Source organism: Capsicum annuum, chromosome 10, assembly GCF_002878395.1.
Source record: "Capsicum annuum cultivar UCD-10X-F1 chromosome 10, UCD10Xv1.1, whole genome shotgun sequence".
In the NCBI taxonomy this organism is placed as follows: Eukaryota; Viridiplantae; Streptophyta; class Magnoliopsida; order Solanales; family Solanaceae; genus Capsicum; species Capsicum annuum.
In genome coordinates, this window is record NC_061120.1 from 210,780,644 (window position 1) to 210,852,732 (window position 72,089).

General features: G+C 37.6%; 2 protein-coding genes, 1 long non-coding RNA gene and 1 pseudogene across 5 annotated transcripts; all 4 read left to right on the plus strand.

Moving 5' to 3' along the window:
* Window positions 1-3,177: 3,177 nt before the first annotated feature.
* On the plus strand, window positions 3,178-4,545 carry LOC107845120. The gene is made up of 2 exons (XR_001666721.2): window positions 3,178-3,435; window positions 3,774-4,545. It is a non-coding gene; the product is annotated as an uncharacterized LOC107845120 (long non-coding RNA).
* Window positions 4,546-10,186: 5,641 nt separating this feature from the next.
* On the plus strand, window positions 10,187-18,505 carry LOC107843705 (ubiquitin-conjugating enzyme E2 variant 1C). The gene is made up of 4 exons (XM_016688076.2): window positions 10,187-10,740; window positions 15,972-16,111; window positions 16,871-16,996; window positions 18,169-18,505. Exons 1-4 carry the CDS (start codon window positions 10,704-10,706, stop codon window positions 18,307-18,309), a joined length of 444 nt encoding a protein of 147 aa, XP_016543562.1. The 5' UTR covers window positions 10,187-10,703; the 3' UTR covers window positions 18,310-18,505.
* A 449-nt stretch (window positions 18,506-18,954) lies between these two features.
* LOC107843706 (4-hydroxy-tetrahydrodipicolinate synthase, chloroplastic) lies at window positions 18,955-27,765 on the plus strand. Of its 3 annotated transcripts, none has more exons than XM_016688077.2 (6): window positions 18,955-19,246; window positions 20,115-20,187; window positions 21,098-21,168; window positions 25,261-25,365; window positions 25,545-25,628; window positions 26,629-27,765. In XM_016688077.2, exons 1-6 carry the CDS (start codon window positions 19,155-19,157, stop codon window positions 27,554-27,556), a joined length of 1,353 nt encoding a protein of 450 aa, XP_016543563.1. In that variant the 5' UTR covers window positions 18,955-19,154; the 3' UTR covers window positions 27,557-27,765. The 3 variants fall into 3 exon arrangements, with proteins under 3 accessions (XP_016543563.1, XP_016543564.1, XP_047253269.1); XM_016688078.2 differs by having other exon boundaries at window positions 18,968-19,246; window positions 25,548-25,628; XM_047397313.1 differs by having other exon boundaries at window positions 19,237-19,254.
* Window positions 27,766-36,441: 8,676 nt separating this feature from the next.
* On the plus strand, window positions 36,442-37,811 carry LOC124887891 (annotated as a pseudogene).
* The last annotated feature ends 34,278 nt before the right edge of the window (window positions 37,812-72,089 follow it).

Here is a 72,089-nt window from a genome sequence, read left to right on the forward strand (position 1 = left end):
ATTTAATAGCTCATGAGTTATTTCAAGCTTATACTGTTGCTCCAATATTTTAGAGTAATATATTTCTAAAAATAGTTCAAATTTTACATTCTTTGTTATACATAAGGATTGATTACACACATTTTTATTAATTAAAAGCTAAATGTGCTAAGTCATACATTACAAGGAGCATACTCGAATTTTATGAATAAATAGGTACAATTACAAAAAGTACTATATATTACTAGTCTTTTTTTTTTCTTTTGAGAAAATAAATACAAAACTTTTTATTCATTAAAAAAGAGAGTAAAACATCTAGTATCCTTTGAACTATGGCCAAATTTATTACGACATACTCCAATTTCACAAGGATCCTATTATCCTTGAACTCAATTTTAGTGTATTTTTGTCACTCTTTTTAGCTGATGTAACATCTTTTTAGTTGACGTGACATCTTTGACATGAGTCCCATTTTTATGTAATAAAAGTATCATATCAGCACAAAAAGGTGATAAAAATACGTTTAAATTAAGTTCGGAATAATAGGACTCATGTAAAATTAAAATATATTATAGCAACTTTAATCATAATTCAAGAAGGTACGGCATGCTTACCTAAAAAAAAAAATTAACTTCGTTATACCAAGAAACTAGCACAGATGGCAGGGCCGGGGGCTTTTGTATTGTACTTTCGTTGATTTCCACCAACCTTAGCAGCCATATTTTATCACATGATTTAATCAACTATGAAAACTCAACCATTAGAATTCCAATTTCCAACTATGACTAATAAATACGAATTTGTCCAGAAGTTTCACATTTGAATGCAAAGCATACTCTAACTAAAGCGATTCCATGGCTAGCGGAGCGCCAATCAGAGTCCTCTGGATTCATAAGTGGATTCAAGATTATTAGAATATGGATGCACCGACATTTAATTAAGTATAGGATTCAACTTTCTTGTAGCGCGTATATGGTCATCAACAGTTAATATTATATCAATTTAAAAAAACTATGTACATAAAATATTTAGTTTTATAGAGAGATCATGAATTCACGTGTACCGTAATTAACCTAAGATAAAAGAGTACTTACTGACCAAAGTCTCTGATGGTTCAACAAATATATTAACCTGCAATAAATAGTAGTGAATACTAAACTTGTAAAATACAGTGGACCAGTATAAATAGATACAAATATTTAATTTGCTCACATCAAAACTTTGGTGGGGATACAAATGTTTATAAATGGATTTTCAATAAAACAGTAACTCATAATAAATCACCATAAATTATTTCAATTTAATTATCACGCCACGCCACCCTCGTAAAACTAGTGACTACTAGTGATAAATATGTAAATTATTTATCAATCACCTAAATAAATATATTTCCTCCTGTCCCTTTTAAATGACTTTATAGCGGTTCAGCATTTATTAATTTTTTAGTTAATTACATGAATTGCATAAATCATTTAACTATATCACCCTTTATAATTCCTTGAAAAAAATACTCCCACTTTAATTCTGTACTCTTAAAAAATGTATAAAATAGTTAAAAGAACTATATTACCTTTTTAAAAAAATTAGAAATGACAATTATTTTACTTTTAATAGGCTAGAAAGTCATTCAAAAGTGACCTGGAGGGAATAGTCGAATATTAAAAAAAATAAAAATGAAAAAGCGAAAAAATAGTATTTTAAGTTTAAGAATATAAACGGCTAATGAGAATTTATATAATTGATCCCAAATTAATTTGAGGAAAATTATTAATACTGTTGTAAAGAAAAATTTAAAAGCATAGAGAAGATGTGTTGACCTACTATTCACTTCATTACTCTTTCGGTTTAAAAATAATTGTCACATTTCACTTGTAGAGAGTAAACTGACTAATTTTTAAAGCAAATTAGATTAGATTCATTCAATACTTTAAAATTAAAACTTGAATATTCATAAACTGTATGAAAAATATTATAAGTTGTAATTTGTCTCACATTAAAATGATAAAAAAAATACACCTTAAAATATTACTCAAAATTTATAATGTTTGATTATTAAAAAGAAAATTACGACAAGTAAAAGAAACGGATGGAGCACATAATAAGTGAGAATTTATATAATCGATCCCAATTTAATTAGAGGAAAATTATTGTTGTAAAGAAAAAATAAATAAAAAGAAAAGAGAAGATGTGTTTAACATGACCTACTATTCATTTCATTAATAACTAGCAAGCCCATCATGATACGTAAGTCTAGAATTTATAATAGATAGCTATTGAAAATTAATATGAGTGAGGTTTGGATTTGTTAGAAAAAATTAGTTGGATGCTTTAAATACTATGTTATAAATTTTCTTGTGTTTTGTATGTATAGATTCATCAAGAAACACACATAAACACACAGTAAAAATGACTATATACACCTTTTTTCATAATTGACCAACTCTCTTTATAAGCATGCAATGAATGAATTCCCTCTTCTCTCAACCCCCCCTTTAATTTAATTTTCCCAGCACTGCATGCACTTGATAGTTTTAATGACAAATATTTACTCCAATTTTCCCTTTTCAGTAAACTATATTTTCCATTTTCCAACCATTAATAAATTTTACAGCCCCTTAAATTAAATCAGCAAAATATTTCGGTTGTGTGGTAAGTACATGGGTGGAGCCAGCTCTTTTAGTTATGGATTTGGTAGAATTTATGAGTTTTTGATCAAATTCAATTTTCGTTAAATGGGTGTCCGGTCTATTAAAACTTTCGCTATATGGGATTCATCGAAGGATCGAATCACAAAGGTTCAATGTACACAATCTTAAGTATTTCTGCAAGAGGTTGTTTCTCACATGACGATAGTTTTACCAGTTAAATACAACTTTATAAGGTCGAATGACAACAACTTTATTCGTGACCTCCAGGTTAAATAAAATTTTAATGATTATGAATCAAACTCATAAATTAAAAATTCTGGCTCCACTCCTGGGTAAGTACCCTTCAATTCTTGATCAAAGGTTTTAGATTCGAGTTATGAATATGAAATTTAGTAGGGATAAGTATCCTTCAATTCTTGATCAAAGATTTCACGCTCAGCTATAAAATAGAATTTTTTAATATGAATTTGAATTAATCTAACTCCAAAATGAATATTGAACAAAACAAGAAAATATTTATTCCTCTTTCAATTAGTTCTCATTCAATTGATTATTATCAACTTTTCTCTCTCTCTTTACAAGTCTTACTTCTTCCAACCCCTCTCTATCTATAATTTAATTAAGCTTTAAAAGCAATCTCATCCCAACATCAATAGTTCCCACTATATAATATGGCCTTTTACATGTCCAAAATCATCAACTTGGACCACAAACAAGTATAATTTACTTGTTCATCTTACTGGTGGTTCCGATCACCTCCTCCGTCGCAGCGTTCCGATCACAAAAATTCCTCGCTTCCTATCTGAAGGTATTACAAAATCTTGTTATTCTTTTCATGTTTTTTACGGTCGTAAAATGTTACCTAGTACTAGTTATCTTTTAAATGATATGATATTATATATATAAAAAAAAAAAAATACACTGTTATATTGGTTAAACTCTTTCTTTTATAAAAATATTTTTGACCGTGTGTTTGATTGTTATTCTTTTGAGTTTTCGATTTAAGAAATTTACACCATTAATGTAATACTTGTTATAATTGATGACTTATTAGTTTTAAAAAATGTTTTTGACAGTGTATTTGATTAATTTCTTTATATGTTATTCAATTCATTTTATTTTTTCTTTTTGGTTCTTTGATTCTAGACAGGATGAGTAGGAGAAATGGAAATGGTTCAAGGCTTGACTTGAAGCTGAATTTGTCACCACCACCAAGAGTGAACCACGCGGCGCCAGTGGATTCGCCGACTAGGTCGTTGACCATGTCGCCAACGAACTCATGCGTGTCATCGGATGATTCGTTGGCGGGTCAACATTGTTCCAACAGCTCTGAAGAAACAGGTTCCATGTTGTTGGTTGGTTGTCCAAGGTGTCTCATGTATGTTATGTTAGCAGAAGAGAATGATAAAAGGTGCCCAAAATGCAAGAGTACTCGTTTGCTTGATGTTATCTATGAGAAAAATAAGAAGAGGTACTAGAAGGAACGTCAGATAAAGTTAGCATCAAATCTATCTATCAAATTTAAGTTCATCAATCTCGTCTCGCCTTAAAAAGCGAAAAAACTTACGTATGGTGTTTTCGACTTGCTATGTATAGCACTATTTGAGCTCCATTTTGACTTTTTTATAAAATAAAAATGAAAAAAAAAGTGGTTGAAGGGAAATTTGGAGCTTCTATAGTGCTATATATTATTTTATTTTTATTTTTATGGGTTGAAGTAAGAAGTTCAAGGTTAGGTTTGTTTCTAGTCTAGGAAAGGGGTAATGTTGGAAAAGTAGAAGGTTGTGTTTGGTATTGTGTTGGTTTGTTTAAGTTATGTTGTTGTTCTATCTTTATAAGAAAACTATGTAAAATGGCCAAGTAAAAAAAAGGCCTATGTTTTCTTATATATAAAAATAACTATTGGAAGTTATATCAAGAATGCTTTCCTATGATATCGTTTACCAATTTTTCTGTTAATATTCTGAAATTTGTAATTTCATAATTTTGGCTAATTTTAGATTACTAAAGCTAAAAAGATATTTTTTGTCATGAATTTTGACTCGTTGCAAAAAGGAAAGGGCCCACCCTTAGTTTGCATTTCAAAATCTTGTGTCACTTTCAAATTTTCAATCTTCATGGATGCCCACAAAAACTGGTAAAACATCAATTGATTAGTCTAATCAATATTAAAACCTCTTTATATAAATAAATCTCTTTGTTTGGTCAAATTCAAAAAACCAATTGCAAATATACCACAAGAAAATCTAATGTTAGTAGAACTTACAAAAGATAAGTATTGCAAATTAAAGAAATCAATATATTTATAAGAGAATTAAAAATGTAGGGTTGAGTATTGTGAGGGCCAAGGTGAGAAGTTCGATGTATATATAACATCAATAGGGTAGTAACATGTTGTACATTAAAGAGTATTAAAGGATTGATAATGTATAGTATGTCATTATTATTTATAATTATAATTATATAAATATAAATAATTAATGTGATGATAACACGACGTACGTGCAGAAATAGTAGGGGGCTGGATTTTTTTTTTTTCCTTCAATTTTACGATATTAATGCATATAGATCGTAGTTCAAATATCTAAATACTGAGCGTTGAAATTAACGATTTTTATCAAAAAAAAAATCAAATAAATAGAAATAGTAATTGAGACGGTTGAGATAATGGGAAGATAATGAGGTCATTGCTTTAAATTATATGTGCAGAAGGCCGATTGGTCATAGATATTTTTTACTTTTTGCCGAAATTTTTTTTCACTTTATGGAATCAAGGTGTTTGGCCATAGATATTCCAAAAACATTTCAAAATTTTTTTGAAAAAAAAGTGAAAACAACTTTTTGTGGTTTTCACTTTTTTTCAACTCCAATTTCAAGTTTTTTTTTTACATATAATCCTAATTTTTTTAATATTACATAAAAGGCCCTTAAATGGTTTAGATGAGTTTTGGAGCAAATCCGGAAAGAAAGACATTTTTTATGAACACCAAATCAAGTCCGGACATATTTTTGAAAGACATTTCTTCTTTGTAAAAGACATTTTTGAACAATAAATGAAAAATTTTAAGCTAAAAGACCGGTATATTTTCATTATTTGTAGGTATATTTTTATTTTTAAGCTCAGAACCCCTTCCATCATTAATGTGAAATTCTTTTCAATCATGCATATAATCAGTAGATAAATTAGTTGGACAATTTTGATAGTTTTAAAAAGTTTGGGGTATAAAATTAAATTCAAAAAAGGTTATTCAAAAGTCAAAACACATCTTTTAAAAATAAATGGTCAAACACAACTCCAACTCCAACTTCAAAATTTTTTAATTTTTATGGCCAAACGCATGTTTGTGTTAAATTCATCTTGTTCTATAATTTTTTAATTTATTTTTTGGTTATATTTTATTAGTCTATTAAGTTTTTTTCTCCTTAAATTGGGCATTCAATTCTTCCCTCCATTAATTTTTTTTCAACTTCCTTCCTCGTGACTAAAGGTTAACAACTTGTGACCATAAATTAATATCCTTTCGTTTTTAATTAGAGTTTTTAATTTTTGAGTTTTGAAAATAAAATTACTTTAATAAAGGAGATTTTATTACTTTCAAAATAAGATATTCAAGGAAGAATTTGGATCAAAATAAGATGCAATTTTTCTAGAATTGCAACTCATTTTCACATGACACAATCAAACTATCTTAATTTTAGGAAGAAGCCATCAAGATACTAATGTGCAACAGGCCTGCAACCACAAAGATTTTTTATTTTTTTTAAAAAAAGTCATAGCTTTCTAGGGAACCAAAAAAGTCATAATTTGAGATTTGTTATACATTATATATACCATCAAATATCTCTATGACGATCATGTATAGAAATTGTACTTCAATTACGTTAATAATCATGTATTAGCCCACAAGAGTGTCGTTGAGCAGTTGAGAGGTGGGTCTCTCGTGTGGAAGACTTGGGATCAAATCCAGTCTTCGTTTACCGTTCAGTCATGAATTCGTCACATGAAGCTTGTCCAATGCGGTTTATATCTCCTGTGTAGTTTACGAGCTATTGTATAGTGAAAATATTGTGGCAGATATTGTAAATTTCCTTGAAATTTTTTTTTATGTATTCTATAAAATCAATATTTCATGCTATGTTGTATTATACACTGTATATAACATCATTTCACTCCAACAATGAGAAATATGAGAACAAATGACGATATTAAGAGAGATTTGATTGTATACCTTAGAGGGAAGCTCATAAATATACACATTAATATTATGAGGCTAATATAGTCAAGATTGGGCCACTCATTGATTGAATAGGGGGAACATAAATGCTACTCCTTTCGTTTCGGAATAAGTGAATTGTTCTCTCCGTTTTAGAATAAGTGAATTATTGAGGTATTTATTGGTGTTTCAAAATAAGTGAATCATTAAACTTTTTAAAAAATTTACCTTAATGATTTGATAACCAATTAACTTTTGAAAAGATATTCAAGGTTAATTATTTTCTTTTTTGGGGGTAAAAATGAAAAATTATGTTAAATTTATGTCTTTAATATTTTTTTTCTTAATCTGTATGTCAAAATTTAATAATTCATTATTATGAAACGGTGGGAGTATACTATTTTGCAAGTTGACGAAATGAAGTACTATAACTAGAATAAATTCTGGGACAGAGAGGATCAGATGAGATGAAAGTAGTCACTAGTCAGGTTGTATTTCTGTTACACTTGTCCTATCATATGAATGAAATGACTATTTGAATTTTGATCAATCGTGTCAGCCTTCATAATTCTATGCTACCTAGTAACAAACATGTTACCTCTCTTGTGCTTGTCACAAACTATTTAGACCTCATTTGTTAGGAGGAACATGTGATTACTAATTTCGTAATTAACTTTAAAATGAGTTTATTTCATATTTGGTTGGCCTAAAAGGAGGAGTTTGGTATTGTTAGGAGGAATACGTGATAACTAATTTCGTAATTAACTTTAAAATGAGTTTATTTCATATTTAGTTGACCTAAAAGGAGGAGTTTGATATGTGGAATAAGGTGGGATATTTTCATTTTCAAGATTAAGTCTGAGATGAAATTTATATTGCGTTTGATTGATTATATAAATTTCTCTTGAAGTAAATAACATAAATCCCACCAGTTTGCTCTTTAATTATCCTCTCTCTCGATTTTTTAATTTAATTTTTCTCTTTCCCGAATTTTAGTTATTCGTATACATAACTGGACGGCGATATATATTACTACCTATGTATCGGAACTGTAACTAATTCAACTATAATTAAGAAAATAAAATATTGCATTAAACACATAATACAATTAACTCTATATTTATGGAATTATGATTAATGGATCCCCTAAATTTCGTAACAGCTTTTCAACTTTAAAATTTAGCAACAATAAATCAATTTCAAGGTTCTGAATTAGAGAGATTGAGGAATCTCGGGTTGATTTCGGCAATTGCATCCGAATTGCTACATTGCAAATCAATATTAGTTTAATATATAACAAAACTTAAACAAAAAATTTTAAAACTTAAAAACATAAAACAATGCTTGATATTCATGCGTAATATTCTTTCATACACATAACGATGTTATGTATATAGGCTGAAATAAACAGACATCAGCTTGTCTAACGGAGTCATATGCATAATTGTGTTACGTATAACACTGTTAATGCATAACATATACACAACTTTGTAATGTATATTTCTGAAATAAACACCCCATCAGTATTTGTTTCACCACATATACACAACAAATTTAAGTATATAGACTTATACACATAATAATATTTTGTATATGGAATGAAATAACTACAAATTTCATACATATACAATGTCACATAAAAACTCTCGGCAATGTCAAATTCCATATATATACATACCGTTTTTTCTTCCTCTTTTTTCTTTTCTTCCAACAAGAATGATATTATCAGCAACGATCCAAACTTTCTTGTGCATCTTACCACGTATAAGACAAAGACGTTTAGTACCATCAATTCACATCTTCCATTACCAAGCATACATAGGACTTGATCAAAATTGATGATTGATACAGGGTAGAAGTCAAAATTGATGATTGATACAACGAAGAAGGGCGAGACAGAGGCGAAATTGATGAAAGTATAGGGTGTAAAGAATGAAGAAAATAGAGATTGAAAGAGTTTTTGAGTGAATCTGAGGGTTGAAGGAATGCCAATTTTGGGGGAGGATAGACAAAAGTCGTTGGAGTTTCGTTCCAAGATGGAATTTTTCAGTTTTGTATTCAAACTTGGTAACCTCTTGAATGTGGCTCTTTGATTGTAGACACTTTATTAGGCGAAAAAAAATATATAAATGGGAAGATAGAGTTATGTGTATAAATTATATAGAGGAAAATTGTAAAAATAAAATATTTGTAATTTGTTTTGAGATTTGAGATATTGTGTGATAATATAAAGTAAAATTATCGTTTTAAGTAATTTATACCACTAATTTGACAGAATATAGATTTTATACCAAGCTTAATTATTTTCTCTTTTTTGAGAGTTAAATTATATAAATTTTGATCAATAATATATGTTCAGCATAGCTAGTCAGTTAAGATACAACAACTTACCAAAAATCACACTAACTTATAGAAATACGGAGTACCAAAGATAAAATTGACATAAGAAATGTTATAATTTATAATACTCATTTGTTGACCAATAAACACGGTCTTGGTTCCTACTAAACGTTTACATAAAACTGATAGAGAAGGTAGAAATTACAAACTCTTGGCGGCACTATATTAAATAAACATACTACAATAACTTCTCTCGCAAATTATAAAATACCGAGCAAAGAATGGTTTTTATTGTTTGATTTATAGATTCAAAATATCAACACAGTTGATTTGATTTGATACAACTACAACATATCCCGTACATTCTATAGAGTGAAATCTGGCGAGTATAAGTGTACGCAGTCTGTATCACTACCATAAAGGCGAAGTAGATAGACTGTTTCCGATAGACCCCGACAATTTGATTTTATAAGTTGAAAAAATAGGAACTAAATTGACCTATGTACCCCTATAGCAAAATTCAACATACAACAAAAGTTGACCTTTCATATTGGGCGTCTTGAGCTTGTTCTCATGATAAACAATTGGCTTAAACTTTTATCCATAATTGCACTTGCGTTCTTCAAATGGGTTGATGGCTAATTTTTGTCTTTTAACAATCGAACTTATACCTAATGAAATATGTGTCTTTTAGAAACTGAGGTCATATCAAACATAATTTATGAGAGATATTATGATATGAAAATATAAATTTATATTATGAAAAAACATTATTTGTCATGAGAATATAAATTAAAGATTTACATAAAATAAGAGCAAAAGACCCACTTTTAGTTTGGTCTCTAATTAACATGTATAATCATGTCATTAATGATAAATAAACAATTATGCACTACTTTTTTTGGTAACAATTAAGAATATTTTTCCAGGAGATAATATGTACACTCTATACATACAGGAGCAGTGGTATAAAAGTATACTTGCAAAGTTAGAATATTAATAAATGACATTTCGAGACAAATTTAGAATTTCACTTATGCATTTTTTTTCTACATTCTCAAATTATTTGCATTATCATCAATAGTGGAGTCGATGCAACCATTCCTCCATTCATCAAAGGTCTTAGATTCAGTCTTGAGTATGAACAACGAGCTTTACCCTCTAATTGGCCGCACTCAATGCAAATTTGTTTTAACCCGACTCTTAATGCACATAGCGAACACGGGATGAAAAATCAAAAAATGAAAGTTACTGTACATCTCTACCCTAATTTTCTTTTCCCCTTTTATTTATTTTCATACAAATACCCTTTCTTTTAAAATAATTTTACATATTGAATTTTCCAACCAATCATAATTTTCACCTCTTTATTCCTTTTCCCCTTTTCTTTGTTAGCCCTTTTTGTTGCGTTTTTCTCCATTAAGATTCTTCCTCTTGACCTCCCCTCTTCCATTTCTCCTCCTTCTAAATCGATCTCTGCACAAATCCCAAGAAACCCTTTTTTGGAAATAGTCAGTCAGCTATGACTCTCGGTTCAGGAGGAGGATCCAGCGTTGTGGGTCAGTCAATCCCCCACCCCCACCCCCACCCACCCCCATTTTTTTTTTAGGTTCAATTTTTGTCTGAAATCTGATGATGGGTTGTTTTTATTTTTACTATTTAATGCATGTTTTTATGTTAATATGTGGTAATATGTGAAATCTTGTTTTTTAATCATGTGGGGTTTCTTGTTTATGGATTGATGTCTAGTGAATATAGTAATTGTAGTGACTTGATTGGGAAACCCAGTATTGCAAAGAGGTAGATTAGGATTTTAAGCAAGGATAACTGTGAATGAGGGCTTTGTAAAGTTGTTGTGTATGTGACCCGGAGGTTACGGGTTCGAGTTGTGGACACAACCTCTAGCAGAAATGTGGGATAAGAATGCATTATGTTATCTCTGTTTTTGCGCCCCTTGACTAAATCCACGAGATGTGAGATACCTGTCACCTGTCACCTCGCACCAGCAATTCAATTTAATTTTGTCTAAAATCTGATCATGTTTTGTTTTTATTTTTCCATTTTAATGCATGTTTTTATGTTAATATGAGTGTTATGATGTGAAATCTTGTTTTTTAATTATGTGGGGTCTCTTTTTTTGGGTCTTTATTGCTTGATGTGTATTGAATTTAGTAGTTGTAGATTTACGACTTTAAGTATGGAGAATTTCGAGGGGAGCTTTGGCGTAACAAGTAGAAATGTTGTCATGTGATCACGAGGTCATTGGTTCGAGCTGGGGTCACAACCTCTTGCAGAAATGCGAGATAAGGCTGCATTATGTTATCTCTGTTTTTGCGCACCTTGACTAACAACAACAACATAATACTGCATGAATTCCCACCAAGTGGGGTCTGGGGAGAATAAAATGTACGCAGTCTATACCACTACCTCCGAAGAAGTCGAGAGGTTGTTTCCCATAGACCCCCGACGCAAGACCCAGAGACAGTAAATAAAGTCCTAATAAAATAGTAAATAAAGTCGTAATAAAACATGAACCATGAAATATGAAAAAAGAAACATGAAACAAGAAACATGAAACAAGATGAAATATTAGAAATAAGGCACCCACAAAGTAGTATGATACATTAACCAACCACAAGCACCCACCTCCCCCATCCCACCTAACTATAGACTCCATCCCATGAGCAAAGTTCTACAATCACTATCAAGCTACCCCAAAGCACACCTAACTACTGGCTACGACTCACCTCCACGCCCTAACCTTCTACTCTAATCCGATCTCTCCAAACTTTCCTATCTAGGCTCATGTCCTCAGTAAGCTGTAACTGCACCTCGACTAAATCAACGAAATACCTGTCACCTCCTACCGGCAACTTGATTATATTTTTGTCTCAAATCTGATCATGGGTTGTTTTTTATTTTTCCATTTTAGTGCATGTTTTTATGTTAATATGAGTGTTATTATGTGAAATCTTGTTTTTTAATTATGTGGGGGTTCTCTTCTTTTAGGTCTTTATTGATTGATGTGTGGTGAATTTAGTAAGTGTAGTGAGTTGATTGGAATACCCAGTATTGTATAGATGTAGATTTAGGATTTTAAGTAAGGATAACTGGGGGCGCGTAACTGGTAAAGTTGCTGTTATGTGATCTGAAAGTCATAGGTTCGAGTTGTGAAGACAACCTCTTGTAGAAATGCAAGGTAAGTCCGGGTACAAATCCATGATTTCTAGGATATGGGTGCATCACTGGAAAAAGGGATGGAAAAAATGTATTAATTGGGATTGATCCATAGTTCTCTAGGTAAAGAACTCAGTTTCAACCAAGTGCACCATTTCACCTTCTTATAGCGTGAATGCTAGCTGATAACATTGTATCAGTTTTAGAAACTTAAGAGAGACCACGGTTCACGTGTCCCATAATTTAGGCTATAAATTTGCCACTGCGTACAATAGACCCTTGTGGTTCAGCCTTTCCTCGTATCCCCTGCATAGTTGGAGCTTAGTGTATTGGGTTGCCATTAAGGAAGGACAGCTGCACCTGCTACTTCTTTATGTATGTATTTCTTTCTTGTTTGTATGTATATATGTATATTGTATTGAAAAGGTCGAGCTAAAGGCATTGGGTTTTGAGTTTGTTGTTGCTCACTTCTTATGTCCACGGGCAATTAACATGAAAGTTGACATAAATTTAGCCTTATTTCATGTCAGGTATTGGTAAAAGTTAGTCTGCTCCCTGTTTGAATAACTCTATTTTGGTGTGGTGTACATCTTTGATACTGGCATGGACGTTATAGTAAATATTGGTCAGTAAACTCATCATAGATTTCTTTGTTAAAAGGAATGCCTATTACAGAAAAATTCCAGTTACAGTTTGGAATTCCAGATCGTACAATGTTTGATTTTGGATTGAGTCTCTTGACAGTTGACAATAAGGGATTAATTTTGTGTCAGTATCATGGACAAGAGGAGGAAGGTGAGAGTGAGATGGTTCAGATATGTGGAGAGAAGATGCACAGATGTCCAGTGAGGACGTGTGAGAGGTTGACTATGGTGGGTTTGAGGAGAGGGAGAGGTAGGCTGTAGAAGTATTGAGGAGAGGTGATTAGACAGGACTTGACACATTTGCAACTTACTGTGGACGTGACCCTAAGTTGGAGGATAGGGAGATCGAGGATTAGTGTAGCATGTTGGTAGGTGAGCATTGTTTAGTTTCCTTGTTAATATTATTATTATTACCCTCCTACTATTATATTCTTCAGTTTTTTTATAACCGATTGTTTCCTTTGCTTCAGTTATCCTATTATTTGTTGTTGCAAGTAGTCTTTTCTCCATTATTTTCAGTATGACTTCTTCACTTATGTTTTTGCTTTTCATACTGTTTTTGATATGCATTACTTGAGCCGAGGGTTCGTCAGAAACAACCTCTCTACCTTCACCAGGTAGGGGTAAGGATGCATACACATCATCCTCCCCATACCCCACTTGTGGGATTACATTGGTTATGTTCATTTAGTCAGGTCTTACCCAGTCAGTGTTAAAAATTTTGTATCGCAAAAATATGAAGCTAAACTTAATGAGTTTATTTATACATGTTCTGTCATATATGTAATATGAGTACTTGAATTGTTCCTGTGTTTGTATCATAAACAAGTTGATGTCTGATTGGTATTAACTGTCATGGATATACTTGCTCCTCCTTCATAGCAGCATTTAAGTTCCCCTTCCCATTCTGAGGGAGTGCGAGGGTTCAGGACATTCATAAGAATTTGTTATTTCACAAGCATAGTAGATCTATTTGTCTGTTATACGTGTTATCCTTACTGGGGCTTAACATGCTAATGATCCTATGTGGACTGTTATGCCCTGTTTACTACCAATCAGTTGCCTTGTTTTAGTTGTAGCTGATAACACTTCAATTTGTTATACTGCATCAGCTAATTGTGGACTTGACTGATATTTAGGAAACGTGAGAAAGCCATCGTGTAAAAGTTATGTTCAATTACACATTATTTAAACTTTAAAAAATAGCTTGTCAATCTTGATGATATGTGCCTCATATATGGAACTGAAAAATTCTATGAAGAGACTTGTTTGAATCCAGTTTTCTCTGTGGCTACTCTTCCACGGTCATGGGCGTGGTCCTGGATCCAGGCGGGGGAGGGGGCGGGGGGTCCTGGACCTGGGACAGCGTTATCCTAGGTCCAGGCGGGGGAGCGGGAGCTGGGGCAGCATTGTCCTAGGTCCAGGCGGGGGTCCTGGGTCCAGCCGTGGGGTGGGGTATCCTGGGCCTGGTACAACTTTGTCCTAGGTCTAGTCGGGGGAGTGAGCGGGGCGAGGCTCTTGGGCCTGGGCATGGTCCCAGGTCCAGGAGGGTGCGGGAGCGGGCGTTGCTGACGACTGTTGGATTATAGAGCTCATGAAATGAGGGAATGAAGGGTCAGCTCGACACCTAAACTCCATCTGGAGTTTTATGCCGTGCATTTTACTTGAGAGTGAAAAACTTCCTTCCTTGGGAGCTGTATGTTAAAAAGATGTTTATTAATTTTGTTGGCACAAAAATATTTCTACTAAGGGCTTGCATATTTTCATGGAAATAATTGAGCCCACCATCCCAAGTTGATTTTATCGGGCTCTTCAGTTTCACTACAGGCAGTCCAGGAAGAAAAGAAAAAGATAATAAGAGACTGCCAGAAAGAGAATGAGTAGGAACTATAAATATTATTCGAACTATAAATATTATTCTTTCTTTTCCTCTGAGGTGGCAAAGCTAACAAAGGCTGCCAATTGGGATATCACTTAGCATCTTCAGCAGCTTTCAGCTTATGTATGAGAGAAATAGTTTATGCTAGATTAGGTTATTAGCCATGTAAATGATTCGTATAAATAGAGGAGGAGAATCTGCACATGGGAGCAGATTTAGGTTTCATTACAGTGTGCACACTACACTGAATGGCAAATTGAAGTTGCAATCTACTTTGTTCTTGATTAGTCTAAGACCCTAATGGTCTTTGCAGTGATGTCACTTTACATTAATTGAAAAGTTTGAAGTTAGGCCTCTTAAATATTACAGCAACTATTTATAGAAAATGGAATAGTTTCTTCACACAAAAAATACAAATGGAACATAAGACAGTTTTAACTCTCCATATTGGACTTTCACCTGCTCTAGCATAAAATTTTACTAAGATGTTAGATAAGTAGCCTCGTGTTGGTCTTGGCACAATGGTAAATTGTTCCAGTAAACTGGTCTGAGTTTCAAGGTCTACAAAAGCTTCTTTGCATAAATGTAAAGGGAACGCTATGTACAGTATATGGCCATCTTCGCCTTACCTCTGCTCTAGCCGTGAGCATTTGATGCACAGGGTAAGTCATTTTGTTAAATGAGAACCTTCATACAAGTCACTTATGAGTTATGTCTACTTCTCCAGTGAAATGAGAATTGGCGATGGAGCTTAAGAGTGTGTATGGTAGGAAGGAAAATGCTTTGCATGAAAAATGTTCTTCTGGAAAACAAGTGTGTTTCTTAGTTATTTTCTAGTGTTCGGTGAATAAGTTAAAAAAATTATTATACCAAAAGCGTTATTGACCATCTACCCTTGAACCCACACTCCCCACCCCATCCCACCTCCATAGTGTTTTGCTAGGTTACATAGAAATGCTCTTGGGATTCACTTTTCGTACGGTCATTTAGACTGTACATCTACTTTTTAGTTGGAAGCATCTGCAAAATTATGATTTTTTGGTTTACCCTTTGTAAATCCTTCACTTACCAAAATTTTAATTCTCTGCAGTCCCTCGGAATTTCAGATTACTTGAGGAACTCGAACGTGGGGAAAAGGGTATTGGAGATGGCACCGTGAGCTATGGGATGGATGATGGAGATGATATCTACATGCGTTCCTGGACTGGCACCATTATTGGTCCACACAATGTTAGCATTCTTTTTTCTTTCCTAGTTCCAATCATCTAAGTTTGTTTTAACATGGCTTCATATTATGCTGTGTAAAGCATTTGTTTATGTTTCAAGGAGATTGATGAGACAATAACTGCTATACTCCGAGTGATCTGCATGCTAGTTATTTGTATAATTCCCTGGGACTATTGAATTGCTTGTTTACTATCATATTACCTTCTTTTTTCAATCATTTTGGTGTATTCGTATTTCTAGTGTAATGGTTAGACCGACTATGTTGTATGGAGCGGAGTGTTGGCAATAGAGATCTCATGTTTACAAGGTGAAAGTCGTGGAGTGACGATGTTGAGGTAGATGTGGGGACATACTATGGGGCGTATTGGTGGCCATGCTTGGACCTTCCTTTTTACCAGTAATATTAGCACTATTCTCATAGTTTTTTTTCTTCAATTTCGGCCACCACTGATGCTTCTTAATGCTCCAATTATTGTGTTATTTTATTGTAGTTACAGTTCTTTCCCCTGTTCTTTGATGTGTAATGCTGTCCATGCCGCATTGTTTCATCGTTGTTATTTCTCCCATATCTGTATCTGTATCTCCTGTTTCACACTGTTTAACATGCTTTCTTTAAGCTGGGGGTCTATCGGAAACAACCTCTCTATCTCTACGAGGTAGGAGTAAGGTCTACATACACACTACTCTCTCCACACCCCACTTATGGGATTACACTGGGTATGTTGTTGCTGTTGCTTAAAGGCTAACTTTCCATGTTTCCAGTCTGTTCATGAAGGTCGTATTTATCAGTTGAAGTTATTCTGCGACAAAGATTATCCAGAGAAGCCCCCAAGTGTTCGATTCCATTCTCGAATTAACATGACATGTGTCAACCATGAGACAGGAGTGGTAAGCAATCTATTATAATATTGCTAGAATGGGTGCATCACTGTGGTCATCAAGAAACTTTATGTAACACTGCATTATCGTAATGGTACCTGCAAATCCATATTCTGTAATAAAGTAATCAGATTTTGCCTTGCCATTATGGAATTTATCACGTGCATGGTAATTCTTCGATGTAGAAGAGAATCCTAGAAGATAGGAGGTATTATGATTAACTGTATTATGCTCTAGGATGATGCCACAAAAATTGATCATGAAAAGAATTAGTAAAATTGTGGTTGTATTGTTTCCTGTCTTGATTTATGATGTGCCTCAATTTGTAAAAACTTATTCCATGAGGCCAAAATAAACAATAATAAGACTTAGCAACCATCATGAGACAGTTACGGGGTGGTTTTTTCTGTAGAAGAAGGGGCAGGGCAGTAGAAGAAGGTATTCAGGAAAAAGGAAGAGGGAATTCTCGAGAGTTCTAGCCTCTCGAATGTCTAGAAATGTGGGAGAGTTTAAGCCTCTCGAATGTCTAGGAATGCTGAAATCTGTGTAAATTTAGTGTTATGTATTGTATAACTGAAGTTCTTTCGAGTATTAGGATATAACATATAGTGTTAGCAGTGTTTTAAGTGTTAACAGTGTCTGAGTGGTTGTTTTTAGAATTCTGGTTGTAATTTCAGTGTATTTAGTACAAAACATCGGTGTTTGTTCCTTTATTTACTGTTTCCTACAGAAAAGTCTATCAATTACTTCTGATGTCTTTGAGTAGGTAGATTCAAAATTTTTGATCTCCATGTTTTTAGCTGTTTACCACTAATAATTTTCATATATGTGGTTATTAGTTACAAAGCCTCCAAATTAACTCTGATATATTTCCCCAAAGTTTTTGTTGCTTGGCTCAAGCATCCTTCTCAATGCACGATTAGTGGCTATAAATGAATGCTATATTCCAATGATCTTTTCCAGTTTAGAGCTTTCGATCTTGACTGGGCTTCCGTTTTATGTGTTAAATGGTGCTTATTACAACACTTGCATATTGTGTGAATAACATCACAAACATTTCTTACGTGATGCTTTATTTACTAAGCTAGTTAACATTCTTTTGTTCATCTTTGTATTTGTATTTGCTCCCGTTGCTTAATAAATCGATGAATCAGTTGACGAGTAGCCACTTCTTGATACAGGTGGAACCAAAAAAGTTTGGTGTACTTGCAAATTGGCAGAGAGAGTACACCATGGAAGACATACTGGTTCAGCTGAAAAAGGAGATGGCTTCTCCTCACAATCGCAAGCTAGTTCAGCCCCCTGAAGGCACCTTTTTCTAGCATAAGAACAATATATATAGGTCTGGATCAATCAACAGCTATGTGCAAAAATTGTGTATTGGAAGTTAAAATTTACTAGGGGAGGGAGTGCCTTTAATGGCTTCTTGATCACTTGTGTTTTCATCCTTTTATGAACTTTGCCAGTGTGCTGTTTGATTAATGAGATTTAATATTGTATCACTTGTGTTTTTCTCCACCCTTTGGCATTTTATTAGCTTAATTCTGTTTTATATCCTTCACTATTTAACTAAAAAATGGAACTTTATGATCTTGTTTTGTGTTCCTCGGTTGAAAAGAGATGTTTTGAGCAATTCGAGCACCCCATCTTCTTTCTTGTATATGTATATTGTATATGGTATACATGGTTACACCGGTAACTTATCGAGAAGCCAAACTTAATAAGAAGCTTAGGGCGTGTTTGGTGGAAAGTATTTTCCTATATTCTCGTGTTTGGTTGGTCAAATATTTTGACATAATATGTTTATTTTTAGAAAAACAAGCTTCTCAAAATAAGAAAAATGACTTGTCTAATAAGAACAAATTGCATCATCTCCTCCCCACCTGAAACTCCGCCCCTTCCAACCTCCACCCCTACAATTACTGCTTTCCCCCTTCCCACCACAACACCAAACCAATCACCCTGCCCCATTCCACAAATGCCTGTGGGATAGGAGTAATCTTATTTATTTGCATATCAAACACTGATATTTTTCGAAAACATTGTCCTTTCTACGTGAAGCAAAGATTCATAATTGGAGTAACCAACTATGAGGCAAATGTAGCAATTTGACACCTTTAATTTGTGGGAAACTAGCAACGTATTCCCAAGTCCTACCATATATTCGATGTCTACCCGTAAGGAGATTACTGATGATAAGGCACTGGGAATTGATGGATTCAATTCCCATTTCTTCAAGCAAAGCTGGTTCAGTAATAGGTAAAGAGGTAACTAAAGCTGTCCTTCAATTTTTTTGCAAACACTCGTATGTATGCACCAATAAATAGGACTTCTGTTGCGTTTATTCCCAAAGTCAAAACACCCTAGTTCAATCAAGGAGTATAGGCCTTTATCTTATTGCACCACCTTATAAGATTATATCCAAAATGCTTACACATAGACTACAACCACTTATGGGTTAGGTTATATAGTAGATAAGTGTCAGGCTCCATTTATTCCAGACATGGTTATCTCACAAGGCTGTTCAAAACTCTCAACACAAATATATATACGTATCATTTTTCTTTTTTTGATGTATTTCACACGTAATTTAAACACAGAGAAATTCTACTTTCTCCAAGTTCACGAAAAGAAGAAAATTAAAGAATAAATAGCGTGGAAAGATAGAGCCTGATTTTACTGCTGCTTTCTTTTCATTGGTGCAAGAATTCAACGAGCGACTTCAAATCTTCTGTTCATGATAGCTTGTGCTTTTTGTATAGTACCTAGAATATCCAGGTTGAAATTGAATAGCCATTGGGGATAAAATGTTCTCAAAATCAAATAGGTTACAGTTTAATTCAGTAATTGGTGAGAACTGCGAAATGATTATTTATCATGTCAGATTAAGAAGCTTGATTGGTTAATTAAAAAAAAAATTAATTTATCCAAATTTAGTCACAATTTTAATTCAATATGACTACTTTTTCAATTCAAGATTTGGCTATGTTTTGCAATATTATTTTCAGCCACTTTTTAGTCCAAAGCCCACACCGATAATACTCATATTTGGCCCAAAAATGTCCCAAACCCGGCCCACTTCTCTTAAACCCCGCACCCCCACCGACTTTTTTTTTTTCTCTTTCAGCAACAAACCAAATGAAGCACAGTATATCACATTTCTTGAGGGTTCTTCTGGTCATTTCCCTGAGCTTGGAGTGGTAAATTTCCCTTCTCCCTCCTCTCATTTTATTTTTGCAATTTTTATTTTGATCAGTGTGTATAAGAATAGTAATGAATAGAGTATATTAATTATGTTGGAATTAGTAATACTGTGATTAGTTATGCTAGGATTAGTAATGTTGAGATTAACTATGTTGACATTATTTCCTATTCGTTTGGTAGGGTGTAGAAGAATAATGCAAAATATGGTGTACACTTGTGTTAGATATGCTTGCATTTGCATTTTTGTCGTGCAGTGCTCGGTTTAGTGTATTAAAAATAACTTGAGTTGTATAATTTCTAAAAATGATATTTGTTTATAAAAATACCCTTCATAAATATGGTGGAAAAGACTTTGAGGAATGATTTTCTTTAATCCTTAATGCATGCATTAGGATCTATTGCATTACTAATACCTTAGATTTTGAGGTATTCATAATACACCCCTCAATACATAATAGAATGTATAACTAATGCAAGCATTTGATATACATAGGTTAAAAAATGTACCAAACAAGATAATACTAATCTAAGTTGCACGGACTCTTCATTTCAGATACTGCACCCGTGTCGTATTCTCCAAAAATACACTGCTTTTGGAGAATCCGAGACGCACCCATTGACATTTTTGAAGAGTTCGAGCAACATAGCTACTAATGCACAAGACTAATTCATGCATTATTGTTTTTAATACACTCTACCGAACAACATGGTTTGCTATGTAGTGATATACCCTATAATGCTAATAGAGTGTATAACTAATGCATGTATTACTTGTGGATTTTTGAATCCCACATAAAATTTTTCTTGATTTCTTACCTTTATTCATTCACCACGGATTGGTTGGATTTTTGAGGTTCTAGAACAGTTTTGCTGCAAAATCTAACTCTGTTTTCATTGCTGTTGAAGAACAATTTGTGGGTGCTTTGGGAAAAGCTCCTCAACTCGTCGTCCCTGTTAAATTTGCTTCTCGACAAGAGGTAATTCCCTCATTCCTTTCTTAATTTTTTCTGTATTTTTGTTTCTTGTTGTTTTGAGTGTTTAAGTTTTTCTATGTGTGGTTTGATATGTTTTAGTTCCTAAAGCTCTTTAGCTATGCCTTAGAATAAGGAGTTTGCGTTTTTTCTTTTTAGTATAATCAACATCTTATCCCTTAAGGAGAAATTCAAGTTGCTAAAGTTTTAGGATGACTTGTTTCAGTATGTGGTGGTTCAAATTGTTTCTATATAATATCATTTTCTATTGTTAATTGGTCGTCCATATGTAGAATGATAATTCTATCTGGTTTGTTTGCTTACCTTCCCTTTATGGGTTCCCAGGCCCCACACTTTGTGGGAATATGCTGTCTATGTTGTTGTTGGCTTTTGTTTCCTTAGGTTCTTCTATATTAGGGTGATAATGAGAGTTTAGTGCTATTTGCTTGCATTCTGCAAAAATTAGAATATAATTTTGCAATGGTCGTTAATTTAAGTTTAATCACCTTTCCTAGCACATTTAGCTTTATTTGTTCTGTGCATATATTTACAAGTCCATAAAAGTTGTATTGTTAAAATCTATGCTTCTACACCCCTCCTCTTCCTGAAATTTCTGTTTTAATAAGTTTTCTTTCGTGAGTTTCAAATCTGCTAAATTTTGATAACTCCTTAATCTTGCCCCTCTCTCCTTCACTGGTCCATAGAAATAATATGTGGGTATACAACCTAGTTAATCAGAGTGATTTCCATGCCCTAAACATATGCAGTTTTCTCTTTTTTTAGCAGTTAGTAAAAATCCTGTTCTCGTATTATTTTTTTCTGCTAATAGTTCTGCCTCTTCGAAGGGGAGATGTGCGGGTGCCCTGGTTAGGAGGTTCCAGAGGTTGGCCGTCGAGGGCTTCGGAGGGGTAGAGGTAGTCTTAAGAAGTACCGAGTTAGGTGTTTAGGAAAGACATGGTGCGACTTCAGGTCATCAAGGATATGACCCTTGATAGGAGGGTGTGGGGTCGTTAATTAAGATAGTTGGTTGTCAAGTGCTTTCCTTTCCTATTCTTGGAGTATTCGTGTGGTCTTTTATTTTCGTACTTTAGATTTTCCTATCATCGGGGGGATTGGTGGTGGAATGAAGAGGTGGGGAAGAAAGTGGAGACCAAGAAAGAGTCGTATGCTAAGTTGGTGGAAAGTAAGGACGAAGAAGAGAAGCGGGTAAACAGGAAAGAGTACAAGCTAGCAAGGAAGGAGGCGAAGTCAGCGGTCACGGCAGCTAAGACGGCTGCTTTTGAGAGCTTGTATGCAGGGTTACAGGGGAAAGGAGGGGAGAAAAAGTTGTTCCGACTCGCTAAGGCTAGGGAGAGGAAGGGTCGTGACCTCGATCAGGTGCGGTGCATTAAGGGGGAGGACGGTAGAGTGTTGGTGGAGGACGGCCACATAAAGAAGAGATGGCAGTCGTACTTTCATAGGCTCTTGAATGACGAGGGGGACAGAGCTATTGTGTTAGGGGAACTGGAGCACTCAGGGGAGTGTCGGGATTTTAGCTATTGTAGACGTTTTAAGGTAGACGAGGTTAGACAGGCAGTCCGCAGGATGCGAAGGGGTAGGGCGACGGGGCCGGATGAGATACCGGTGGAGTTTTGGAAGTTCGTTGGAGAGGCTGGTGTAAGGTGGTTGACTGCATTGTTCAATGAAATTTTCAGGACAGCAAGGATGCCCGAGGCGTGGAGGTGGAGTACCATGATCCCCCTCTATAAGAATAAGGGGGACATTCAGTGTTGCAATAACTATAGGGGGATTAAGTTACTGAGTCACTCTATGAAGATCTGGGAGAGAGTGGTCGAGGTGAGGCTGAGACGGATAGTGTCTATCTCGGAAAACCAGTTCGGATTTATGCCCGACCGCTCGACGACGGAGGCAATTCACCTGGTACGGCGGTTGGTGGAGCAATATAGGGAAAGGAAGAAGGATTTGCACATGGTGTTCATCGACCTAGAAAAGGCGTACGACAAAGTCCCCAGGGAGGTGCTTTGGAGATGCTTGGAGGTGAGTGGAGTACCGCAGGCATATAGCAGAGTAATTAAGGATATGTATGAGGGAGCGAAAACCCAGGTGAGGACGGCGGGAGGAGACTCAGAGCATTTCACTGTCCTGACAGGATTGCATCAGGGATCTACTCTTAGTCCCTTTTTGTTTGCGCTAGTAATGGATGTGTTAACGCGGCGTATCCAAGGGGAGGTGCCGTGGTGTATGCTTTTTGCAGACGATGTAGTCCTGATAGATGAGACGCGAGGGGGTGTGAACGACAAATTAGAGCTGTGGAGGCAAACTCTGGAGTCTAAAGGGTTCAGGGTGAGCAGAACCAAGACAGAGTATGTGGAATGTAAGTTTAATGACGTAAGGCGAGAGAATGAGGTAGTGGTGAGGCTAGAAGCGCAGGAGGTAAAGAAAAGGGATAAGTTCAAGTACCTCGGGTCCGTGATCCAGAGTAACGGTGAGATTGACGAGGATGTCTCGCACCGTATCGGGGCGGGATGGATGAAGTGGAAACTTGCATCGGGGGTGCTGTGTGATAAGAAGGTGCCGCCCAAGCTTAAAGGTAAATTCTATAGGGTGGTAGTCCGTCCGGCCTTGCTGTATGGAGCGGAGTGTTGGCCAGTTAAGAACTCCCACACCCAAAGAATGAAGGTGGCAGAAATGCGGATGTTGCGCTGGATGTGTGGACTGACCCGAAGGGATAGAGCTCGGAATGAGACTATCCGGGAGAAGGTTGGGGTGACTTCAGTGGAGTGTAAGATGCGGGAAGCACGATTGAGATGGTTCGGACACGTGAAGAGGAGGGGCATGGATGCCCCGGTCCGTAGGTGTGAGAGGCTAGCGTTGGATGGTTTTAGACGGGGTAGGGGTAGACCGAAGAAGTACTGGGGTGAGGTGATTAGGCGGGACATGGAACAGTTACAGCTTACCGAGGACATGACCCTAGATAGGAAGGTCTGGAAGACGCGAATTACGGCAGAGGATTAGGGCCTGTTCGGGTCGCTAATGTAGGGAGGTAATTGGTGGGGGTGTATTCCTGGTATGATTCCGTATTCAATGTTCTGTTCCGTGTTCCGTGTTCTATGTTTGTTACGAATCTGTGTGCTTTCCTCTGCTTTATATTCCTGCATTCCTGCTTTACTCTGTTTTATATTCCTTATGGCTGCAGTATCTATGTTATGTCATCTGCTTCTGTGCTGTACTATGTGTTTGTTTGATATCTCGTAACTTGAGCCGGGGGTCTTTCGGAAACAGCCTTTCTACTTCATCAGAGGTAGAGGTATGGACTGCGTACATCTTACCCCCCCCAGACCCCACAAAGTGGGAATACACTGGGTTTGTTGTTGTTGTTGTTGTTGTAGATTGTTATTGCTATTGGTTGTTTCCCTAGCCTTGTTTATTGTATTTTCTTGTTGTTCTTTCTGCTTGTTGCTGTTGTCGTCTTTTCATCTGTTTTGAGCCGAGGGTATATGGGAAACAACCTCTCTTCCTTTTAAAGGAAGAGGTAAGGTCGGCGTACACACTACCTCCCCAGACCCCATTTGTGGCATTACATTGGTTTTGTTGTTGTTTGTTGTTTCAAGTGTTCTGCCTCTTATACTTAAAATAGTGGGATTTTCTCAACAGGAGATATGGCTTCATTGTTTGACCTGCAATATAGTTTATTCCTCTCACTTAGAATTTAATGTTGATCCAATTAGTTGAACCTGCTTCATCTGTGTGCTTCTTTAGAAATCCAAATTTTGAATGCTAAAGTAGCTTAGTAGCCGTTTGGCCATGAAAAGTTTTTACTTTTTTTCAGAAAATTATTTCACTTTAGTGAAAAAAGTGAAAACTGTGTGTGTTTGGCCATGAGAATTCCAAATACGATTCCGGAATTGTATTTGGAAAAGTGAAAACAAGTTTAATTTATATTCATGGCCTCCAAGTTCAACTTCAACTCCAATTCCAACTCCAATCCAACTCCAGCAAATTATGATTTTCATGGCCAAACGGGGCCTAGAATGGCTGTCAACATAGTTAAAACCTTGTTGATTTCTCACTTTTTCTTTTCTTGTTCTCTCGCCGTAGGCCATTTCTTTCTCGCTCTCTCCGATTACATTTCCGACTGGGAGAAATGTCATCCTTAATTATAGGTCACTGCCATTTCTGTGTTGAAGCTACTGGAACAAAGAGGTAAGCTGCTGGAGACCAATGATAAAATTGTTTTCATTTAAGTTTTGCGCTTTCTCGTTAAATCATTTTATTCACTACAAATGGTGGTTCAAGTTCTTAGCTTGTACATTCAGAAAAACCCATAATTTGCATGATAAATTATATACTGTGAAGTGATCATTGTTCCTGCTGTATTTTAGCAGAACTGCAATATGGAGGTCCCCAAGAGCAGCAGTAATTCCAAGTTTCCACCTCCCAATGCGCAGTTATGAAGTTAAAAATAGGTAATATCCACATGCAGAGGTGATTTCGGTTAATGTGATCTCGAACATAAAGAAGTTTTTCTTTTCCTTCAGTATTCTTTACTGTTCTGAATCGGTTTAAGGATATCACATGTAGTTAGGTGTTGCTCAATTGACTGGTTGAATTGCACACTACTCTATCAACTGGTCTTGTGCTTATCGGATAATTCCACTTCTTGTGCTTCTTGTATTGGTATGATGTCAGATAAGAGTGCTACATAACAACTTGATTATTTGTGTATAATTGATTTGGTTATGTTTTTGGGGTTGATTTCAGTTCTTCAACACAAGCAAATCTCACCATGGCAACAACGATTATTGCTAGAGTTGTCAAAGGCGAAAATGTTAGGAAAAACATTTTAGTTCCTATTTGAGGAAAGTGTTCGGTGATATGATGATATAAGGAAGCATATAGTATATTCTCCAATTTTACTTGCAAAAAAAAAAAAAGTATGTTGACCATCAGAATTGACTTAATAGTAGTAGATAATGCAATTTGTAGCTGGCAGACTCAATGTTAGTAAAACATATAACAGAATAAGAGATTAGAATGCACGGGTGGTTCCTTGAGCATAGTTATATCGTCTCGTTATGTGTGTGATTTGATTGAATGGTTCATCTGTTTGGTATGTTATTCCTAGCCTTGTAAATGAGGTCAGTTTTTAGATTTCATGTTGTCAGTTATACATGAACAAACAATATTAGGAACTATCTAGCCTACTGACTTAATTCAAGAAAAAGAAAACTATCTAGTCTATTGAATGCTTTGTATTGCTGTGTGAACAAAATGCGCCATTTATTATCACTTTATTCGGATGAGCTATTAGCAGTAATCGATGATACATGCACTGGAAATGGACAAACATTTCCACTTTAGTTAAACCCCACAGCTACTAAATGAAATCAAAAGAGATACATAAGAGATAAGAGTTACATGCAAAGACAATGATAACGTAAATTCATTTAACCTTCTCATATGCAGGACATTTGCCGAGGACATAAAAGCACTTCGATTGATTACTGCAATCAAAACCCCTTATCTACCAGATGGAAGATTTGATCTTGAGGCTTATGATGCCTTGGTAAATTTGCAAATTGAAAATGGCGTTGAGGGTGTGATTGTTGGTGGCACTACAGGTGAAGGTCAATTGATGAGCTGGGATGAACACGTCATGCTTATTGGTCACACAGTGAATTGTTTTGGAGGATCAATCAAAGTCATTGGAAATACAGGTAGTAACTCCACGAGGGAAGCAATCCATGCGACAGAACAGGGATTTGCTGTAGGTATGCATGCAGCTCTTCACATTAACCCCTACTATGGGAAGACCTCCATAGAGGGTATGATTTCTCACTTTGACAGTGTGCTCCCTATGGGCCCTACTATCATTTATAATGTGCCATCACGAACTGGTCAAGACATTCCCTCACGTGTAATTCGTACATTAGCAAAGAGCCCTAACCTTGCCGGTGTCAAAGAGTGTGTTGGAAATGATAGAGTGAAGCATTATACAAGTAATGGATTGGTCGTGTGGAGTGGGAATGATGATGAATGCCATGACTCAAGGTGGGATCATGGTGCTACAGGAGTTATTTCCGTCACCAGCAACTTGGTTCCTGGTCTGATGCGTCAACTCATGTTTGGAGGAAAGAACCCTGCTTTGAACTTAAAGCTAATGCCATTAGTTGAATGGCTGTTTCATGAGCCAAACCCCATTGCTATAAATACAGCTTTAGCTCAACTCGGAGTCGTGAGGCCCATCTTTCGCCTTCCATATGTTCCAGTTACAAAGGCAAAGAGAGAGGAATTTGTGAAGATCGTTGAGGAAATTGGACGGGAAAACTTTATAGGGGAAAGCGATGTCCAAGTTTTGGATGATGATGATTTTATTTTGCTTACTAGGTATTAGCATTTTTCTCACTTGGTGTTGAGAAGTAAGTTTTTGTTGTTACCTGTGCTTGATTTTGGAAATTTCTTGCTATGAAGATATCTTCTTTTATGTTCTCCTTTCTAAACAATGCATTCTTCTTGTTTGCTTTTCTCTTTGGGAGGCATGTATATTGTATCTGTTAGGTAACTGAATAATTGAAGGCAAATAAACTTCATACTTATACGCTAGTTTTGGAATTTAAAATTATACTCGTCTATTTCAATTTGTTTGTCTTAGTTCGGCTCAAGGAGGAGTTTTAAGGCAAGAAGGGAACAGTCTATTCTTGTCCTAGTATAATCCTAGTCTTCGAAACATGTGCATGTAATATGAGGCATTACAGAAAACATCATCATCTTCCTTTTTGCAATTACATATGTTATCCCACTAGCTGAATTTTATCATATTAAAAAAAGGATCATACAATAGTATCCCTGTGTTTACTATAACTTGGTCATTTATGAGAAAGATGAAATATAAAAAGGATTGAAAACATAAGAAGACTTTTAAACAAAATATTCTTGCAATAGTCTCTCCATTGAACGAAAAAAAATTGAACTGTTGCATGGGTAGATTGTGTCAATAGCCTTGTGGATTTGGTTTGAATAAATTGTAATAAGAACATTGTGAATTTTTTATAGTTGGCATATGCTCCCTCCGTTCCATTTTACTTGTCACAAATTTCTTTTGTATTTCTACTTTTACTTGTCATTTTTGATATATCAAGAAAAGATAGTAATTAATTATTTTTTCTCCAAATTAAAATGTAAACATCATTTAATTGAGATATTATGGTAAAGTAGCCATGTTATTAATTGTTTTTCTTAATCAATGTGTTAAGTCAAATTGTGACAAGTAAAATGAAACGGAGGGAGTACAACTATCTGATTACACTCTATATACGTAGCCGTACCCTACATTTTTGCAAGAGTGTTTTCACGGCTTGAATGCATGACCTCTTGATTACATGACAACAATTTTACCAGTTATTCGAAGAATTCCCTTCACTGATCCGACTCTACAACTATTTTAATTTAAACCTTCATTTCCAGTTATTGTGAGATATGACTAATCTATAATCTATATCTATAATCTATAATCAATAATATATTAAAAGTGTGAAGGGCCTTAGAAATATCGTTTGAATTTTTTGCTCTTCATTAAAAGTCTTAAGTTTAGACAAAATCGTCTTTTTATCCTTTTTATTTTATTTTTATAATATTAAATATTGATATTGACTATAATAAAGCATATAAAAAAATAATATTTCAAAATCTAATTGGAATTGAACGAAATTTTTTTTCTTATTATGATTACACAAATAGTAAAAGAAAAAGAAAACGAAAATCAATACTTCTAAATTTAATTGGAATCGAATGTGAGCTAATTATGCTACAAATAGGTTAATAAATTGGTTTAATTATTAGGAGAATTATGGGAGTTGTACGTGAAATTATGTGTCCTAAAATATATGGTTCCTAAACTAAATGAGAAGAATTTAAAACTTCTAAAATATATGGAAAGAATTAATGTTTGTCTTCCTTATGGTAAAAAAGGAGTATGTTATATGATTCTTTTTCATGCATGTCCTCCGATCTGGAATAAGTATGAATGCCAACGAACTCATATGAAATTTGTATAAAATCAAAGCTTATTTGATTTCACAATAATTAACCGTTGCTACACTATATATCTTCACTATACGATTTCTTATTTATGATGAATATATATATACACACGTAATTGACTGGTGAATAGTTGTTAATTTCCTCTCCAAACGTTGAAATTATTGCTAGAGGTAGGTCGACAAAGTATACATGATATGCAATTTCACTAGATAGGAGGTTACGAAGGATATGGATTAACGTAGAAGGTTAGTATTCAGTTGAGTGTTGTCTCACTTTTTCATACGTACTAATTTGTCATAGTAGTACTATATTGTAGTTCTTGTCCTTTTCTACTTCGATTTTGCACTTTTGTCAAAATAAAATTTGTTTTGCTTTGAATTGTTTTTACTTGAGCGGAGGGACTATCGAAAACATCATTTTTGAATTAGATAGAAGGTTAGCAGGTAGTTAAGTGTTGTCTCGCTTCTCCTTACAGATAGCTTGAGGTCCTGGAACAATTTGCTCTGGCTAATTTAAGATGAGGTATTTGGATAAAGTGCAGAACCTCTGTCGGCTTAAGAGGTGGTCAGCCGAACAAATGCCATTAAATTATATGCACAAAGTTTGCATAAATCTGGGAAGGTAATGGTTTACAAATGTTAGTATTTGATAAACATAGTTGGTAGTAGTGAGAGAGATCCGCATAAGCAAGCCGTGCTGGTGGGGAATACTTGCTGACGTAACTCGAAACTGCTAACTATAGCCCAACGCTGTGAAGCACGCCCACCCGTGTCAATTATGGGCGCCCCCTACTACTAGTGGGTGCCTCCGGTTCGAGACAGGGCTTTTGAAGAAAAAGAAACTCCTCCGCAAAGGGTGGAGAGAATTGAGTTGGCCATTGCTTCGGGTCATCGAGAAACTTCGTTAGAGTGGAAAAACATAGAAAGACTGCTGCCTCGCTTCCAACCGCATCTCATGTAATGTTAGCATGAATTGTCACTGAACACTAACCTGCCTTCAGCCCAATAGAATTCCCCTTCATTTTCACACCAACTATAAAGCTGCCTTAGTTACATCAAGGGTCACCGTCACCATACCAACTCCTTCTGCCAGTTCCCCTTCTTCCTCTTGTATGACCCCAACTTCAAAAAGGCATTTTCGGGGTAATGGAGACCAGTTAAGTCATGGAATCGTCATTCTCCTTAGCTTTTTTCGTTGAGGTAAGGTATAAGGTAAGGCCTACAAGTTCGTTCCTTGAAGTATTTTTCTCTTAGTTTAAGCTCTTGGATGATATAATCCATCTAATCAAAAGGAATGAAGGATAGACAGTCCAGCGGGTGTATAAGGATGAAGTGAAGATGAAGTAAGGATGGCTTGGGTGCCTCTGGAATTATGAAATCCTCTTCTAGGCATATTCCCGATACTATACTAGTGAAAGAAGTTCCTTGCCTTTTGTTTTGCTAGTGGGCTGGTGCAAACTTCCTTCTTTATGCTCATAGGCTTAATCAACCTAGAGCACGGTGTTCTTGTATACCAGTAGGCTATTACGACGCACCGGAGACCTTCGGCCATAAGACTTTAGGCGCAATGACGCAACTATTATATGACCACTTACGTATTGATACGTGAATACGATGGGATATGACTGCCCGTAATGGCTTTCCGTTGGTACGTAGTTGGATCGATGCTTCACCTCCTCCGTGCTCCTTGAAAACCTTGATGCTTCAATAGATTAGATTCATCAACACTTAAGAAAAGTGGTACTTTCTCTTTGCCTTACAGTATTTTCTCTTCAGATCAGCCATATAGTCCGAAGTAAGGTTAGTAACGGGAACTTAGCTATCTTTTGGTCAGGTTTTTCGGGGTTGGTTCCTCTACTAGAATAGGTCCCGAACGCCTCACTTCTCTTACTTTTGGTGCTTATCTTTAATTAGAAGATGGTCACCCGACCTAAGCAAGATCAGTTCAACAAGCCTATTCACACATCTTTCGCAGAGTACCAGTGCCAGCTCTATGAGCTAACTTTCCATTTGACGGCAAAAGAAGAGCAATCGGCCCTGTGAAAGTCACATCTTTGACTAATATACACGGGCTTCTAAGAGGATTTTTTAATCAAGCCAAGAGGAATCGATTTAGCAGTCCATACCATGTAGATTTAGGAGTGACTGGCAGTGAATGCCCGGTAGCAAAGGTGAGAAGCAGACTCACTTAACTTTACTTGAGTTTGGTTTCCCCTGGAAATGATGGAATAAGCTTTTCTTCCTCTTAGCGACTATAAGCTCATAGGGAGATGGAATGAACTTGGTTAGCTGGGACTAAGAAGGGATAGGATTTGATTAGCGCGCTTTCTGCCTGTCCCTTCCTTACTTTGTCGATGGTATGCCTGAGATGACAGTCTTTCTCCTTGGCTTATACTCAAGATCTGATGTTCGAAAGACAACCAATCCTTGTCTAGTAACCATTCTGAGTGGGAGTTTGGATCTATGTTCAAAGGAGGGGGTCTATTAGCAGAGCGTCAATAATCGGGTTGTGGGTGTTTGTAATCGGAGTTAACTAGACTCCGATTTCAACTACCCTCTTGTCTACCCTCCCATTTCTGGGATTTTACCAAGAGGGACTGCGTGCTCAGATGTACCTAAATTCTGATGTCCTGCGTCATTTTACCAGCAATGGTAAGTCAACCGGTGCCATTAAGAAATCATCCCTGAGAACCCATCCAGTATCCATCTATCAAATTGAATGGAGGTAGCAAGATCTAACAACCACCTTGGTGTGGTCGTTATATCCCACCCTACTCCCATGTCGTAACATTTCCAGATCAAACCAAATAACACTAAATCATAGTCAACGTTTGATATTTTTCAGGATCTGCTACACATAGGAACTTCCATCAATTGATCAATGGTTACTTCTGCTAATGAAGCGATAGTATAGTACCACGAGTCCCATTTTAACCATTGTTTTACCCAATTGAGTAAAACAGTACGTTCAAGGATTTCTCGTTCACCATCAAACACCAACTCTTTTGGGAAGAGCCGTATCTCCTTAGGTTTTAACTCTGTCTGAAGATAATCCACTAACTTTTCCTTTAGATAAGGATTGAGGGGCTTACCCCTTCCAATCTAATATTTTAATGGTAGAGGATGTGACCTTCCTGGCTTTCGAGCAACAACCTTCAATCTTTCCCATCGTTTTGACTGGGTAGAGTAAAGACGTGAACGAACCCTATATCCTGCTCCTCCCAACCTTTGTAAAATGGAAATATTTATTGAATACTTGGTTGAGAGATTGCAAAGACCAAGAGTTGTCCTACAGAAAAGTAATGACCGAAGAGATATGGGAGATAAATCCACTTGCATAGACTTAGTACAATACCTCTTAACAAACTCGATGGTACCATTATAAAAAATTATCGATTTCGATTCTGAAATGGTAACACCAAGCCTATCTAATAACTTCCTGTACTGCTCCGCAACCTTTATGTCGGTGATTAGGATATCATCACCTAATAAAGTGTAATCAACAAAAGGAGCTATGCTCGTTGGGTATGCATATTTTGCAGCCAACCACACTATATAGTGGTGTGACAATGAAAAGAGGGACCAGGATCCATAGTAACCAAGAGACTGTCTAGTAAGAAAGGCTATCTCAGACATTTTCTTAACAATCAGTTTATCCAATAAGAAAGTGTTAAGACCCAGAGAACTGTTGACTATTGAAGATGCGAGAGTACTCCCCCACATACAAGACATGAGGGAATATATCACACTCAATGGACAACGGTCCGTTGCAGATTTAAAATTGACAGAAAAGAAAAATAAACTTTTCTTCTTCTTTAAAATATGCAATGGACGTTCCTAGTCGAAGGTTCCATCAGTTGGAATTCTGGATAGAACCTTCATAGCCCATTTATGAATAGGAAACATGAGTCTTTGCTTGATATAATTACAAATTGAAAAGATCCGTCTCTTACCACCTCCCTCAATCACCTGAGCTAACCTACCTATTACCAATGGAACCCCGGTGTAGGTCCCTAAAAGAGAAGTAAAGTAAGGACCTACACATTTTTTAAAATATTCAAGGGAGTCCATGGCAAACCGAGTATTATTGGAATCAAAAGGGTAATATACCATTTTGACCACAATATACCAGGTGAAAAGAACCCATCTGGAATTGAATGAATTTTATTTATATTCCAGATAAATGCAGCTAATTCATGCTTAAGATTAACAAAAATATTTGTCTTTAGCATATTTGCTGGCTACCTTATCGATGTTATCGTCCACTTTTAATCCAAAACTACGGACGAAAGTGTCTAATAAGGGGGTACTTTTCCAAGTAGGTAAAGTGTCTAATAAGGGGGTACTTTTCCAAGTAGGTTCCCAAGACATTCCTAATTTCAACGGAATGTCTTGAAGGAATGATAAATAAATGGGTTGGAGTTCCTTGAACGAAGTATTCATTTCATCCAGGACTCCTAGGACACAACCAATATCAGGGTGTGGAGTGGCTATATAAGAGAAGGTTGCCTTTCTAACCTTTTTGGCAACTAAAATCAACTTAGCCAAACCAAACCAAGATAGGTATATCCTTGGCAATCTATCACCATGATTAGATTTTGCTCGTATATGTTTCCGTAACACAGCAGGTATGATCCGGGGGATACCACACCTGGTTAGGGATATTAGAACGGAGAGGGAATCACCTTTTTGGTAATTTCCCACATAATAACGCTGCAGAGAGACTGCACACTATTTTAAATACAAAGCAGTGAACAGAAAACCTGATCTCTGTTTCATGGTCTGAACTTTTTGAACGAAATCGCATCCCGCAAGGGTGATCTCTTTGTACATGGACGCAGTGGCAACTAAAGGAACCCGAAAGAGGAGTCCCTTTAATCGTCGGGCCTGTTCAAACAGACCCCGCCAAGAGAACTTGGGTGACCTCTCGATAGCACTAAACAAAATGGAATTATTAATTAGAATTTATTATTTATAATAAGTGCAATCTATTAATCATTCCGAGTATCTCTACTCTCCTTATCGGAGCAAACAAGTTGGTCTCGGGGGAAGGCTCCTGGGTTCCAACCAGGGGTTTATTCTCACTTAATCAGGAGCACCCTAGGGTGCAAGAGAAAGAGTAAGAATAAACTAAAGATTGTAATAGGATATTAGTGTTACAACACTAATACTACAGATCAAAATAATTATCTTATCATTCTTTATATAGTTAGATTGATCCGTAATATTAACATAGTAACACGTACCCTTATTAATGCTCTATTCGACATCCTTAGAATAACCAAGACAGAATATATGACTATGTGCTCGGAATATCCTAATAAGAAAGTTGGAAAACTTTCTAACTGGAGTTGTGTAACTCCAGATGATGCCAAAAAAAGCCCTTCCTCGGATTCGAACCGATGACTTTCTTAGCCTATTTCTAAAGGGTGAACTGATCAACTTGCATGTGTTAAGCATACGACTGAAGTAGCATAATTATACCTTCTTATAACTTTTTTGACTAGCTATAAACTTCAACCCCCCTTTTCTTACTTAGATGGAGAAATAAGTAAGCAAGACTTTTCTACCCTGTTTTTTTTTCTGAAAAAATGGCGAATTACATCGAATCTTGCCTTCAACCAAGTTTTTTCATTCCAAAATCAATAAAGATCACTCTAAAAAGTAAGACTTTTCTTATTATATGATATCTTCGCCATGGATGATAGAATTTCTCCTGGAAGCGAAGGCAGGAGCAAAGCCTATTGATTCACCAGTTTGCTAACCTACTTGTCAGCTACCCGCACTCTGTAACCAGAATAGGGCTCTAGACTTAAAATTTTCCACTTTTAGAAGTCTGGAAGGCGGCGCCTAAACTAGTCGGACTTCTCCGCCTATTCAATTTATTTTGTTGCAGACTCTTCCCTACACCTATTTCTTCCCCCGACCCTGTAGTGGAGCTTGTCCCCCACCCTAGGCCTATTGAGATCTTCCCTGTGCAGGTACATTTGGGCTCAGAAGGGGAATACCCGGTTCATCAAAACTTCAACCAGAAGAGGTAGGCTCAAGTTCCTAGTATAGGTATAAGAAAGCCAGTAGAGCTAAATAGAAGTAGACTGTACTTCTATACATATTGAGCTGAGGTCCTCCCTTCAGGGATAAACTATCTTTGCCATACTTCCTTGATAGGTGAGACTTCCATGAAAGAAAGCACAAATAAGAATAATCGTTAATATGCAAGGATTGAGGAGCAAAGTAACTCAACTGAAAGGACAGGAGTGTTCAACCACTTGACTGGTTGGAGAGGGATAATGTAGTGTATTTATTGAATGAAATAAGTTCCTTGTGATGTGTTGAATCTTCAATAAACTTCCATCAGCACTTCAGATTGATCTTGAGGAAGAACGTCTCGTGGATCTCTCCTTGCTTGTTAGAGAACCTTGGAGAATACTAGTAGTTGATCCCTTCTTGTGATCGATTTTAGCACTAGCATGGTTTGCTTTGGCTATGTCATTAGAATCAATGATGATATTTTCTTCTCTCACCAATGTCATGATCTTCTCTTTTAAGACAAAGCATCTTACTGTAGGGTGACTGACGATGCGGTGATATTTGCAATACTTGGGATCATCGACTTTGTTGGCTTCATCAGGTCGCTTTGACTCTGGAAGGTCAATGACTTTCTTAGCCAGCAACTTGTCGAGAATCGCAGGGATGTCATAATCAGGGAAATAATAGGCCTTCACTTTTAACTCTTTCAAAGTTGGCTGGCTTTTTTCTTCTCTCGGCGAGGACTTGGAGTTTTTTATTTCAAATTTTTCTTAGTTGGGGTCTTTACAGAAGTTGCTCCCACCTGATTGAATTCTTCAGCTTCTTTTCTCGGATAAAAAATAGGTGAAGTCTTTTCGTGGCTTGCAATACTCAACTCTATGTCATGAGCTCGTGTCGCCAATTCTTTGAAAGTGTGTGGCTTGATACCTTGGAGGATATACACAAGAGCCCAATGCATTTCTTGGGTGCACATCTCGATGGCGGAAGTTTTTAAGAGGCGATCCTTGCAATCTAAACTTAATGCTCACCACCGATTGATGAAGTCCATTAGTAGTTAAGATTTTCTTTGCGTGGTGTTTGTCAACTCCATCATACTCACTGTACGATGAGTGCTGTAAAAATAGTTAAGGAATTCACCTTTAAGTTGCTCCCAACTATCAATTGACTCAGTATCTAAATCTTTTTTTATTTATTTTTATATTGAATAAGAATGAGAGGTGTTAAGCTTTTTATCATCTTGGCGTTGAGCTATTTTTTTGCAGAACCTCCCCTACAGTATCATCACCACAGTAGAGTTTAACCACCAAGTTCGAGATGGATTGGTGTGGTTCCTCTACGCTTAGGACACCAGAATATCCAACCATGAACGAAGAAAGTCATGAGAGAAAAGCATATTGGCTAGTGATTGGGAGGCCCCAATTCTTGACTGGAGGGGACACCAAAGGCCTCTACCCTTCCATCCCTTGGATAGATAGAGAGAGAGGGTCGAGCTTTTGTTTTTTTCATATTGTCAAAGATTTAAACAATGAAAATAGATGGCGAGTGCCTGATCAAATTGATCAGGTCATGTAGGAACAAGGTTCAAGTCTACCGGTCTGTTAGGATGCCTCAGCTGCATACATCACTGCACTTCCACTTGACACCTATCGTAATGATAAGTGGCTCGTCTCACTGTGACCTTCTCTTGAATTCTCAAAAAAACTTTTGTCGCTCCATCTCTGCAGGGGTAGAGAAACCATCACTGTCTCGGCTATGCTACCAGAAACTCTGGGAAAGTCGGAATAGGAGAGCACTCATCTTGGGGTGGGCTTACTACTTAGATGCTTTCAGCAGTTATCCACTCCGCACTTGGCGACCCAGTATTTACCGTGGGCACGATAACAGGTACACCAGAGGTGTGTCCTTCCCGGTCCTCTCGTACTAGGGAAAGGTCCTCTCTATGCTCTAACGCCCACATCAAATATGGGTCGAACTATCTCATGACATTCTAAATCCAGCTCACGTATCATTTTAATGGGCGAACAACCCAACCCTTGGAATATACGACAGCCCTAGGTGGGAAAGAGCCGACATCAAGGTGCCAAACCTTCCCGTCGATGTGAGCTCTTGGGGAAGATAACCTATTATCCCTAGAGTAACTTTTCTCCGTTGAGCAACGACCTTTTTACTCGGCACCGTTGAATCAATAAGGCCAACTTTCATCCCTGCTCGATGGGTTGGTCTTGCAGTCAAGCTCCCTTTTGCCTTTGCACTCGAGGGCCAATCTCCGTCCAGCCCGAGGAAATCTTTGCACGCCTCCGTTACCTTTTAGGAGGCCTACTCCCTATAGAAACTATCTACCTGAGCCTGTCCCTTGGATCGTAGGTCCTGACACAAGGTTAGAATTCTAGCCCTTCCAGAGTGGTATCTCACTGATGGCTTGGGCCCTCCCAAAAGGAGGTCTTCTTCGCCTTCCACCTAAGCTGTGCAGGAAAGGCCCAAAGCCAATCCCAGGGAACATAGGGCCTCTCTCCAAGACAGTGCCCAGATCGTTACGCTTTTCGTGCAGGTCGAAACTTATTCGACAAGGAATTCTATTAATAACTGTCCATTTTGATCCTTTAGAAAAACTTAATGAATTTAGCAGATCATTTTAGGAGGCCCTAATGACTATAGATTGAACCTATCCAATTTTTACAGTACGATGGTTGGCTGTTCACGGCCTAGCTGTACCTGCCGTCTTTTTTCGGGGATCAATATCAGCAGTTCATCTAATGATAAAGAACATCCGAACTATAGAGCTATGACACAATCAAACCTAAATGAACAAAATGTTGAATATCATCGTACCAGTCTCTACTGGGGGTTATTACTCATTTTTGTACTTGCTTTTTTATTTTCCAATTATTTCTTCAATTAACAAAACGATAGATAATAAATAAGATTCTCATAGCTCGTTCGGAAGGATCTCATAATTCAATTATCCAAGGCTGTTTATGTCTCTAGCATGACCACTTGATGAAATCTGGAGGAAAGTGGGGTAAATGACCAATACTACTGGAAGGATTCCTCTTTGGATAATAGGTACTGTGACTGGTATTCTTGTAATCGGTTTAATAGGTATTTTATTTTTTATTTAGGATCTTTTTTATTTACCTTTAAAGCACTCTATTCCCTGTTTTGACTTTCTTTTGGAATCGTCTTCTTTTAAATAAGATCTTCTCCCTTGTTCTTCCCTCTTCCTATGATCTTGACCTGCTAAGTGATTTTCGAAAGCTCCCACTATGACTAAAAAGCTCCTAATAGTCCACGTGGTAGCTTAAGATTATAGTATAATAAATTAAGTAGGAAGGATCAAAAGCTACTCAACCAGACGGGAGAGGCGACCAAAGGAAGACGGTTTACCTTCTGTCCTCCCTAACAACATAGGTCATTCCATTGCCGAATGAAAATATTCCAAAATGGAATTGGAAATATTTATTGGGCCGTGATAGTCAACTAAAACTTAACGGGGTTGAAGCATCTTCTTGGAATCACTAAGGAAGTAGGAAAGGATCCAGGGATGCCTGAGGCCCTGAGAGCTAGGATGCTTGCTCTTGAAGATGAAGTAAACATGGTCATGGGAAAATATCTTGGTGCTGTTGAAGGTATGAATAAACACTTTACCCTAATTGGTTGGGGGTGGGCGGGAGCTTAGTAGTTTCTTAGTTATTCAAAAGTCAGACTGTCGTAAGCCCGACACTATTCTATTTACTCTCTCAAATGAGGGGTTGGTTTATTTTGCTATATGGGCCATCTCCTGTCATCCCTTACATATGGTTTAGGAAAGGGATTGACCAGAATGATTGCAATGAGACACACCAACACCACTACTTAGAGGTGGAAAGGGAGGCGGTCGGAGGACGACAGAGCAATCACGCCTTGCTCCCTCTTGACATTTATTGGGAGGGAACCTCCTTTTAGAGTGTGATTTGTCATTTCCAATACGGTTAATTGCTATTAGGCTTTTTAGGAAAGTTCCCCTCTGCCTATGCAGTTAGCTCGACTCCTGGTATAGCTCTTAATGGGCATGTAGCCGTAGGCGGGAACTCTTCTTTTTATCTTATTCTTTGGTCAGGTTGGTAATCCCAACCAAATAAGTAATCGCAATCGTAATCGCTATAAGCAACCTATTTCATACCCTTTTATTCATATTTCCTTTTCTCGTTCTCTTCTTTCTCTCCCTGTCGAGCTTATTGGAGTGCCATTACCAAGATATAGTGTAATTCCCTTTCTTATCCCTTCTAGTTTAAGCCTTTCCTTCCTATGTAACCAAGTTCTCCTATGAACTTATCCCCGCCTAAAGGATAGGAAAGATTACTACTAAAAATTAAAGGCTGTCTTCGAGCAAACTCTTAGCTTTCATCGTGAGTGAGAGAGGAATTGATGCAAGAGAATACCCTGCTAGTCTTTACTTACACAGAAGAATAAGATGGATAGAATGGGATTTTAAGGAAAAATAGCCTATATAAGAGAAAGAGTTCCTCACTTGACTTCAAGCTGGGGAAGTCTAGTTCAAGAACTAGAAAGATCTCACTTCTGTTTACTCAGACGCCTCTTTCTTATCGAAGCTCTGGCAGCTGGAACTCCATCGGCAACGACTCTTACCACTGCAACCTAGGCAATCAGGCCTTGGAGCTGATCTGTCAGTCCACCGTTACCACAAACCTCTACTTTGAAGTGAAGCGACTTCATTCATTCCCTAGTTGATAATTGCCATAAGATGGAACCCAGTAATGGCACATCAGCTTATCGATTGCTTAATTAGAATTCATTCCTGGACTTTACAATTTACAAGTTATCCCCATATAGAGTCCACCCAAGGGAGAAATCCAATCCAATGGGTCACTGGGACTAGGCTTGACATCAAAGACAGAGAAAAGCGTATAAGCGCAAAAAAGGAAAATTACCTGGAAAAACAATACCAAGGGAAGCTTCTCGCTAGTTCTTTGCCCCACCACTGAACATTGCATTTCTATGGTCAATAAACAGCCTTAAAGTGGTTCAGAATGACCTTGAGGAGGCCCCGGCGTAGCATCTTTCTCGCTTGATGGATCTATGAAAAGAACGTCTCACTACAAATTCCTATCCCATTAATAAAGTACAGGTAAATAATATATTCCAAGTCTAACTTTTAAAGCATACACATTGAAAAAAACCTTTGGATTTGGACTTTCTGCTTTGATAGATCTTTCATCTCAAAATAGGTTTTACCTAACCCACTATGTCCTTTGTTTAATACCCATTTTCAGGAGCGAGAATCGTCAAATTGAAAACCCTTTATTCTGCCATCGCCACCTCTTTCGCTGACCCTATCCACCTCCTTTGCAGAATACCAAAAAAAAAGATGAATTAGTGGATCATAGGGCTAAGTCGAAGCATGCCTGAACCTTCTTTGTCGGAGACTGAGTTAATATACAATCCCACTTTGGAGACTTCCCTTTGGGATAGGTAGTATATGGTACTACACATTGTAGTCTACTCGGCATGTATTGATTCTTTGCTGGAGAAGCCTAGATCACTAGTTTTGGACTATCGAGAAACCCCCCTCTGCCCGCATCCCTAAAACTTGCTTTGCTTTTTTGCTTTAAAGACTCCTCCTGATTCACATCTTCTATGATAGGGGAAATAATTCCACATGAGTACTAATTTGATTAGCATAAATGAGCCTCTTCTGAGCTATTAAGATTTTACATATCAGCTTTAGAAGATTCAATTAGATCATTCTTGTCACAGAAGAATGAGGAAGCAAAGGTAGAGTGTGCTCTAGAACTCCAACACTTAGGTTGAACAAAAAAGGCTCAATCTTTCACTATTCAGGAGTAAGGGAAATCAAATACGATCATCGCAAGATGCCCTAGAATTCCATTCTGTAGGTAAAGAGGACCTACTGAATAAGTCTTCAATCAATCTTCGATGGGTGAGAAAATGGATTTTCCTCTTTCATTTAGTGTTCATTGTTGAATCAGATGTTTAAACCCCACATACTAAATAAGTCTTCAATCAATCTTCGATGGGTGAGAAAATGGATTTGCCTCTTTTATTTAGCGTTCATTGTTGAATCAGACGTTTAACCCCCACCCCCAACTACGGGGGAAGTCACACTTTAACTTTCTACCTTGACCTAGGCCTCATATCGGTCGTTCTATCCACTAAACTCATCAATCAACCTTGACCTTGATTCTCACTACGTACTCCAACTCTATCTATTAATGAAGATGCTTTATCTAATAAAGTAGGAAGAAGACTAGGAAAGCAATCGAACATACAAGGCTCTGTAAGAGAAGAGCTAATTGAAGTACGCTTGGAATGACGAACGAGGAGTATGAGAAGAGAGTTTCGAAGGTCAGATCGGGTTGGCTTGTAAATCTTGTGTTCAAGGTCAATAAATACTACAAACTAGTACTGCTAACAAGAAGCTAACAAAGTGAGGCTTCTAGAGAAGAGCTTATTCCGATTCTGGATACGAGAATAAGAAGAACAAAAGTACAATAGGAAAAGAAGGAGAAGAGGTGAGTACAGTTTCACTTCAATTTTACTTGCTTGGTAATCTCTTTTCTGGTCAGAGATAGGAAAGAATCCAAAGCTTGCAAGGATATTAGGCTTCGAACACTGTTAGGACAGATAAATTGGAAAGCTAGGATGAAATATCCTAACTTGAATACATAATCAATTACCAGACGGATTGGTTGTCCCACTTGTACGTAATAGAATCGAAATCAAGGCAAATTCCCCTGATGAGAGTAAACATAGGGATTCCCCGACGAACGAATGCAATACATGGAAGGCTGGAGGATGTAGTACTAGAAGGATTTACCTAAGACATTTCTTACTCCTACTTTTCATACAAAGAGAATGGGCAGCCTAAAAAATTTAGAATAATTACAGAATGCTTACCGCCTTTGATTCGATCTATTCTAAGTGGTCCATTGGGTAAGCAGCGGAAGGAAGTGGTCTATACCCATTTCCGTAGCTAAAAGGGTTCCCTTTATTACTTGATTGATACTAAGAGTCAGGGCATATAGGTCTTAGGAATCCCATCCCTAACGAGCTAAAAGTGGAACAAACGCTCTTAGCCTTTTGCTTGAGAGTAGGACTTGCGAAGTCAAAGACTTCAACCTGCTTCTTGACTGCTCAACTTGGCTATTGAAGAAGCTCTTTGCCTTTAGGCATCAGGAGTAGGCAAAACAAAATGGGCTTTTCTCCAACTGGCACGATTGAAATAGACTGCTAGGAAGGTACGAAGTGACTTGACTCTAAAGGAGAGGAAGGAGGCCATTGGATGAGGTTACTTCATTCCTTAACTTTTTGAATTTCTCTTGTTGAAATTTAGGTTGCAACCAAAAACGAAACTTGGCAGCACTCTAATCAGCTGTGATTCCTCTTGTTGAAAAGAAAGATGCATCTTTTTTTCTTCAAAAACTGCCGTGCATTTCTTTTTTAGATTGGTATACTTGGGCCTTCACTGACCATGTGAGAACTTTTTAGGAAAAAGATGTCCGGCCTACAAAAAGAACTAAATACTATCTAATAAAAAGCTTTCTCATAGTCAAAATAGCTGATGAAAGAAAGAGAGCAAAAGTATGACCTTTTTAGGAAGAATATAAATAAAGCAAGATTTTGACCAGGCACGTATCGAAGGATCAAATGAAGAGGTAGAAATAGAATTATAAGGAGCAGTAGGAAGCGAATGAAAGTGAGCTTGTTCTCGAAAAAGCACACTATAAATCAAAGATTGAAGATGATTTTTGACAAGCGTACATTCATAGGCTGTTAGCAGGATAAGGCGAGAAATATATTGAATGAGTTTAAAGAGCATTTATCTAAGCTGAGATCAGTTAATCCTACTATCTTCAGGAGGTAAGCCTGGCCTCTTATAAGTCTCAATTGAGGCAGAAAAAAGATGGATTCTTAACCCGCTAGGGGATCTTTCTACATAGCTTCATATCTAATCAGCTGATATACTGATGCAGGAAAATTATTCTGAAAAAGATGTGTTGAGCTTTCTTTCCTTCGCTAACCTCATAGTTGAATAAGAAAGTTCCGTCTCCAATTCAGGGAAAGGACAAAGGAAAGATTCAGCAAAGGATAAGGTGGAATGAGATCCTCTAGTTTAGCTCTTTTAGTTAAGGCTCCCAACAATTGAGTTCCGTAGCTTAGGTAAGCACCCCCGAGAGGTATTGTGGTGTATCCATCTACAACAGCCCTCAAAACTGTCCAAAACAAGAATGATTAAATTCAAGCAGAGATCTCACCAGCGGTAGAGGTGGGGAAGACCTATACTATTAATTTCCCGATACTGAGACTCTACTCTAGATAGCCATAGTCTCTAGATAGCCCTAGCCAAGGTTCTAATTTTGATAGACTAGCCTTGCCTTCCCCACAGAGGAGATAGACTGGTCTATAAAAGATTTTGGAACTAAAAGAAAGAATATTGAAGCTATTCCCTTAGTGACATTAGCATCTTTCTTTCTAACATTCAGACATTGTAGGCTCTCCTCCAACAAAGGACTGGGAAAGAAAAACTTACATTCCTTAATAAGCAAAAAGTCTAGAAAGATATCAACCATGGATGGAAGGTCTCCTGTAAGCTAGAAGGTCATACTAAGTGGTCTAAGTCAAACCCCTTCCTTGAATGGTTAAGGAAAGCTTTCATATAATGCCTTTATTCGTACTGAACTCTTTGACTTGGTTAGGACTGTAACCTTGAATTAGTGGGGAGACTGCTGCTACTACTATTTCCTTACTGAGGGAGAGGTGGGTAAAGGGAGGATTTTTGATCTATGTCTAAGCCAGGAAGATGCCTCTTCTTTCTTTGACCTTCCCACGAGCTTCGTCTAGTTTTTGGGGAGTATAGTCTATAGAAGTAGGATTTTGTATTTGGATATTCTTTTTATCAATGATCTGGCGAATTATCAATGATTCATTCTTAGATTTTCTAAATGATGAAGAGATAAAAAATTTGCACTATTCTGAAATGTTGATTGTAATAGTAATAGTTATAAGGGGTAAATCAACTGAGTATTCAACTTTGAAAAGTCTTTCGAATTTCTATAAGAAAGGAACTGATGTATACATAGGGAAAGTTGTGTGCTATGAAAAGTGCAAGCACGGCTTGGGGAGGAATCTTTACTTGTTTATTTCATTTTAGATTAACATTGATTTTATTTAACAAGGAACTTGTCTACTCCATCCGACTAGTTCTGGGTTCAAATACCGGAAACCCACTATCATATCAAAATTCTAATTCTCTGTAGAGAAGTCCGTATTTTTCCAATCAACTTCAAACAAAATTGGAACAGATCCACATACACCTTGGTTGACACGAGTATATAAGTCATGTTATACTGTTGAATAACAAGCCTTCTATTTTGATTTGTAGAAAACTCGTGTGCTTGGGAGTCCCTGATGAAAAAATAAACCAAGATTTTACCATGACTGTACTTTTTAGAGAGAGGCAAAAGCAAACCCAAGATTAAAGAGCTCTGAGCCCCAAGGCAGCACTTGCTACTCTCTTGTTGGTGATCATGTTTGGTAGCTCTTTGGTGTATCGACAGTCTTCCTGATCCACTCAATAGATCCCGCAAATACGCTGCTAATTTGTGGGTGCCTATTCTTCGATCCAAACTGGTGATTCACCGCATTCCCTTCTTTAGTCAGGAATAGATTCAGGGATGCCCAACTCAAGATAAGTCCTAAGGTTCTGCTAAAGTATCCTTAATAACATCTCTTTCTCTAGAATTCAGACTTGTAGATCTTTGCTGAATCGACAAGGTTTCTTTCGTAATTAGGTTATTCTTCGAACCTTGTTTATTACTGAGCTAGGTAACTCAAACCCTATCCCCTTTATTTTTTAATAGTAGATAGATGTAGAGCTGGAGACTCCCTTGATAGGGCATCTCAATATGGCTCTCAATCTATCGTGTAAGGAATGAAGACATAGGCATAGGGTAATAGCTCCTTACTTGTAATTGAGATAGGGGCTCGTTCGATACAAGTATTTCATTTCAATCTCCTCCCTCTCTTATTTCTATAAAGAATTCTACAAAAAAGAGTCAACCTGTCTAAACTTCTTTACAGAAGTGTTCCCCTCGCTGCTGGTCTTTAAACTTGCAACTGGAATCTAAGTCTAAGACAAGAGATTTTTCTTACTCTTAAGTTTGATCTTTTGCTAGGAGACTTATCAAGAATGTTTGGAATTGGTATGACCTATGAGACTACTTGAAAGGAGTCTTCCTACAAGCACTAGAGTGGGATAAGTCAACCTTGCCTTAGGTCAATCCTTTTTCCTACTCGGGCAAGCAACAAACCTTTTTTAGCAACCTCTTATGATTGATTCACTTCCTCTATAATTGGATTCCTTCTTACCTATGATCTCCCAAGAGCTAATTCAATAGTAGTTGCATCAAAGCTAGCTTGGAAAGAGAGGAGACATCCTTATCTGAGTTGATCGTTAGAGTATTTCTTTTTCTCGAGTGAAGTAGCTTACTATTGCTCTGTGCGCTAGGGAATAAAACTATGTTTAGTTCTCATTTATGTTTGTACTATGTGATTTCTAGCTAGGAAGCAAGCGCCGTAAAGGGTTGATAGGGCAGCTCGACTGGTAAAAAAAGAGATGGTACCGAAGCGGGAGGCTCGTAGATGCTACTAGTACAATGACTAGTCTAATCTCTTTTCTATACGTGAACTTTTTTCTTATGTAAACCCGGTGTGTTATCTAAGTCTTTTAACTAGTCCAATGGAAATCTTCTCTATTGCAGCAAAAATAAAAATAAAGGTACTCGCACAGTAGCCTGCTTGCCAAAAATGAAAATCCTTACTAGCTGAAGTAAAGGACTTTCTTACTGGAGCATACATAATGGATAAGGACTTAGTTGACTATTCTTAGCCTATTATTCAAGAATCTTTCCTCAAAATGGATGATGAATGGAAGCGAGATTGGATTAACATATAGAAACTACAACTATAGATTTGATCCCTTTCTCTTAGGGAATTCCGACTAGACGAGGGAGATATAAAAGTAATGTTGATGCTATGAAAAACAAAGTCATTGCATAAGTAATGAATGAGCTAATTTCTTATTAGAAACCTCTTTGACTAGACAGGTCTTCTTTACCGGGGGGTTCCTACAGAGAAGTCTTGCTCTGGCTTGCCAAAAGCCTTTAATATTGAGAATGTTGGATGTATTACACACTAGTGGAATTGCGTAATAAGGCTTTTCACTAGCTTAGTAAAATGATTTAAACTAGTAAATAGAGTATATTTTTGTTGGCAGTGAGTAAATCTTTGATTCAGAGGGTGGAAGATGTTATGAATCTGAAGTGGACTCTTGGCTTAGGTTCATATTTTCTTTTGTCTTTCCTCAAAAATTCATTTATAGTCTTCTGTGAGTCCCTACTTATGGTAGGTAACAGACCCTCACCATTGCGATTATCATCCCTAATCAAAAAGAGTTTTTGTTTGCATGGGTTTACCCAGTTAGACATAGCGCTAACCCATTCCGCTATTATGCTTTTATTGAATTCTTCTTTCAGCAGCCATCCTCCTATATGTGGCTCTTCCTAGAAGTGAGAACGCTACTTCCTGACCAAGGAAATAATGAGAAAATTAAAAGGGTTATGAATTCCATTGAGTTAGCCCTACTTGATCAAATCAACCAGTCTCTTCCCTTCTGCCTGCGACCCTTTTAGAATTCCAATGTTGCTGGAAGTGGTGTGCTTGAACGTAGATTGGGAAGTGCGAGAGATCAACCCCCGTTCTAACAAAAATTCTTTCTTTCACTGTTAAGCAAGTCCCCATTCTATTCTCCTGGCTTTCTTAGAAACTTTTCAAGATATACTCTCTATGTCTATTGAAATTCGAATATACTCTCTATGTCTATTGAAATTCGATAGAGTCTTTTTTCTGCTTATGCCTCGGGTGGGTCAAGTCTAATCTGTCTTTTTGAAACCTTAGTCATAATGAATTCTTTCATTTAAAAATAAACCTTTCAAGAAAAGTCAATATAGTTGCAAGTTACTCGAGCAGTGGGTTGAAGCCTGGAACCCTTATGGGTATGGAACCTTTTTTTTAAATACTGGATTTTGTGCTAGTAGTTCCTGGCTGTCTTCAAAGCAGGCCAAACACGTCTCTTATTAAAATAGGAGAATTTGTGAACTAACCTGTTGAAAGGCCCAATATCTACTATTGAAGTAAAAGATCCTACGAGAGCATTTCTATCTTTAGACGTGGTATTGGACTTCTATTTCGTGTAAGTATTTATATTATCTTATATATATATAAGATAAACGGATTGTTGTGGAACTAGATCCTCTGCTAGAGTCAGATTTGTTGTGTAGCCAGGTTCACCTGCCTAATGCCAATGATACGAAGAGCTAGCTTTGCTACCCCTGGGGGCTCAGAGAAAAGTCTACTTGCATTTGTGTTGCATGTGAAAAATCTTTCCTGTACGCAGGAACCTTCTTTCTTCGAACCTTGATGCTCAGTTTTGTTCTCCCGCACACCCGCTTTTGCAAGGTTAGCCGGGGGAAGGTGCTTTTCTGGGTTTGGTTTGCCTAGATAGGGAGTGCGCTTCCAGTGCTTCTAGTAACTATTTTAAAGTATATTTCTTTGGCTTAAAATCTAGGGCTTTTGGTTCGTTATCAGTACCTGTTTTAGAGAGATATAATCTCCTTGTCCGCCTTTCAATGTCTGGGTCTTTCCCCAGCCTTCTCTCTCGATGTGGTGCCTTTCACTCTACTCTGTCAACACTTTATTACAATGCCGAAAGGTAGGATTTCAGGTCTTTTGGCAATAGAAGACATATTACTTATTGATTCTTTGGCCATTTTGTGTTCAAATTCTAAATCGGCGAGGCGCTGGTGGATGCTTCTGATCAATAGAACATGAAGAAGAAGATAAAAAAAGGTTATGATGAGCTTGAGTCAAGTTAATAAAAATCTTTTGATGAGCTTGAGTCGAGTCAATAAAAAGCTTATGATGAGCTTGAAAAGAGATATGCATAGAGAAAGAGAATGAACGTCAGCTTTATTTTTTTCTCTTTTGAAACACATTTTTGTCAGTCTCACTGTCCTTTTGCTTACTCCTATCCTTTTACACTTTAATTGGGACTTTTCTTTGGAAGCTACTTTCTTTGCTCCATTTCTTAGTGACTTTTTGGATTTTTGGCTTTCTTTGATGGATAGAATTCCTCTTTCCATCGGAGGTGATGGAAGTGGTCCTAGCTTATCAAAAAAACCTTCCTTTGATATTAACATACCCTCAGTTGAACACCAGGTATATGAGCTCATGGAATAGGAAATCAAAATGAAAAAAGGAAAAATTAGCCGACCTCCTAGAACCTCTCATTCAAAGAGAGGCAGAAAGGTATCCCAACATAAAGAAACTGCCTTTGACAAAGGCCATGGTTGAAAGGCTAATTGAAAGCCTTGGATCGGATCAGATAAAGCCAAAGAAGAAAACAAGGGTAATGCGCCAAATTTTATAAATCTCAAATATTTTCTAACTCGGGCGCGTAATAACGCGGAGGATGAGACCAAGGGCAGTATGGACATCCGAGGTGAAATTTGAGCTATCCTTGAAAAGATAGTCTAAAGCGTGTCTGATAGTATCTTACAACATTATTGAGTTGTTGGTATTGGAAACGTACTTCGTTCGTATTTTTTGCTTTTTTTTAGGTATGCCGCTCTGCCAGCAAGGAGCAAAAGAACCAAGTTTTCCGTGGTGATGTCAGAATTTTCACCTATTTGTATCTATTTAGTGATTGGCCCACTAGTTTCTTTGATCCCACTCGGTCTTCCTTTTCTATTTTCTTCCAATAGTTTGACCTATCCAGAAAAATTATCGGCCTACGAATGTGGTTTCGATCCTTCCGGTGATGCCAGGAGTCATTTTGATATAAGATTTTATCTTGTTTCCATTTTATTTATTATTCCTGATCCAAAAGTAATCTTTTCCTTTCCTTGGGCAGTACCTCCCAACAAGATTGATCCATGATGGCCTTTTTATTGATTTTGATGATTGGATCTCTCTATGAATGGAAAAAGGGTGCTTCGGATTGGGAGTAACCTCTAGTGATAGGGTAAAAATAGGGGGAAGGACATAGGAAAGAGCGATTCCTACATTAAATCAATTGATTCATCATGGTAGAGAAGAAAAATGGTGCACGAACCGTACTCGAGCTTTGGATCAATGTCCTCAGAAGCAAGGAGTATGCCCGCATGTTTAAACGAGAACACCAAAAAAATCTAATTCAGCTCCACGTAAGATAGCCAAATTACGGTTGAGTAATCGACATGATATATTTTCTCACATTCCAGGCGAAGGTCATAATTTTTAAGAACATTCTATGGTTTTAATAAGAGGAGGTAAAGTGAAAAATTTGCCAGGTGTGAAATTCCATTGTATTCGAGAAGTCAAGGATTTGCTAGGAATTCCATATCGAAGAAGAGATAGATCAAAATATGGCACGGAAAAACCAAAATCTATATGAATGGAAGATGCCTCTGGAACTCCTTTTTCTCAGTAAGGATATGTGTGAAGTCACTTGACTGAAAGGAGAGGGAACAACCGCAACGTTACACCCTAAAACTATACGGAGCCTTTCTAAATGACCTAGAATATAGTCTACTAGACTAGCCAAGAAAGAGTGACGTAGACTATATTCGCCTGTGGAGGTGAGTAGAGGAAGCTGTGAAGCTTCTAACTCTAATTACCAGCTTGGGACTATATTAGATAAAGTGCAGAACCTCTGTCGGCTTAGGAGGTGGTCAACCGGACAAATGCCATTAAATTATATCCACAAAGTTTGCTTAAATCTGGGAAGGTGATGGTTTACATATGTTAGTGCTGATATTATTCAAGTAGGGAGGAATTTAGTGCTGATATAATTCAAGTAGGGAGTGCTAAAATGTTGAAAATTATGATATAATTTAGTTTGACGTTGTGATTAATTATATCATCATATTATATTAAATTGTGAAGGGACTTAGAAATATTGTTTGAACATTCATTAAAAGTCTTTGCAATACACAAAATTTTCTTTTCACTATTTTTTCTCAATTTATTATTTAGTTATTAAAAAATTAAACAATCTTAAAATATATGTAACGAACAAAATATGGAGAATTATTATTAATAGCTTTTTTTTAATGTGAAAAAGGAATCCTCAAATATATGATAAAAAAATGTACAATTAAAACGAGTACCAAAGGTTCATATAACTTTTCTCTCCTCTCCTTTATTTTCCTTTTTCCCTTTTCATCTTGAGTTCACATTTTTGTATTTTCTTTGACTTGTGGATGAAGTGATATGGGTACAACAAGCTCAAGATCATTCATAAGGAGCCAAGCTAGGGAGTTACAAGAACTCCAAGGTATGTTCACTAATATGGCCCCATGTGTGTGTTACAAATCCATCAAATGGAGTACATATATTGAAGTGTGAAGAGGGACCTGTACTTACACTCCAAAGCTGCCCCTTGAACCAAAGGTGACTTGGTCATTTTCACTTCTTTTTGTAATAGACTGTAAATAGGATACATTAGGATTATTTTGGGTCTTATTTCATTATTGATATAACTTGTAAGACTTGTAACATTTAAGACTTCTCTCTCTCTCTATCTTGAGAAAGCTCATCCGAATCTAGGGCAAGTGTAGTGACACTTGTGTTGTGATTGAAACGTGAGTTCTTGGGGTGCTTGAGTTCCTCTTGGGTTTATGTAAGAGTTTGGTGTTGATATCACTTGGTCTGACGGTCTTTGTATTTGATATATATATATATATATATAGGTTCTTAGATGTTGTGATATTGTATGTCAAACTAGTTATCTTCTTTTATTGTAATCTTGTTGTTTTCTCTTGATTTAGTGAAATCCGATTGTTGTATTTCTTCCATAGTGTTGTTATAATCTTGTTTTCCTTGTGTTGTTGACTGGTTTCTATCATTTGGTATTAGAGCAAGGTTGATTTTATTCTAACAAAATCAATCTTGGGATTGCTGCTTAGAAGATCTCGCAAAGTGTGTTCTTGTTGTGCATCTTGGCTGAGACTTTAAGCCTAGATCTAGAAGTCTTTTATGTATTTCTAGTGTTAGTTTCTTATTCACTAACACTAAAGGAGTTTAGATCCAAGTTTGAGCTTGTGTTATTGATGTTGTTGTTGTGGATCTAAACTTGGTTGTGTGTTATTGATGTTGTTGTTGTAGATGTGAGTTGGACGTGTGGTTGTTGTTCTTGATGTTTTTCACCACTTTCATATCTTGTTCTGAAGATAAATTAAATGTTAGATCTAAAAAGGTGAAGGAAAAAAGTGTAGTACTTGTTTGTGAAAAGACTTGCCCCAACCACTCAAAGACTTTTACAACCACTTTCCAACCACTTTCCATATTTTAAGAAAGACCACTTTCTATGTTTTGAGGAAGAAGTACAAGCGAAAGTCAAGACTTTTTGAAAATTTGAAAAGGGGCTCCAAGACTTGTATTTCTCTCTCTTAACCAATTTCCACCATTCTAAATTGTAAAATTGATCAATATTTCAAAGTTGGAGAATAAAAATTGTTAAAACTGCAACCAATCCAAAGCTGCCACGTCACCATACTGTACAAACTCATTAATTTTAGGCTCAAATTTTGGATTCTTAGTTTCATTTTCTTATTTATTTAGTTTAATTTGTTGGTTCTAGTACTAATTGACAAGCTTGTAATCATCTACTAGGTTGTAAGTTAGTTTTTGAGTCCGTTTATTCGTGTTTGCATTATTTTTAAGCTTTTGTCGTTTTGAATTATTGTAATTTCTTGGATCAAGTCTGACAAGAATTCTTTGAGTATTTCAAATGAAAATTTATTTCAAATAAGAGTAGACTCACCCCTCAACTCCTCATGGTTACTAGCCAGCTTAGAACACTTGTGGAGCTAAGTGTGAGGTAATCAAGGTGTGAGAGTGTGGTGAGGCTGTTTTGAGCTAATTGCTTGTTGTTTTGTAGGTATTCTTTTAGGTACATTAGCAATGGACGGAACCACATCTCAAACCGTGGACAACAATACACTCAGTACTATTTTGACATCTCTTGAGGCTATCAACCAAAACATTAAAAAAGGTGTAAACGGATATGACTTTGGTGAAAAGGGATATATCATCGTTGAGAGGGGAAGTGTCAATAGTGAGTGGGAGGTTGGAACAAGTGGAGAGTCAAAGGAACTACCGCCCTTCTACTCCTCAACACTACCATGTTTCTTGAAGTGGACATGATCAAAATACTTCCGCTACCATTACTCCCGAAACCTTATACCAAATGCTCAATCCACCAAGACCTCCACTAAATGCCGCAAGCCAAGCTACTTCCTACTTCCAAAACCGAGACTTCAATAGACCCTTTCATTCATAATTTCCTCAAGTCCCACAAGAAGTACTTGGAAACCAAATGCCACCCCTAAACCCGAACCCTCTATTCCAAGCTCTACTCAATCAAAGGCCACAACCTCCACTAAATGTAATTCCTCCTAACTAAGTTCCACTTAACCAAAACTGACCCGTCCACGTAGAGGAATATTGTAGAGAGGAACAGGAAGGGTATGAAGCTTATGATGATGATTATATAAGGGAAAAAGAGATGAGAGGAGGCCGTATTGATCAAAGGAGATACCGAGGGCATGAGGGAATAGTTGGTCAATGGAACCAATAAGGAAACTGCTACCAAGATAGGGATGTGGGTATCAATACCATCAAGTCGAGTCCTATCTTGCTTGAGAGTCATCTTGTGACAAAATCTTCTAAGTTAATGATCTCACCGAAGAGAAGAAAAGTTGCTATGCCATAGCTCACTTTGAGGGATATGCCAACACTTGGTGGGAGTATGTCAAGAGTTTTGGAAATGAATTGATTGATGGAAAACCTCTGCCTTGGTTTAGATTGAGATACCTTATGAGGCAAAGGTATCTACTCGAGAGATATAAATATGAGCTCCTTGCCAAGTTGTACAATTTGAGGTAAGGTAGCTAGAGTGTCATGGCTTACCATGATGAGTTCCAACAATTGATGTTGAAGCTTGATAACCGAGGGGAACAAGTGGGTCATGACATCATCTACTTTAGGATCGGGTTAAACAAGGACATCTTTACGCACTTGACTCTTTACAAGTTTGATACCATTAATGGTAATTTCCAAGAGACACTAGAGATTGAAAGGGAGCTCAAGGAGAGATCGACTTACAAAACAAGGGGACAAGCACCCTTGGGTTGGCCTAGGAACAAAGAAATGGATCAACCCTCCTCGGGTTGACACAAGGGTAAAGATCAACCCTCCAATGCTAGGCAACTTGAGACTTAGGCCATCCAAAAATTATTCCACAAGACAAGAAGGTAACAAGTATCCTACTCCTAATCCTAAGGGGTTCCAATATTTTAAGTGTCAAGGGTGGGGATATAGATCCAATGAATGTCCAAACCAAAGGAATGTGATCATAGAGAAGGAAAGTTATACTATCTTGAAGAGGAGGTGAGTATTGAATCCGAAGAGAATGAGGTCGAGCCTCAAGATGGAAAGCAATTAGAGAATGAAATACTTAAAGAAGGTGATGGAGAAGACTCTTGGCCGCAAGAGGATGGTGTCTAGTTCCATACTTTGTGGTGAGACGAGTCATGGTTAGTAAGTCTTTAAATGATCCTAGCCAAAAGGAGAATCTATTTCATACTAAGTGCTTTGTCGAAGAAGGTGTGTGCATCATGGTGATCGATAGTGGGAGTTGTACCAATGTTGCTAGTGCCACTATGGTGGATTTCTTGAAACTACCCACCATTGCATATACTAGTCCCTACAATCTTCAATGGTTGAATGAGTGTGGAGAGTTGCAAGTCATAAGGGAATGTGTGATTCGGTTCAAGGTGGGAAACTACCATGATGAGGTGCTTTGTGATGTGATTTTGATGCAAGCATGTCACTTGTTGTTGGGTATATCTTGAGGTCTACCAAGCTTGACGGGAGAACCAACCGGTACTCTTTTGAGTTAAATAGCCAAAATTTCACCCTTCACCCTCTCTCACCATCTCAAGTGAATGAAGTGTATCAACAAATGAGGGAGTTGAAGAAGAAGGTAAGAAGATCGATAAAGAGAGGGAACCCCAGAGTGGGAAAGGAGAGGAAACTGAGGGCGTCACAACTTCAAAGGGCAAAGAAACTATGGTGATGCTGTCTAGGAAGAAGGATCTCTTCTTGGAACATGATGACAACACTCTTATGCTTCTTTTAGCCCTTATGTTTAACACTAACCCCCCCAGTTCTTCGATTCCCCATTTCATTTCTCTTGTTTTACAGGATTTTGAGGATGTATTTCCCAAGAAACTTCCGCAAGGGTTAAAGAGCTCTTTGAAATTTGTATTTGAGTGCACATTGATTTTTATTAATTATCTGGTATATACATGGTTGACAACTTAATGATTATGTAGATTTTTATTTTAGGTGATTCGGAATTATTGTGCTTATTGTTGAAAAGGTACAACATATTGTCAACAAATCTCTTTAGTAAAACAATATATAATATTTTGTCGATCTTTGAAGAATTACATGTCTATTTCAGATTTTACTATATTCATGTTGTATGAATATAATTTTTTAATTTTTCAAAGAAAAAAATTCATATTTATTTTTGGCTCATTGTTTAATGGCTAGGAATTTGAAGATGGCTCTAGAAAAATTAAAAAATGAACTCAGCAGAAAAAAATAGTACTATGTGTTTTTATGAAGAGAACAAAAACTATATGGACCTTGTTTGGTGTTTGTGTTCATGTTCTCTAATTGTAGAGGTTGATGGTCACTTTCAAAAAGATTAAAAATCTACTTTATTCCTCTCTCACCATGTAAGATTCTATTTCTGATTTTTCTAGTGAAAGAAATGTATTAGTACTATGAAAACAATAAGGAAAAAAAATAAATTTGAAAAAGAGGGTATATGATTTTGTGTATATGACTGCTTGGATTGATCGTGATTGGATCATATGTACTTGTCAATTTGATTTTTTATTTTTTCATGCATATATAATAGTTAATTTTTTAAGGTAACTAATTTATTATGTACATTTCAAGTGTGTACCTAATTTGTCCTTAAATTAGAGTACTATATATATATATATATATATATATATATATATATATATATATCACTAAAGTATCATCAAGTTTACAAGAGTATTTAACTTAAATTAGAAATGATTACTTCTTTTTATTGTTTTTGATTTTTATTTTATCAAAATATATGTACCATTCATAATATATGATTAACAATTCTAATTTTATATTAATTAAATACCTTAAAATAAATGTAAAACACACGTTATCATGGATTAGTATACTGAAATAGACAGAGTAATAAATAGACAACTTTTAGGAGTCCTTTATTGGCCGCCCAATTTATTGAAATATATGGATATTGAGCACGTTGGATTTCAGCTGCAAAATGTAGGTCTCTTCACAGTGTCTATTTGAAATTGCTTATTTCTCAAAATAAGCATTTATTTTGATAAAAAAATATTTTTTTTGTTGGTAAACTTACAAAAGTACTTTTAAAAAGAAGCAGAAATAGTTCTGCTTTTCAAAAAAATGCAGAAGCAGAAAATTATTGTTTTCATGACAAAAATATCTCTATACACTCTCTCTCTCTCACACACACACATACACACTCATACATATTACACACATATCCCTTATTAATTGATTAATATATCTTATAAGTTTGATTTTAAAATTTTATACTTCATATTTACATCATAATTCTTTATTTTATTTTATGATTTATCTATCATTATTATTTTAGTTTTACTCATTTGCTTTAAATAAATTTGAAAATATCATACACTATATCTCTTATTAATTAATTAATTAACTAAAATATCTTATAAGTTTGATTTTAAAATTTTATACTTTGTATTTACATCATAATTCTTTATTTGATTTTATGATTTATATATTATTATTATTATTATTATTATTATTATTATTATTATTTTATTTTCACTCATTTGTTTTAAATAAATTTGAAAATATCATTGATAATGAAGACCAAAGAATAAATAATTTTTTATTTTTTATCATTAATGATACAACAACAACAACATACCCAATGTATTCTCACCTAATGGGGTCTGGGGAGGGTAGAGTGTACGCAATCCATACCACTACCTCAGGTGAAGTAGAGAGGCTGTTTTCGATAGACCCCCGGCTTAGAATCAATAACAATATAACAAACACAATACATAAATGCATATAAACTTGTACAGTGTACAAAATATACTAACAACGCTAGCCACAAGATTATACTAAAACTATAAATCTGAAACTATAGACAACACTCAACACCGACTAACAAGAAACTTCAGACACAAATACAGTACACTCCCCTGCTATTACGAAACCCTCCCACCCCCTGACCCTCTACCCTAATCCGCATTCTTTACACCTTCCTATCAAGGGCCATGTCCTCCCTAAGTTGTAACTTCTCCATATCATGCCTAATCACCTCCCTTCAATATTTCTTCGACCCACCTCTCCCTCGTCTAAAATCATCCATAGCCAGTGTCTCACACCTCCGCACTGGCGCATTAGCACCCCTCTTCATTATGTTCCTGAACCAACATTATCTCATTTCTCGCATCTTGTCCTCCACCGAAGCAACTCCCACCTTCTCCTGAATAATCTCATTTCTCTCCCTACCCTTCCTGATTTGATCATACATCCACCGCAACATTCTCATCACCACACATTAATGATAACAAATGACAAATGAATCATGTTATAAGATTAAATGGTATTTTGACACTACTTGTAAATTTTCTCTGGATGAATAAATAATACATGAAAAATGATATATTTGTTACTATGTAGTGTACATAAATGAATATGATGATTGCTTATTCTTAATAAATTTTTACACAATAAAAATATATTCGAAAAAAAATAACAAATAATAGATAGAATCTTCTTTTAAATATTTGTTATCATTTAATGTACATATATGAATATGGTTGTTTAATCTTAGTATTGACACAGTAAAAATATATCCAAAAAAAAAAAGATAATAAATAATAGATATAATCTAGTTTATATATTTTTGACACAGTAAAATATATTCAAAAAATAAGGTAACAAATAACAGATAAAATCTAATTTTAAATACTTTTGACCTTTTCTTCAAATCATTTATTCATTTAATGAGTTCATCATACTACACACCTTTTCCTTCATTTATAAATATAAATAATATTTCTTATATATTAAACCAAAAGATTCAATCTTTTCTGATATTCATCCTAAATTAAAAGAATATAAAAGATGTTGGCCATATTTTAAAAATTGCATTGGAGCTATAGATGGAATACATGTATCGTTTATTGTAACTTTGAAGGATCAAATTAAATACATTGGTAGAAAAAAAATTACTTCCCAAAATGTTATGGCAGTATGTGACGGGGACATGTGCTTCACATTTGTATGGCATGGATGAGAAGGTACTGTACATGATGCTAGAATATTTGATCAAGCGCTCAGAAGACCGGATCTTAATTTTTCTCATCCACTAGGTTAGTATTTTTAATATTATATTTTGTATTGTTTTATAAATTATATTATTTTTATATTAATTAATTAATTTTTTTATATTGGCGTAGATAAATATTATTTAGTAGACTCGGGTTATCCAACAATGATTGATTATTTAGGATCATATAAAGGAGCGCATTATCATCTCTCTTATTTCAGACGTAATTCTAACTTTAGAAATTCAAATGAGACTTTCAATTTCTTTCACTCCAGTTTGAGATGTACAATTGAAAGAACATTTGGAATTTGAAAAAATAGATTTGCTCTTCTAAGCTCAATGCCATCTTTTAAATTCGACACTCAAGTTCATCATGTTAAAACTACTATGGCTATACATAATTTTATACGACAATGCTCTACTATTGATAAAGACTTTAACTATTATGCTAACGAATACATCATCACAGAGATCGAAGATGGAGATGAGTCTTCTGGTATACCTTTAGAGATACAGACTAATCTTCTACAAGTATGAAGACATTGTGTAATAAAATTAGGGATGGAATTATTGAGAATTTTTATGATGTATAAAAGACTAATTATTTTTATCGTTAATATTTTCATATGTAGTGATTTAATTTATGGAATAATTTTTATATCATTTTTGTTTGATGTTTTTAATTAGTATTTAAATTATTTAAGCAATGTATCATTAATTAATATTTTTTAATGAATTTATGTAAATATTGATTGAAAATTTTAGAGTATGTACTTTTTAATTAAATAAAAATAATTTTTTAATTAAAAATATTATAATACATATTTAAAATAAATTTTCTCTATAAATTAATTTTAGTAGTAAAGTCTATTGACACATGTCCTTTTTGGTCATTTGTCTCAAAAAAGCACTTCTTAAAAAAGATTATCCAAACACAGTCTGTTTATCAAAAACACTTTTAAAATGAATTTACCAAACACATTTTTTTTTTTGAAAAACACTTTTTAAAAAGCTATTTTATAAAAGTGATATGCAAATAAGCAGTTTTCTAACAGTAATCCCAAACAGGCTCTTAGTTATCTTTATGAAAATATCTTTTTATTCCATTTTTATTTTATCATCTTTATTTTTTTCTTTAACTTAATTTAATTCTACTTTTGGAATTTACTGGGTCTTTATAGAGTTTCCTTTTATTTTTATGCCTTAAACTTGTTGATTAAAACAAAGGTGCCGTTTTGCCCATTTGACCAACACAACGGCCTCGCTCACCCTAAAGGCCCACACTAGGCTGCGCCCCAGACTGGCTGGGGTGTCCTGGTCGATTTTTCGCCCAAAGTGCATCTGTACCCCGTTCCTACCCCAGAATCGTGGGCTATAGCATACCAATTTGACTAAAAAATGGTCCGTTCGGGCCATTGCGCTCGTTTGACCACCCAAATAGCCCCGCCTACCCCAGAGGCCCACAATAGGCCGCTCCCCAGCCTTCTTCGGCGCCCTGGTCGATTTTCGACCCAAAGCGTGCCTAGACCCCTAACCCACCCCTAAACAGAGGGATATAACACACTAATTTGGCCCAAAAATAGCCCGTTAACATTGTTTCACTTATTTGACCACCCAAATGGCCCTGCCCACCCCAAAGGCCCATACTAAGCCGCTCTTCAGTCTACTTGGGGAGCCTCGATTGATTTTTAGCCCAAAGAGCGCCCACACCCTGGGCCTACCCATGGAACCGTGGGCTATAACACATCGATTTAGCTCAAAAATGGCCCATTTATGCCGTTTTGCCCGTTTAACCAACGAACTAGCCCCACCCCTCAAAGGCCCATACTAAGCCTCTTCCTAACCTATCTGGGCCGCCGTAGTCAATTTTTGGACCAAAGCACGCTCAGACCCCATGCCCACCGCAAGAACCGTGGGTTATAACACACTGATTTGACCCGAAAATGGTCGTTCATGCATTTTTGCCCGTTTGACCACCCAAATGGACCTTCTCACCTCAAAAGACCATACTAGGCCGCTCCCCAGCCTGCTTGGGGTGCCACGATCAAATTTTAGCCAAAAGAGCACTCAGACCCCGATCTATCCCCCAGAACCATAAGCTATAGCACACCGATTTGGCCACAAAATGGTTAGTTCATGCCGTTTTGCCCGTTTGACCACCCAAATAGCCTCGCCCATCCCAAAGGCCCACGCTAGGCCGCTTCCTTAACTGCTTAGGGCGCCTCGATAGATTTTGGCCTAAAACGCGTCGGATCCCGAGCCTACCCCCAGAACAGTGGGCTATATAACACACTAATTTGGCTCGAAAATGGTCCGTTCGCGCCGTTTCACCCGTTTAACCACCAAAACGGACCCGCCCACCCCAAAAGCGAACACTAGGACGTTCCCCAGATAGCCTGGGGTGCCTTGGTCGATTTTTGGCCCAAAGAGCACCCGAACCCCAGGCCCATCCCTAGAACTGTGGGATATAACACACTAATTTAGCTCAAAATGGCCCGTTCACTTCGTTTCACCTGTTTGACTTCCCAAATGGCCCCGTCCACTCCAAAGGCCCACACTAGGCCAGTCCCTATCCTTCCTGGTGCACCCTGGTTAATTTTTGACCCAAATCATGCTCGAATGTAGGGCCCACCCCTGGAACCGTGGGCTATAACACATCGATTTAGCCTAAAATGGCCCGTTCGTGCTGTTTTGCCCGTTTGATCATCTAAATGGCCCCGTCCACCCTAAAGGTCCACACTAGGCCACTCTCTAGCCTGACTGGCATACCCCGATCAATTTTTAACTCAAAATGTGATCGAACCTCGAGCTCACCCCTGGAACTGTGGGCTAAAACAAATCAATTTAGCTCGAAGATAGCCCGTTTGCCCATTTGACCACCTAAATGGTCCCACTCACCCCAAAGGCCAATAATAGGCCATTTTATAGCCTGCCTGGGGCACCCTGGTTGATTATCGAACCAAAGTGCACTCGAGGAGTGGTCCCACCCCCAAAACCATGGGCTATTACACATTGATTTAGCCCAAAAATGACCCATTTGCGCCATTTCACCCGTTTGACAACCCAAACAGCCACGCCCACCTCAAAGGCCCACAATAGGTCATTCCCAAGCCTGCCTGGGTGCCCCAGTCAATTTTTAGCCCAAAGCGCGCCCGGACCCTGAGCCCACCCTCTAAATCGTGGGCTACAAAACACCAATTTGGCCTGAAAATGGCCTATTCACGCCGCTTTGCTCGTTTGACCATCCAAATGGCCTCGCCCACCACAAAAGCACACACTAGGCCGCTCCCTAGCCTACTTGGGGCACACCAATCAATTTGTTGGCCCAAAGCATGCCTAGGGCCCAAGACCACCCCCAAAGTCGTGGACTATACACCGATTTAGCCGAAAATGGCCTATTCATGTCGTTTTGCCCGTTTGACCACCCAAATAGATCAGCTTACCCCAATGCCCATACTAGGCCACTCCCCAGCCTTCCTAGCATGCTTCGGTCGATGTTTGGCCCAAAGCATGCTAGGATCACGATTCCACCCATGAAATCGTGGGCTATAAGGCATTGATTTGGCTTGAAAATGGTTGTTTCGCACCGTTTCGCCTGTTTAACCATCCAAATGGCCCTGCCCACCCAAAAGGCACACATTAGGTCACTCCCAGCCTGCATGAGGTGCTTCGATTGACTTTCTGCCTAGTGCGTGTCCAAATCCCGAGCCCCCCCAAAACCGTGGCTATAACACATCGATTAGGCCTAAAAATGGTCCGTTCGCATTGTTTCACCCATTTGACCACCTAAATATCCCCGCCCACCCCAATATCCCACACTAGCTTGCTCTCTAACTTGTCAGGGTAAACCCGATCAATTTTCAACCCAAAACGCGCCCGAACACCAGGTCCACACCCAAAATTATGGGTAATAACACATTGATTTGGCCTGAAAATGGTTCGTTCTCCCGTTTGACCATCCAAAGACTAGCAAACCCCAGAGGTCCATACTATGACGTCCCCAACCTGCCTAGGGTACTCTAGACGATTTTTGGCCCAAAGCGTACCCGAACTCTGGGCCCACCCCGAGAATTGTAGGCTATAGCACACTAATTTGGCTTGAAAATTTCTCGTTTGCATTGTTTCGCCCGTTTGACCAACCAAATGTCCCTGTCCACCCCAAAGGCCCACACTAGGCTACTCCCCATCCTGCTTGGGGCGCTCCGATCGATTTTTATTGCAAAGCACATTTGGTCCCCAGGGCCATCCCTGGAACTATGGTATATAGCACACTGATTTGGCCTAAAAATGGCAACCCAAAGCGCGCTCAAAACCTACGCCCACCCATGGAACCATAGGCTATAGCACACTGATTTGGATAAAAAATATCCCCTTCGGATCGTTTCTCTCTCTTGACCACCCAAATGGCCCCGTCCACCTCAAAAGCCTGCACTAGGCTGCTCCTAAGCTTGATTGGGGCGCCCCAATCAATTTTTGATCCAAAGTGTTCCCGAAACTTAGTCCCACCCCCAAAACGGTGGGATATAGAACACTGATTTAGCTAGAAAATGCCCCGTTTGCATAGTTTTGTCCGTTTGACCACCCAAATGGCCCTGCCCACTCCAAAGGCCCAAACTAAGCCGCTCCCCAAACTGCCTGGTGCACCCCGATTGATTTTTAGCCCAAAGAGCATCGGACCCTGGGCCCACCCCAACAACCGTGGGCTATAGCACACCGATTTGGCTTGAAAATAGCCCGTTTGAGCTGTTTCTTTCATTTGACCAACCAATGGCCCTACTAACCCAAAGGTCCATACTAAGTTGCTCTCCAGCTTTTTGGGGGAAACCCAGACACTTTTTGGAACAACGAACACTCGAACCCCAGGCTCAACCCTGGAACCATGGGCTATAGCACACCGATTTGGCTCGAAAATAGTCATTCGCATCATTTCGCCTGTTTGACCACCCAAATGGCCCCGCTAACCCCAAAAGCCAACACTAACTGCGCCCCAAACTTCTTGGGGCGCCACGATCAATTTTCAACCAAAAGCGCACCGGGACCCTGAGCCCAACCCCAGAAGCATGAGTATAGACATTAATTAGCCCAAAAATGGCCCGTTCCTACCGTTTCACTCGTTTGGCCTCCCAAATGGCCCCTCCAACCCCAAAGTTTGACACTAGGCCACTCACCAAATTGCCTGGAGCACCCAAATCCATTTTTGGCCCAAAGCGCGCCTAGACCCTGGGCCCAACCCCGAAACTGTGAGTATGGCACACCAATTTAGTCCAAAAATGACCCGTTTATGCCGTTTCTCCTGTTTGACCACCCGAATGGCCCCGTCCACCCCAAAATCCCATACTAGGCTACTCCCCAAACTCCCTAGGCCACCTGATCGATTTTGGGCCGAAAGCACACTGAACCCCAGGCTCACCCCTAGAACCGTGGACTATAGCACATTGATTTGGCCTAAAAACATCTCGTTCATGTTGTTTAGCTCATTTGACCATCCAAATTGACCAGCCCACCCAAAGGCCTACAATTGGCCACTCCCAGATTGCCTGGAGAACCATGATCGATTTTCATCCCAAAATACGCTCGAACACTGGGCTCACCCCCAAAATTGTGGGCGGCCCAAAAATGGCCCGTTCGCTCGTTCGATCACCCAAATGGCCTAGCCTACCCCAAAATCCACACTAGGCCACTCCTTGGCTTGTTCGGGGCACCCCGATCAATTTTTAGTCCAAAACATTCTTGGAAATTGGGCCCAGCTCTGGAACCAGAAGGCTATAGCACACCGATTTAGCCTGAAAATGGTACGTTTGCAGCGTTTGACCACCAAAATTGATCCACCCACCCAAGAGACCCATACTAGGCTACTCCCCCTACTACCTAGGGTGCCCTGGTTGATTTTTGGCCCAAAACGCACCTGGACCACGAGCTCATCCCCGTAACCGTGGGCTATAGCACAACAATTTATCTCAAAATGGTCCGTTCACGCCATTTTGCCTGTTTGACTACCTGAATGTCTTCGACCATTCCCAAGGATAACACAATACCGGTCCCCAGCCTGCCTGGGTCACTCCAGTCAATTTTCAGCCTAAAGTGCGCCAAAAAATTTTGGCCCACCCTCGGAACCGTGGGCAATAACACTCTGATTTAGCGCGAAAATAGATCGTTTTCCCGTTTGACCACCCAAATGGCCCAACCCACACCAAAGGCCTACACTAGGCTGTTACCTAGCTTGCCTAGGGTGCCCTGATCAATTTTTGACCTAAAGCATGCCTGGACCCTGGGCCCACCCTTAAAATCGTGGGCTATAGCATATCAATTTGGCTCAAAAATAGCTCGTTCACCCTATTCGTTCTTTTGACCACCCAAATGGCCCCGCCCACCCCTAAGGCCCATATTTAGACACTCCCCAGCTTGCCTATAGCGCCCCGATCGATTTTTGGCCCAAAGCACACCCAGACCTCGGGTCCACTCCCAAAATCGTAGGCTATATAGCACATCAATTTGGCCCGACAATGGCCCATTTGTGCTGTTTCACCCGTTTGACCACCCAAATAGCCCCGCCCACCCTAAAGGCCCATACTAGCCCGGTCCCCAGCCTGTGTCGGGCACCCCAATTAATTTTTGGCTTAAAGAGTGCCCAAACCCTGAGACCACCTCTAGAACCGTGGGATATAGCATACTGATTTGGCTCGAAAATGGCCCATTCGTGCCGCTTCACTTGTTTAACCATCCAAATGGCCCCTCCTACCCTAAAATCCCGCACTAGGTCGCTCCCCAACTTGCCTGAGACACCCCAATGGTTTTTTTTGCCCAAATGCATCCAGACCTTGGGCCCAACCCCAAAATTGTGGGCAATATCACAATGATTTAACCTGAAAATATCCCGTTCATGATGTTTCACCCATTTGACCCAGCAAATGGATGCGCGCACCCTAAATACCCATACTAGGCCACTCCCCAACCTGCTTGGGGTGCCCCGGTCTATTTTTCACCTAAAGCACACCCTGACCTAGGGCTCACCTATGAAATCGTGGGTTATAGAACACCCATTTGGCCCAAAAATAGAACATTCATGCAGTTTTGCTTGTTTGACCACCCAAATGGCCCTACCAACCTGAAAGGCCCATACCAGGCCGCTCCCCAGCTTGCCTAGGGAACCCTAGTTAATTTTTGGCCCACAACGTTGTAGACACATAATTTTGTCCCGTCAAAAATTATTTTTATCATCTTATCCCATTTTATCGCACAGCCTACCCTATTCTATAATTTTTCCCAAAAAGGGGACAAAAATTAACTAAATTCATAACACTTTTTCCACCTCACACATCACTCCCTATTTTTCATTGAATGCATATAAAAAGCACACGCCATATTTATTTTTTCCATAAGCCACCTCATTTTTCCGTAAGCCACCAATAATATACATCCACATAGGGGGGATTTCCATTTTCTTGCAAAAGGATATATAGAGAGAAGGATTGGATTTTCCTCTTCTCTCCAAGATTTATGCATAAAAGAAAATGGCACTCACACACTCTTAAAATATAAATATACACACACAGTTCACACCTTCCATCGTCACTCTCACCATAAACACACACACATCTCTCTCAAAATTGCATAGCTACGCACTCAAATCTCACTGAAACACAGGTTTCGTGGGTGGGTTACCATTTTGGCGACATACTCTTTGGAAACGTGTCCAAGTCATCACAAATACATTCAAAACCCTCGGAATATGTCACGATTGGTATATCTTTGTTCATCACTGAGGCTACCGGAGTTGTAAGTCATAAAGCAGTCGATCAAAACTTGATATGCTTTCGATTCCATTCAAACTCGTTAAAATTCAGTATAAATTTCTCTTATTCTCATGATATTTAGCTCAGGTCGTATTGGTTTTCAGTTGCTATTGGACTTTCGAAGCCTCGGGTTGGTCTGTCTTAGTGATTCATTTTTGAAATCGGGTTTTGGGTTCATCGATTCTCATTCTTGGTTTGGGGATTTGGTTTTATGTTTGTATCGACCAGTCTATCGAGATCAGTTTTGATATCGAAGTTGGATTTTGTCGCTGTTGAGTTTCTATTCAAATTCCAAGTCTGAGTTTTCCTAAACATTATTGTCAATGAAATTGGTTCTTCGAAGGTCCATCTCTTAACTCTACACTTTTTTAAATCTCAAAATTGGTTAATATCATGATTTTGTGGTGTGGTTTTGAATATTTTGAGCAATGTTAATTGTTATTGTGGATGAATTGTGTGCTTAGTTTGAATTTTCGTTGGGTATATGTGTTTGATATTGGTTTCAAATTTTGAAAAGTGATTTGATAATCGAAGCTTGTGTTAATCATTGGTTGAGAATGAATCTGGGACGGAATTGAGAAATTGATAAAAAAAGGGGGTGAATTTAGATTAATGTTGGTTTGTTGTTGTTTTGCTTAATTCAGAATCAATATGAAGTTTGTGACTTCGATAGTATAATGATAGGTTGAAATGGGTAGGCAAAGATGTTTAGGTTCGGGTAGGCAAAATTTAGAAGTGATGTGTTGTTGCATGCGTTAAATGTTTAAATGTGTGTGTTGAATGTTTTCTAGTTTTATCGTATTTAATTCAAATGTATTCATTTGGCCGAGGAATGCCCCGAGGTATTTGTGTTTATTTACCGGGGAATGCCCTAAAGTATTTTATATCTGGAGGACGTTCGTGATGAAGGCCCGAGGCATTGGGTGGAGCTTAGTCTAGGACTAGTATAGAATAGGATTTATATTTTTCTCCTTTTTCTATTTTTTGAATGTATAATTAGACTGGACATTATTATTTTTGGTGTTGGATTGTTGTTTGATGTGTTTTTTGCTTGTTTTATGTGTTTGATGTGGTTTATACATTCTTAGTATCAAAATTAGACGATACGCTCCACCAAGCGACCATGGTCGAACTACAGGATCGAGGGGTGCCTAACACCTTCCCCTAGGTTAACAAAATTCCTTACCTAGAATATCTGTTTGCAAACCAGTTTTAAAGAAGCAAAAACAGTTTTGAAAAAGGATTTCCAAAGGTGACTTGGCACACCGGATTATGCCAAGTGGCAACTCTAAATTGAAATGTAAATAGTTCTTCTCGAAACAAATCTTCATTTTTGTCACTTTACTAATAAAAACCCTTTTCGAACTTAAAATATATCTTCTAGAGTTAAAAAGGGGTGTGATAAGCGCGCCCGGACCCCGGGTCCACCCCCAAAACTGTAGGCTATAGCACACCGATTTGGCTAAAAAATCCCGTTCTCATTGTTTCTCTTGTTTGACCATCCAAATGACAACACCCATTCCAAAAGCTCACACTAGGATGTTCCCCAGCCTGCCTGGGGTGCCTCGATCGATTTTTGACCCAAAGCATGCCCGGACAGCAGTCCTACCCCTAAAACCATGGGTTATATCATATTGATTAGACTCAAAAATGGATCGTCCGCTCGTTTGATTACGCAAATAGCCTCGTCTACCCCAAAGGCCCACACTAGGCCGCACCCCAGCTTGCCTAAGGCACCCTGATTGATTTTCGGCCCACAACGCGCCCTAACCCTGTGTCCACCCCTAGAATCGTGGGCTATTGCATATCAATTTAGCCCTAAAATTGGCATGTTAGTGTTGTTTTACTTGTTTGACCACCCAAATGGCCCCACCAACCCAAAGGACCACACTAGGCTTCTCCCCACCTTCCTTGGGTGTCTCGATCAATATTTTCCCAAAGCGCCCCCGAACACCGAGCCACCCCCAAAGTCGTGGACTATAGCACACTGATTTAGCCCAAAAATGGCTCGTTTATTTATTTGACCACCCAAATGTCCCAACCCACCCCAAAGGCCCACATAAAGCCACTCCCCAGTCTTCCAGGGATCTCTCAGTTGATTTTCAGCCCAAAACACGCCAAAGTTTGGGACACCCCCAGAACCTTAGGCTATAGTATACTCAAATAACTCGAAAATGGCCCATTCCCCCACGTTCTCCCATTTTACCATCCAAATGGACTATCCCACCCTAAAGGCCAACACTAGTCTGCTCCCCAGCATGCCTGGGGTGCCTCGGTTGATTTTTGACCTAAAGCACGGTCGGACACCGAGTCCGCCCCTAAAACCGTGGGCTATAGCACACAGATTTAGATCGAAAATAGTCCATTTGTGCCTTTTTGACCACCTAAATGGGACTGTCCGCCCCAAAGGCCCACACTAGGATGATTCCTAGCCTACCTAGGGTGTCCCGATTGATTTTCATCCTAAAGCACGCCCGGACCCCCGGCCCACCCCCAGAATTGTGGTCTATAGCACACCAATTTGGCTAAAAAATGGCCCGTTCGCACTGTTTTACCCGTTTGACCACAAAAAGGCCCCCCCACACCAAAGGTCCACACTAGGTTGCTCTCCAGATTGCCTGGGTGCCCTGGTAGATTTTTAGCCCAAAACGCGCCCAGCCCCCAGCCCCCTAGAACAGTGGGCTAAAGCACACCAATTTGGCTAAAAAATGGCCCGTTGTTATGACTCGAATGCACACGCAAGTGCACGTGATCGTACAAGTAATATAGTGACTTAAACAGTCAGATATCATTCCTACGAGGACTAAGCAACTAGAAATTGAACCAACTTTTAGTTTTAGACAATGAGATATTAAGTGTTGCAAAGTATCAAGATGATTTAGAATTTAATAATAAAAATGTAAAATTAATAAATAAAAAATAACAATTGTTGACAATCCCAATGCAAGCACGGTTGTAAACAGTAATGGTGAGAATTCTAGGGTTAAGGCATCTCGAACAATCATATAAATCTCTATTCTTATCGCAGTCTAATTGGTTATCGGATTGTTGATTTGCAAGGTTTATGCTACGGTCTTAGTCTTCCGACCTCAAATCTTCTATCTATGGAATATTCCAACTACAACTCCCATAGAGATGCAACCATTCAACTAGATTTATAAGGTTATCTTCTTGCAATTGAACCAAGCAAGGCTTCTAGGTATATCTCTATCCTAGATGATAATTCAATCCCTTATTTTATAAAAGGATAAAAACCTTGCTCCCTAATTTCTTCGTTCTATCCTACGATTCTCCTCCCTAATTCACATAGAAATATAGATTTATTCTAATGGTGTCCACTCATTAAAATAGTAAGCTCAAGAAATTAAGAATAACCCAGATGATAATCCAAAAAGAAACTACGATAAAGAATATCAATGAGTAATCATGTTCTTGGCCTCAACCCAGAACAAGGGTGTTTAGCCACTCATGTTTGAATTCAACATAAAAAATAAGTAATTAATCATACCTAAAATAAATATTTAAGTAAAGAAGTTCAAAAGAATGTCTAAGAACCCTAAAAGAGAGAATTTTAAGCTTTTCTGCCACTGCTGTGCTTGCTAAATACTTGGAAAAATTTCACCAGATCTGGACTACCGACGTGATGCGGCACTAATCGCGTTGCTATGACCATCGCGTCGCGTCGACGCATTGGAATTACAAGTCATAAATCCGACTAAGTCTCCAATCATAATTGCCTTCTGAAATTTTGACTAAGTCCCAAAACTTATGGACCGATGCAACGCGTCGACATCGCATCGCGTCACTAGAATTTCACCCCAAATATTCAACTAAGTCTGATAAATCACTCTTTTTTAGCTGCTTCCTTCTATTCTTTCTCTAATTCATCTACACATGTTCTTGGACTCAATAAAAAATGTTCTTTCACATCAACACGATTAATTCCACACCATCAATCACCAATTTCTTCATAATATGCATCCAATTTTCGTCCAAATCTATAAAAATTTACCTTGCATCACTAATCATATTGATTAGCTACGAAACATAAAATTTAGCTCAAATGCAATATAATTAGCACATTTTTGTTCTCAAAACAAGTCCAACTATGGGTAGATATTGGTGTTTGGACATATAAGTACTCCCAAGATCACCACCCCACAATTAAAACCTCGTTCGTATTCGAACAATTTCAAGCAGCATAATTAATCAATCTTCCCGTCACAACCTAAAAGTTATGCTAGAGTTGGGCACTATCACTTTTCACCAATGACTTTTCATCTCAAAACATGTCAATAACACTCTTTTGCACATGAACAACTCTTCATCTCAATAGTGACATTCAATTCATTGGCAAACTTAATCAAAGTACTCAATCAAACAACACAATTAGTAATCCAAACTTTCATCCACATGCACCCTCATACCAAGAAGGTTTCCCCATATCACTCATAATTTTTTTTTTCAATATTTCTCATGAAGGGAATATCAAAATTCATTCACTCACACTCAACAAAGAATTCATACATAATAGATAATGAACTATAAGCTTTCCCTTAATGTAATACTCCACTAATAGTTGGATGTTGACATGGAGGATCAATTAGGTCTTTCATAGTTATAATATAGGCTAAGGGACGGGTAGGAACTATTTAGGAAATAGTGACTAATCTCCCTAAGTGCTTTAATACATGACAATCTTTAATCAAACTCATATTCTATCAACCTAATTTCCACTTCATTACCTTCACACATTAATTGTTTCACCCAATCTTTTTAAGCACATTAACAAAACTATGGTTGGAGAATTTTTCTTTTTACATCATAATTCAATTCTTAGCTCTTCTTCACACCCTATTTATTGTTACGCACCCCTATAGTAGCCACCCTTAACTAAAGCTATTCTCCTTGGTTGAGGTGCACATTGTCTTAAATAAATCATCTAGCTTTTTGGCCCAATCCTTTATTTGCCCATTAACAGTCTTCTACAGTATTTGCTTTATCTCCCAGTTGGATACCTCGACCACTTGTTTGTGGATGATACACAGTGGCCACCTTGTGCCTAACACCATATTTAGCTAAGAGATTTTTAAACCAAGTGTTAATAAAGTGCGTACCTCCATCACTGATTATAGCTCTTGGAGTGCAAAACCGAGAAAATATTTGCTTCCTCACCAACTTCAGCACTACTCTCGCATCATTAGTAGGACAAGCTACAGCTTTCACCCATTTAGATACGTAATCAACCGCCACTAAGATGTACAAATTGCCATTTGATGGTGGGAATGGTCCCATAAAATCAATCGCCCAAACATCGAATACTTCCACATCAAGGATGTTATTTAGGGGCATCTCATGACGCCTTGAAATTGTACCTAACTTCTAGCATTTATCACAACTCTTTACAAAAGCTACTGCATCTCAAAACAATATTGACCAAAAGAAACCGGATTGCAACACTTTTTGAGCTGTTCTCTCACCTTCATGACGTCCACCATAATTGGATGAATGACACTTTTATAGTACTTGTGTGAATTCAACTTTTGGAACACATCTTCGTATAATTCCATTCGGACCCTGCTTGAAAATATATGGCACATCCTATGTGTAAGCACGAGAATCATGAAGCAGTTTTTTCCTCTGTTGAATTGTACTTTTAGGAGGGTAAAAGTCACTTGCCAACAAATTCATAATGTCCTCATAGCAAGGAGTTTCACACTCCTTTATAGACAATAATTTTTCATCTAAAAACTCCTCTCAAATGCAGAGAAAGTTATTAACAACATGGTCATGAGTCTGTAACCTTAACAAATGGTCTACAACTTGATTTTCTGCTACTTTTTTTATCACGAACCTCCACGTCAAACTCTTGAGTGATAAAATCCACCAGATCAATCTAGGCTTTGCATTCTTTTTATTGAAGAGATACTTGATGGATGAATGGTCTGTGTGAACAATAAACTTTGTGCTCACCAAATATGCTCTAAATTTGTCGAATGCATAAATCACTGCCAACATCTCCTTTTCAGTGACTGGATAGTTCATTTTGGCATCGTTCAAGACTTTACTTGCATCATAAATTGAACAAAAGACCTTGTCTTTTCTCTACCCCAGGACAACTCATACAGTTACATCACTTGCATCACTCATTAATTTGAATGGCATCTCCCAATCTGGAGAAATTAAGATAGGTGCTTCAATCAACTTCTTCTTCAACTTCTCAAAAGCTTCTTGACAATCATCCCCAAAGTCAAACTTGGCTTCTTTTTTTCTTAACAATTTACACATAGGGCTTGCAATTTTTGAAAAATCCTAAATAAAATACCTATAGAAACCTGCATGCCCCAAGAAACTTCACACTTTCTTAACTGTTACTAGATGTGGTAGCTTTTCGATCACTTTAATTTTGGCTTTATCTACTTCCAGTCCTTTACATGACACTTTTGGAAAAGTACTATTCCTTCCTTCACCAAAAAGTGGCACTTTTCCCAGTTTAGCACCAAATTTGTTTCTTCACATCGAGCTATG

Bases quoted from the DNA above. Each gene is read 5' to 3' on its own strand.
- LOC107843705 (XM_016688076.2), top strand. From the start codon at position 10,704: ATGACTCTCGGTTCAGGAGGAGGATCCAGCGTTGTGG. The intron at 16,112-16,870 runs GTTAGCATTCTT...CCATGTTTCCAG, and splicing joins CCATTATTGGTCCACACAAT to TCTGTTCATGAAGGTCGTAT. The intron at 16,997-18,168 runs GTAAGCAATCTA...TTCTTGATACAG, and splicing joins TCAACCATGAGACAGGAGTG to GTGGAACCAAAAAAGTTTGG.
- LOC107843706 (XM_016688077.2), top strand. From the start codon at position 19,155: ATGTCTACCCGTAAGGAGATTACTGATGATAAGGCACTGGGAATTGAT. The intron at 20,188-21,097 runs GTAAATTTCCCT...TTGCTGTTGAAG, and splicing joins ATTTCCCTGAGCTTGGAGTG to AACAATTTGTGGGTGCTTTG. The intron at 25,366-25,544 runs GTAAGCTGCTGG...GCTGTATTTTAG, and splicing joins GAAGCTACTGGAACAAAGAG to CAGAACTGCAATATGGAGGT.